This window comes from Anopheles nili, chromosome 3 (assembly GCF_943737925.1).
Source record: "Anopheles nili chromosome 3, idAnoNiliSN_F5_01, whole genome shotgun sequence".
NCBI lineage: Eukaryota > Metazoa > Arthropoda > Insecta > Diptera > Culicidae > Anopheles > Anopheles nili.
This window is the reverse complement of record NC_071292.1, coordinates 34,240,354-34,307,386: the sequence shown is the minus strand read 5'-3', so window position 1 is coordinate 34,307,386 and position 67,033 is coordinate 34,240,354. Positions and strand designations below refer to the sequence as shown.

Below are 67,033 nucleotides of genomic sequence, written 5' to 3'. Positions count from 1 at the left end.
CACGGCTGAGAAGAATAATACAACGGCCCGCTAAAACCTCGTCCAAGAAAATGACCGAAAAACGACCGCTGCGAGGGCCTTACAATTTCCACCAAAATTTTCTTTCCCCTTGCGTTAGGATGGACCCGACACACCGGGGAGGTACAAGAATCTACCAAAAAAAAAAACAAGCACGATCCCACTTTCGGCTTCATGGGCATTTTCTTCGGTCGTTACGCTTCGCAACCTTGGCATTTGCATGTGTGGCGTGTTTAATACGCAACTACACCAACGTTCCATTTCTTTCAGGGCCACCTACTTCCATGAAAAGGATTGAGTTTTCGATAAATCACGCATCGTGCTGCTCGGTGCGATACTGCGTAGCGAAACCGTTTCGCATTCCAGCTCGGTGCATTTCGTCAACGTTTAAGCGTGGAATAAACGATCATCCGCACCTAAACGACTTCACTCAGCGAGAAGCGACGAACCTTCCGACCGATCGACGGAACATCACCACAGATCGGTTCATAATTCATCGATGGGGGTAAGTAAAATAAATGGAAACTCGCTCCCGACATTCTCGACAGGCGCTGGAAATATTCTCTTCGCTCGCGAACGATATCTTAAGCTCCACACGAACGGCTGCGGTAAAGTGCAAATGAACATCCATTTGGCGGGCGAATGTGCTGCGATTATGAGTTATAAGCCGCGGATTCACGCCATTTACCATTCGCGAAAGGGTTGCGTATGATGGCGCACATTTGCCATTTGACGGATCAGTAAAAAGTCACGAAACCCCCACCTCGTGAGTCCTTCTCTGCAAGGTGGCTGTCGAGTGCCCACGTGGTGGTGTATCGAGTAAAATGGCACCAAAGGCGTCTCGTTACCTTGCCAACAAGTATCACCAACATCTGCATAAGTGCTGGCCAATGAATATTGCCTCATGCTCCTGTTCCATGCAAATACCCAACCGTTCATCATACGAAGGCCATATTAGGCGGGTAATTTCTATCGTAATAAATAGATCATTCCGATGCTTACGCGCACCATATCCGCAAAGTGAACGAGCAGCTAGAAAGGCAGGAGAGTGCGTAAGTTGAATCAGCAACATTCAGTGAAGTAAGCACACAAACACGCAGTACCTTTTAACGTAATGCACTTTCCATCTTGGGGGATTTTCCGTCCACCAAGGGTACTGCGAAAAACGGTGATAAATCGTACATCTCACGGACGCAGGGCAATCCCTCTCGGTGTGGTCGGGCGAACTTTCGAAATCGAAAACCTGAAATATGCCACCACTGCCACTGCAGCAGGCGCCAGTGAAGGGGGATCTGTCTGTGCCTTCTGTGTTGCCTTGAGCTACACCGACCGGATCTGAATGGTTTACCGATACCGTACCGGCGATACCTTGAGGATCGATCGCACTGTCGTATCAACGGGAACACTTTTACTCTCTGCCAGCTGCAGCTAATCAAACAACTGACCGGCCTGAGTTAAAACAAACGTAAACGCGCAAACGAGACGACTGAACTGTTGATCGTATGCAACGAAGAACGCAACCGACCATCGCCGACTATTTGCACCAGCAGCAGTAGCTGCGATCGACAAACTGCACTCGGGATGACCTCATTCGCACTAATAGATGTGCATTGTGCGCCACGACCACGTGGCATCTTTCCCAGCATCACACACGCGTGCACGAACGTTGCGTAAACTTTAACGCGTATTGGCGTGTCGAGGCGAACGAGAGCCTGTGGCATTAAACAAAAAAAACCACACGGGTGGTAATGAAAATCTAAGTCAATGCTAACGCAGAACGTGAGCGTATGGTCGGGTTTTTTTTCTGCGCTTCTGCCTGCCACTCGCATATTCAAATGCACGAAAGAATATATATTCTCTCGCACACGGTGCGTTTTGGAAGGATTTGACCTCTACCGGGCGTGGGGAAACAAGTTTACACAGCCGGATATCGGAACCGGCCCTCTCTTTGCGAGGAATCTGCAACACCCTGATCGCGATCAAGGCGCCACACAACGAAGGGGTTCTATCCCCCGAAGGCATCAAAAGTTGCATTGAATTGACGATAATGGCGATGGTGTTCGATCGAGCGATCGATCGAACCGAAACGATTATCGACTACCCGTACGCAAGCGAGCGTTGGGCGTCGCGAACATGCCAGCAATCCAGTTGGGCCAGCAATCAGAACAATTTACATACGCCTGGCAGCGATGGACAGCGATTGCCCGCTGGTTGAAGGTGGTGCAGAAAATTGAACCTGTCCGAGTGACTAGCCCGAGAATCTGCATCTTTTAATCGGCAATAAATTAGTCTAGGCTCGATGATTATCACTATGGTGTGTAGGTTATTTCTCTCTCTCTTTCTCTCTCTTAAGTCTCAGGCCCTTAGGGGTGATGAAAATATTAAAAAAAAAAGAATGAGCGCACCAACGACCATCGACCGACACTCAATGAAGCGGTATCGAATGCAACCGCGAAACCACACCGTATCGGGGCGAAGGATCCGCGCGTGTGGTCACGGGACCTGTTATCATCCGCACTCAGGCTCTGGGACCAGGCTCGGGGAGATGAGAAACTCGCACCCGCGGAAACCCGTATCGGTTGGATGCGTATGATTTTACGGCTGGATGCAAGCGCAAAAGAAGCCGAAGGTTCGTCACCTCACCGGGCATTCAAATCGATGACATCTTTTGTGTCGTTGGGTGCCGTTGTCGCTTGAAGCCACGATAAAATGGTGAAGACCCGCTACCCAGGATGTTCGACCGGTTTTGCGGAATGGCTCTGTTGACCCTCCAGCTACCCTGCTAGCCAGCGATCGATCGCTAAACGATCGCTAAACTGCGCCACGTCGCGCACGGTGATGTCACCGTCGTATGGTAATCTGGTTCTGTTTTCCGCCGCATTCATCGGCGATGCGCCGTTCCTGGCTTTCTTCGAGCCACGCGCTCGTTCTCGTTGAAGAGGGTCAGCGGCCTGGGGGAATTCACGCGTAATTCAACCAGTTAAGGTGACAATTAGCAACGGCTTCCGGAGAAGGACGTGCCGACGACGAAGGCCAACGTGGATGGTGAATGCAAGCTACACCACGGTGCCACCTACTCACACGACCCACGATGCCACGTCACAAACCACGGGTCTGGTACCAAAACCGAAAAGGACACCAAAACGGGCTGGTAGTCGTAGATTGACGCGAACAAAGTATCCGCAATCCAAGGCCGTCCGCAAGCCGTATACCCCCGTGCACGATCGATCGAGTTCTCGCGTACGCCTTCGCAAAAAGGCGAGTTTCCCACCTACCTAAGTGACATTTCGAGCTAAACCAGCCAGCCCCGTACGGTGGAGACCTGAAGTTGGCCACCGTGCGACATTTTGGGGCTGCTAAATCCGCTTGGCCTTTTTTTTTTTGCTGTTTGATTTTCGCTTTAGTTTTACATTAACTCGTGGCACCCGGCTACGGTTGGGTGACTTTCGAAGGTTTTTAAGTAGCGCCGGTTCTTTTGTTCACTCGCTCTCTCACTCTCTCTCTCTCTCTCTCTCTCTCTCACGGTTTGTTTCCTTTTTCCCGTCATTATGGAGCGCGCCGTTGTTTGGGGATCAGTTTTGGGGAGGGTTGCCAATATTTGTGGCCCAGCGTCGGTTGAATCGACCTTTCGAAACGGAAGGACCGATGCGCCTCACGATGGCCTCTCACTCGAACTACCGTCGAACGAACCGAACGAGAACCGAAGCGATGGAGGGAAAATGGAAACCTGTGCCACAAATTTTGCTTTTGACATTTCCAGCTGCGCCAGACGGACGCGCTCGCCGTTGCCTTCGTCCTGAGCCAAATTCGCAACCGGTTCTGGTGGTTTCGTCGCATGTTTTCGTCGCGTTTTCAAAAGCTTAAAACAAGCCAAGGCAGGAAAGCGAGCTTATGTGAGCGAGTGGGGCATTTTTTCTTTTGGTTAATGGTAACAAATCAATTGCGGCCTTGGTGGTGAGCGCATGGGGCGCGCTTTCCGATCGGTGAGCGATATTTTAACGGAACACGGCAAAAAAAAACCCCCATCCCTTATATCACGTTGAAGATGGAAAAAAAAAAACAATCCGCACTTTCCCATCGCGAGGTGTTGCGTAAATTTTTGTCTCTACAACCACCCCTAACGAGCCGTTCGAAATGGGAGGGAAATAAATGACTGCACCCGGCTATTACAAAGGGGTTTTTGGAGGCGTATGTGCGAAACCACAGTGCACAAAATCAGGAGACACAATTTCGCGACTGATCTCTTACGTCTACGACGGCCCTGGATGGCTTGAAAACCGAACGTTAATAGGAAAAGGGGCAAAAAGCTTCGCTACGCGATAATTGTAGATAATTGACGCTACTTCAGAGAGCGTTCGTCCCACCGGTTGAACCCAGTGTGTGTGTGTGTGTGTGTCATTACGGCAGCCCGGTGCAGCTTTTGTGCTTCAGCATTCAGCGTGCAGCAAACTGGCCGACCTCTGCCTCCGCATTCTAGCGCCAAACGAAGCTGAAATTCAACACCACGCTCACCCTCGGCCCGTTGGCGGCGGCAGTTGAAACGATGATAGTTTAATTAGCGAATAACGAATTAGCCAAACGCGCCGGTCGGATGTGGTCCGCTTTTGTGTCTCGTTTTGATTCGTCCGTTTGCTCGAAAAGCTCGCGACTTGGAGGGAGTGCACTTAAGAGCTAATTGCGATACGATTACAATTAACTCCGCGTGCCACGAGAAGCCACCGGTTGGGTGGTAGCAGGAAGCGTACTCGACCCACCCAACGCCCCGATGGAAGTGATAATTTCGTTGCAAGAATTGTCGAGGCGTGTGGTTCGAGGCGTGCTTTGTTCAACGCGCGGCTCCCGCAAAGTCGGCAGTCGTTAAAGCGAACCCACCACCAACACCGCAGGTTGATATCTTTATTCTGCATCCTTTCATCCCTGGGGCATTGTGTCCCGTCACAATTATGGCAGATATCGACAACACCGTGCGCTTGGATGATTTAAAAGTGCGTTTTCTTAAACGTCACCCGGGGATTTCACTCGCTCTGCCATCGCTTATGGCAGGATGTGGAAAATTTAGATCCTGCTGATGCTAAAAGTAAGCGAGCGTCGTTTTTAATTGTTCCCCCCGCTACCATTGTTCTGTGGGGTATCGAGCGTCTTTTTCTTCTTCTTTTTCGCGCCATTTTCCTTTCCGATCCCGGAGGGACAGGCTTACAATGTTACCAATTTGCTCGTACCATCGTACCGCAAAAAAAAAGTAAACGAAGGGCCAGAGTGTTTGCCGTAATGGTCGAGAGCGTGTTTCCTCGAGCTAGCGAAAATTGCTCGACCATTCTTCACCGACTCACACACACGCACACAGGCACACGATCAGAACTCAGAACGATGCCCTGGTGGTGGGGGGGCGTGCGCAGATCGCAACAACAGGGACAACAGGAACGATGTGAGCCTTTTACGCCGACACCGTCTGTGTTGAACTCGATGCGATCGCAGTCAGGAAGGAGCTGGAATGCGCGAAATGGCACGGATCAGACACAACCGGTCGCGTCAGTACATCACTGATGGCTGTCGGAGTGTCCATCTGTCAGCGCTGCTACCGACGTGTATTGACAACTGACGTTCACGCACACGTTGCTGGCGTCGATTGTGGCGTCGAGTCGCTCGAAAAAGGAGGTTCGCAGGGTACAAGAATTAATAGATGTCGATTATGGGCCAGAGAACCGGGTTGAAGCAGAGCAAAAGATCGAATTAAGATAGTGGCCCAATGAGCGTCCACCCACCGAGGGATTGGGGTTTGTTTTTTTTTTTGCACATGCCAACTCGAAGCCCCATCGCTGGTCAGTGTTGGGTGTTGCTGACCATGCAGAAGCCATTTCTACACACTTGAGCGTAGTAACCAGTCGGATGTAACGGAGAAAGTGCACCCCGAACGGCAATCCATCGACTGCGACGAGTGAGAGTTGGAATTTATATTTTCGTGATCGTCATTTCTTTTTTTCCTGCCGCTCGTGTTTCAACGAAACTATTTTTTTTTTTGATGAGAGCCTCGATGTAGGTTAGCGTTTGAGCGTAATTTTCGGAATTACACGCCATCGCGAAGATGAGTTGGGGCGGATGGTTTCTTGGTTGCTTTCTAATGCTGAATATTAATGCAACACTGGCCCCGCCAGGTCGGCTGTCTGTGGCGGGTTTGGCACACTGAACGAGTGAAACAATTCCCCTCCGGTGTGTACTGGTTCCAAGAGCTGGCGAAACAACGTAGCGGAAAGAAACACCGAACGAACCGAACGGACGGTAAAACATATACGAGATCTGGGTTTTTTTGTTTGTTTGCTGTATGATTGGAAAAATCGGATCAACAACACGGATCGCAACAAAAACACCACCGTCCTTATCGCCGCTTGATGCAACTGGGTGGAAAATGTTGCACACAGCTGTCGGTTGCATTTTTCATGAGCTTTTTTTTACCACACTGAACTTGCCACCCACGCGTGAAGATCAATGTCGATTGAAACATCGAGCAATTGATTGGAAGCATTCCGCTGCGAAAGATCCGCTTCGTCGCAGCACTTTGTTTCCCTCTAAAGCACCAACATTTCAAACCATCAAACCGTCTCCTGCGGCACCGATTTCGCACTTTTTGTCAGAAAACTCTCCTTCCCCGAGCGGTACAGTTTGGCAATCTAATTTAAGCTCCAATAAGCGGCCTTTGCGTGGCTCGAAAACTCGAGCCAAAAAGCACCAGCACGGGATGCTGACGAGACCAACCCACATTGATCCACCTTTTTTTTTTTTTTTTCAAAACCTCACCGCACTTTGCTTTTGCTTCGATTTTCGGCGAGTTTTCGCTCGCTGATCGTGCGATCGTGCCCGCTACTTACCATTTTTCACCATGGCTGCTCGTTGCCATCAACGTAGGCAACCGAAGAAGGGAAGAAGGTTTGGTTCGTTAACTCCCAACTCGCACGTTTGGCACTGGCCGAAAATCAACCACGGCAACGATGGGTATCTGCAACCGAATCGATCGATCCTTTGCTCGCGATCAACGAAGATATGTTCCAACTTTCCAAAAACCCGCGCCGTCGAGTCGAGAAGCTGACGTTTTGAGCGTACAACACACACACGCGCTAGGTTCACTTTTGAGGCACACTGACACTGGCGTACTCGCGCACTGGCGACGTTTCACTTGCTGTGTTTTACCGTGATCACTTGCTACAGCTCCGGTGTGAATTCGGAATTCGTTGTCTTCAACACCCGGATGTGTGACGCCAAAAATAAACGCACTGTTTCATAGATTCTCGGGTCGAACTTTTGCACGAAATTGACGCACCACAAAAAACAAAACCGTCACTGATCAGAAAATCACTCCCCTTTTTCGGTGGGTTGTATTTCTCGCGCACACGCCTTTTGCACCTTCGCCTTTAGGCCAAGTGTCGCTCCCTAGCCCGAGGAGTCAACGCTGTAGCCAAACTTGGTGCTTCGCTTCCCAAGACTGCTGCTGTTTGCCTTTTTTCCTTCTTTTTTTTCTCCTTGCCTTTCTTCGCGGCCGCTCCTACTACAAACTAAAGGAAAGACGCTTCCAGCACACTCCAAGTCTCAGACAAGACTAATCTCGGGGAATTCTCGCAACTCAGCTACTACTCTACGGGCAGGTTTTGTAGCCTCGATTCCGGGGGCGAGAGCGCGAGAGTTCGAAACGCGCCGTTAAAGATCGAGAAATGTGGAGGAGTTGGCGAGTTCCGAGAAGGCCAGAGGGCTCGCAAGATCGATGCGAGAGTCGATCTCCGTTGCGTCCGTTGCGTTTGGGTGTTTTCTGGCTCTTTTGACGAGAGCAAAAAGGAGTGAAACGATCGCCAAACGGAGAGCAACGGGTTGGCGCTTTTTCTTCCAGCTCAAGCAGTAGCAGCGGCAGGTAGACTCACTTCACCTACCGTGTGACCGTGAATACCTGCAGCAGCCGCTGGGAACTCATGCTCCAGCACTGTTTGAGCAACATTTTCCCGCCCGGGCGATCGAGAGCGAGAGCGAGAGCGAGAGAGAAAGAGAACAGAGCACTCCTGCAACCCAACTGTTGATTCAAGGTGGGAGTTTGGAATGGTTTAGCTGCGCGTGCTCGTGGGTCGATCTTAAGGTCAATCATCTTTAAGTTACTATTTTTTCATCTTCTACCGCCAGCGCAGACTGTGTGCTGTTTCATCTGTTGTGAAATTGCCCTGATGTTGATGTTTTGACAACTATTCTAATGGTACTATGTTAAAGTGCAACGTTTTTGCTGTTGTAACGCGCAGCTAGCTCGAACGAATGCTTATTTGTGTAAAACCAACGCAAGTATTAGCATAACTTAAACCCCGTTTTTGAAGCGCAATTGTACGAAGAAAATGAAACCAATGTATTCGTAATTCTTCGATTAGCAGCATCGTTTCATAGCCCTATTGACGGGAATTTTCTACAAACAGATGGTTGCAAAGCATTTTGTTTCGTAAAGAAGCGAATTTTCCTCCAATTCACCTTTCAACAGCTCAGCATACCAATGACATCATGCTTGATGATTAAATGCAAGATCTCATAACGATCTTTTCCCTCGAACTGTGAATTTCTCCTGTCCGTATGCTCCAGCCCAGCTCCAAGAGAGTGAGCTACCCTGGCACTCATCGTCGTCTTTCACAACCGGGCCTAACCGACCTCTTCCCAAATACGCCAACGTACGCCTTTTAAGTTCCGTGAGCTCCGTTCCGTTGAATGGACGTTCCGCTGAAGGAAAGACATCAACGCCACGTTACACGGCGAACCCGATGTAGGATGCGCCCAAGCGCACGATGCACCGGAAAGGGTCAATTGCATTATTTGTCAACGGCGCAAGCCGACAAACCCCGGGTCTAGGGATCGACCGGAAAAAGGAATTGGGATTTAACGCCCTTCCTTTGGTCGGCTCAATCTTTCGATGGGTGCGAAACAAACGAGAAATACCTGGCACCCGGGCGCGTCAAAGCGCTCACAAAAAGGCACAAAATTGGGCATTCCGGTATTGTGCCGGTACCGATCGAACGTGCAATCGAGAACGTGATGATATCGAGACCCAGCCAGCAAGGTTGCATCGAAGGCACCGCAACGAAATACACACAAAGCAGGAATCGCTTGGTGCAATGTTTGTTTGTTGGCAAACATTGGCCCACCATATTCGAAGCCACAACCCTAGCAGGATCCTCATGCACCGACGATCGCTTTGGTGGCCTGATAATGGCCTCTTCGCTCGTTTCTTCATGTTTCGCTTCTTTTTTTTCCAACCACTGCCATTTGCTGCCCGAAACTGAGCGGACCCGTTCCTTAATCTTGATGACTGGGTTCGGGCTGGATGATTTTCGTTCTCCCGCTTGAGGCATTTCCTCGAAACACACCAAACTGCGGCTCATAAATACACACACCATCAGCCGGCACCATCCTTGACATTGGTGCCGGGCCGGGCCGGGCTGGGCCGTGCAAAGGCAATGGTTGTTGAGCGGCCTCCGAGCGGACAGGTGAGCCGACGGAAAGGAAGCCCACCACAGGAAACGGACGATTCGAACCGCAGAGTGGGTCTGCATTGTGGCGTTGGCATCGAACGGCGACGTTTGAGCAGTTTCGTGACTTCCTTCTGCTACATTGTGCATGCGAATGCAATCAGCGAACAATTCAATGTCCGACCATCTTGCGATGGCTATCGAACACTTTTGCTTTTTGTCTACCCCGTTTTTTTACCCGCCAGCTCTTGCTGATTCGGTATTCTTATCATTCAACACGGCGTCCACAGGCGTCGCCTTCGAGCCGTTGCGTCTCCGGGCGTTGGGTCGAGCTTATTCTTCGGTGAAGTTGCAGGTTTTGTTTTAATTTTCTTTCTTATCTGCCCTCGCGGTATCTTCCGCCGTTCGCATGCGGTATTATTATGACCGCTATTATGTTGTTGTGCTAAGGAATCCTTGGCAATCAAAAGCCTTCGAGGGCACCACAGGGTTCGGTCGTGTGTTGCTGTTTGTCAGTGACCGGTATCCACGATGGCACGATGGTAGCGATCGCATTGTGGATGAAGAGTTAGAACGTTGGCCCGTTGGTGGGTGCAGCGATGGCACACTGCACCGAGGGACAGTCTGCGACGTGTGGTTCGTGTTAAATGGAAAATAATTCAATTATATAGGCGAATCATAAATCATGTTCGTTTGTGCGACCAGTATTGATTCGTTACAGGACGTACTACTCGATCCACGTACGCGCCTTGCCAATGGTGATCACTTTATTCATAAAGCCATCGTTCGCAATACGGGAAATTTACAATGCAGAAACATTGTGTATTCTTTCGCGCGGGTTTTTACGTTTAATGATTAACATTTAAATTATTTAAAAACAATGACTGGTAAGTTATTTAAGAAGGGGAGATTTAAAGAAATCTTTTTTCTAACAATACAAAAGGAAATATATTTGTTTGGATTGAAAATCAAGAAGATACAGCGTTAAATATTTTATTCGGGGGTTTAAGAGATATTACAGAGCAAAACGTTCGTGAAAAAAATACTTCTATTTAATTCTCCAAGCACGATTGATAAAACTAATCGATGACCTAGATTGTTTTAACTCCTAGACATATCACATAGACATTTTATGAGATAGACATATCATAAAGACTCTTGTAAAACGAACGAAACAAGTACCGATGATACGAAAAGCTGACGATTTGGGGCAATTGTTTTGTTCATCACAGTTTTCATCTGATAAAGGGTTTCTACCCATTTTCATCAAACCTTCCCTTTGTTTCCGTGATGCCAAATAACCTGATCCCAATCCCCGATCGACGCATGGGCCACATACCTCAACACAAACGGCGGAAAAAGTAACCCATCACTAAACAATGACACACCGTCGCCTCAATTCGGTTAACCGCGAACATATTACAGTGCGATTGTAAAGCAATACAGCGAACGCAGAAGAAAAGGGAATTGAGGCGTCACGGCATGGGAGCAATTTAACGGTGCATTACATATCCACCAATTTCGCGTTCAATCGCTCAAGTGCTCGTGGGGGCTCGGGAAAAACGCAACGCGTCTAAAAAGTGGTACCAATCAATGACGTGCCCACGGTTGTGTGCCGGTTTCCGCGAGGAAGCCTCATTCCAACTCGGATGCTGATGCGGACATCCCGCCACAGGAGGAAGATGAAGCCAGTCTGAAGGCGCCTGTGCGGACACAGGATAGCGCAGGTCATTTCACTACGCAACGGTCGTTCCTGGCGAGTCGCAAATTATCAACGTTTGATGCGATTAATTGCTGATTATTGGCAATCACGATGGGCCGTTCCTCGAACATTCCATGACGCATTTCTAACGTGCTCCTACCCAGCCTATCCCAGAGCCTGCCCAAGGCACCAATAATGCAAAGTATAAAACCCCAGCTTACGGTGAGAGAGAGAGAGAGAGACCTCTACGCAGTAACGCATTTTCTTTTTTATTGCCTCTAGGCTCAATGCGAGCCTGCGCCTTGGAAATTCTCGCTTGCAGAAGGTTCTCAAGGTCAACCATTAGATACGGCCGGCTCGGCCACATCATCACCCGGTCATCCGCTGCCTGGCCGATTGGCCGATCTTCCATAATCAAGCCCGTGGTTCCATCCAGCCACGGTCCAGCGCAAAGAGGAAAATTATGGGCGCGTTGCTCGATCGCGTACAACCATCGGCTGATCGTGCACGGCGTGAGAAGAAATTTTTCCCAACCCGCGGCTCGTCGTGAAAAATCTGATTGCACAATCCCGATGATGCAATTCGTGCGGTTGCGTTGATAACAGAACCAAGCGCTCGGTGGGGATTAGCACTTAACGGCTAATTGACACCGTCTGCGGGAGGCTGGCGAGATGGTGTGATAGTAATTAATCGCGGAAAACCGGCAAAAGAACCAGCTGAACTCTAGCGAAAATGGTACCGGTCGACCACGCCAGCCAGTGGTCGCCTCATTTGCGTTCTTTCGCGAATGACCGCATCGTGCAGCTCTTGCGTGGTCGCCATTTTGCGGCGCGGTTTCTTTTTTTTTGCTGAGCCCGTGACTTCAATGCCGTCCAATGCATGCGATCCGGATGAGCCCAGAGCTAAATTTATCCCCAAACAGCTCATCAACCAGGCGCGCTGCAAAACGGCCCTAGAGTTCTATCATACTTGCCTCATTACAAGCCAAGCCAACCATCGACGAACGGGTCAAGCATTAAGGGAGTCGGGACTCGCGATCATTAGGATGAGATCATTCGGATGTTTACGATGATGTGCGCAAGGGATGAGTCGATTCAGCGCGTTCACAGCGTGATGCGGATGGACATTCGTGGTGCTGGTACCCATTTTTTTTTGTTTGTTGCTGCGCTGCTTCGAAAATGAAGGAAGATGCGACCACCTCACCATCAAACCGATAGCGATCTGACCGTGTCAGCATCCGTCACCGGTGGCGTATGGTGATCGTGCGCGGATTTCACGAAAAATATTCCACTCTGTGTCGAGAGGTGCGCGTTTTGGTAGGAATCTTGAAAGGGCCAGTCCACACTTCCCGATCATACATCATCGATCGGTGCTGACACATGCACCGGTAGAAGCAGCTCGATGCTTCGATGAAAGGAATGATTAACGAGCGGGAGTGCAAATAGCTCTATCAATTGCCCGTGGCTCAAGGTTTTGTTGTGTTTCACCGGTTTATTGTGATTTTTATTCCCCCTTTTTAACTCCCCTATTTATCCGCTAGGTAAATGAGATTTTGTAAAATTAGTTTTTTGATGTTTGCTCATAACCAATGTTGCACAGAAAAAAAAAATGCAATGAGCCGTGCTGCTGAAAACGTACTGAACCGTTTCACTGCAAAACGGGCGCCACTGGCTAGCGATAAATTTCAGCAGCTTTTGTCTCTGCCTCGCACCATATTTGGTGTGGACGGCTGCAAAAACTTGCTTACCTTTCCAAAAGCTCCACCGTGGGCCGGGAAAGAGGTCACGTTGCAGTGGATGGTGAAATTGGTGCGTCCCAAAAGGCAAAACGTCAACTCGAACGTGAAAGAAGATTCTAGCAGCACGCGGGCTTCCAACATCGTATCAATTATTTTGACTACCCTTGCGTCACGCAGCTACAGTACCACAAGGCACGGGAAAAGCCACATGGTTGATAGCTGCTCGCTTCGTATCCGGTGAGGGTGCCAACGCGAAAAGAAAAATGGGCGAGAAACCTCATCTCACCAAACAAAGAAACACACACCCGGCCCAGGTGACGCGGCTCGGGGAATGTTGCCGATTCGAGTGCGATTATGATGATTGTTTAATCTTCGTAATCATCATCATCACCAACCTCGTTGTCTGCACACGCTTCTGCTGCAAGCATCGGGAAGATGTCTGGTGCACCATCGCACCGACACCGAGCAAAGTGTCCCCGCTTGTCCCGTGACTGGTGTTGAGCGATGAGGCAACGCACCAGAAGAAATTGCGAGGAGAAAAAAGGGGCCCAAGCCATCCCGAGAAAGTGGAAAAGGTAAAAACATATCTAAACAACGCGAGACTTACCTAACGGGAGATCGGAGTTCGGCATGCGGTTGTTCGGAATAATTGCATTAATGGTGCGGATTCGCTTGAAAACCAACGCACGTTCTCTGTGGGATGTGGGACTCGGTGGGCTTTCTTCTATGCTAAGGTGGTGCTATGTGTGGTTGCTTTTAACTGTATTGTTAGGCAGGGAATGAATTTCCAGGTTCGTTTGAGCGGATTTGGCGGTAATCACTACAACCCCCTCCCGAATACTTGTGGAAATTTCCACCAAAACCCAGCTGCCGGTGGGGAGCGAGAAAATTAACCCTAAAGTACTCAAGCCTCAAGCTGCTTGTCAAGCAACAGGCACTCTTACTTTGTACGCGATCGTGCGATCTTCTCTCACACAGCTGGCGCATGATAGAGCAACAAAGTCGTGCATTTTTGTGGTGCATTCATCAGCCATGTTATCACAACCTGTTTCGGTTGCTGGCCTTCGATTAAAACCCCCGCAGCAGGTAGCAAATCAAACAAATTTAATAACCGCTGGTGTCTCATGCATTCCTTTCGAATGAACATGCTGTTTTTTTTTTGTTTTATAATACTTCTCAATGCACCCGCAAGCATCGGAACTTGTTACATCACGCGTCATCAGTCACCATCGCGGTGTCACTATTCAAATGTCGGCTCATTTGTTTTTCATCTTCATTTATGCGATGGCTGTGCAACAGGAAGGCTTCCCATTCCCCATCGCCGTATGTGAAGGTTTCCGCCTGAGATAACAGAATCGGCCCTTTCGGTGGCTGGCTGACGGATGGATGGATTGGCCTCGCGGTTGTTTGGACGTTTGGCACGTTTTTCACGCGCCACGGACAAACATTTAATTTGTGCGCATTAATGAGTGAAATAAATTTGCCTTTCTTTCATTGGAGGTGGGCCCGCGGGCGAGTGCAATTCGCGCAAAGGGAAGATAAAACAGCCATCAATGTTTGATATTGAAATTGCCCGACCGCCTCAGGTTACTCATAGCGGTAACAGGTTGAACGGTACGTCAGCTGCCTGTGGCGTGTGGTAAGTAGCAGCCTCTATTCGTCGGTAATTTACACTAGCCGGCAAAGGGCAGTTGGGAAAAATTAAAGTTCAGCTCATGTTTATGAGAAAAAACGCACTAATGTTCCGTACAGTTATGGCAAGCATCGATCATTTGGCCCTACTGTAGGTAATGCATTCTTCGTCTTATCTTTTGATAGTTGCACATTTTATCAAAGGATCGTTATGACTGTGTCAATTATAAGGTATTTATTTTTTTTTCGACCTTAGATTGAGACCTAAAACTACTGTTATCTAGAACAAAGCAAAACGAAAAAGAGCACAAATATCTAAATTAGAGAAACTTCTTTACTTAACATTGGTTAAAGTTACGGTTGAATATTAAAAATACATGTTAACGTATCAATTTAATACACGTGTACATGTTATTTCTGAGCTACAGAGTGTAGCATATGTATCGTATCGTCCAAACATCGTATAAATCTGAATAATAATTATTCCATTAATCTACGTAAATAAAGAAATAACTCAAAGCAATTATTACTCATCTACGATAGTGCTTTGGAAACCCGTAAAAGTTTTTAAATTCCTTATCCTGCTGTACATACTGCTCTAACGCAGTTCTACATATGGTTTACAATAATTGTTGCTTAATTCAATATTCATGGTTGAATAAAAACGAAACACTGCAGTAAAATCCCTTCGAAAAACTCTCATTGCCATCAAGCTCTAAGCAGATGGGAACAAACTATTAAAAACAACATCAAACGCTCTCGACTCGCCCGATGCGACTCGACAAATTGCTCTTGGTATCGAAAGTCTTTAAAACGAGCCTACGCAACACCTTTAGGGCGTCCAGAAAACACTTCAAATTGAGCAGTTCGTGATTAATTGTGATCACACGTGTGCGCTCGGGCTCTTTATAAGGACCTGTGCGTTACGAAATTTAGCCAACTCAAATTAATCTACCACCACAGGACGTTGACTCCACGATGTTGTAATGCCCGTGTGAATCACTCGATGCTTTTGGGACCAGCTTTAGGCGTATTGAGAGGTGGCGTTGGCGTTGGCAGCCAATTTACGGCTGTGAAAAAAAAGGGTACACTGCAGCCCAAAATGATCTGGATGCCAAAACCGCGAGTGAGATCATCTGCGTTCGTGCAAGAGGAATCGCTTCTAACGCGATGCCATTTGCCTATTTATCTCGCATTGTTCCAACTTTATTCGCCGAGTCCGTTCTCCCATGATTGATAGATCCTGTTTCACTTGGGTTGCTGCTAAAGGGTACGGATCGCTCATGGGCCAATTATGAGCTCATCAAATGTCCGGACCGACTGAGATGCTTTGACAGCGTCTAGGCTCTAACAATACGGCTCAACCAAAACCGCAACCAACCGGGTGTCGCTGTCCAACCCGCTGGGAAACGATCCAACCTCGATGGCACTCTACCTCCCGAGCACAGGCCGATAACCGGGAAAAAAGGGAATTTTCTGCACACAGCGCCCAAGCCCAAGCTGTCCACCTACACGAACCAGCGAGGGGATAAAATTGCCCGCTCTCGAGATGGCAACATTGTCGTCCGGCATCGGTATAAGACCGGGCTTTGGTTTGATTTTTCCGTTTCCACCTTCCGAGACCCCGGAGCGTCGTCGTTACGCAGGAATGTGCCAGCTGGAGGTAATGAAAAGCCAAATCTGTGCTGCGTGGCGAAGCGAGCTTCACGATGCATTGTCCAGCTTTTTCTCTTCCAGTCGGTGCGGTCCTATGCGCGATGAATTAACAAGCGAATGCACATGAGACCGGACCAGACCCTGCCATGCGTTGGATGGCGTGGTCAAGTGAGTCAGCGCAGGCGAATAAAAGGGAGAAATATTGCGAATTAATTTTATTCTGCCTTCTCTGGTGCGTTCTCGTTGCCCTCGAATTTGCTTCCACGGCCAAATGTGTGAGAAGGGCTGGAGCAAGGGGTCCGAGGGTTGTGCTGAAATTTACATGTGGCAGCATAGCGGTCTGACAAAAGCTTAATTTATACTCGAAAAGGTGCTTATGTACAGCTCGCAGCTCATGCTGCTTGCACCTTAGGGTGACATCATTCGCTTCAAGTATGAGGGTGTTTCCTGAATCGGGCTCGCGTATATTTCCGAGACCTCTAGTCCGTGATCTGTTGCAGACTACTAAATCTATTGTTTCGAAAGTTTGATACCGTTTCCTTTAATAGAACGGTGTAGGCGAAAGCGCTTACTTTCCTGCTTGAGTTTATTTCTTCATGATAATTGTCGCGATTTTTTTTTAAAGCAACTCCATAATTTACACGTTAATAATTGAAACACCTTTCTAAAGCTGCATTTCGGATTGGGTAATTTCACAGCTCAAGCGACGAATCTGATGACTTCATACATCGGCTGGGAGTATTTTAATTTTTTTCTGCCAAGGCCTCCATCCATTTATGGTGCGCTCAAGTATGCACCGACGATCGTATCAGAATAAATCATGTTACGCAACGTGAGATAATCTTAATTGAATATACTCTTATCGGGTACTCGAGGGGTGCAGCAGCTAGAATACCTTTCTGGTGTCCGCGTATCGATAGTTTCAAATTATTTTGGTTCGTATTTTTTCAACACAACATTTACACAACGCGATAGTCATAGGGTTTTTTTTATTATAAGCCCTAGTGGTTGCCTTCCAGGGCGAGGTATTTAAGAACCTGTGTAATTTTATGCAAATGATTTAACATCTTTCCATTTTAGATGCTTTATAATTAGCACTAGCATTCGCATTTAGACTATTACAAACTTTACAAAATCAGGATTGAATTTTAACCCTATTGAATTACATTAAATGTGTGCAAATTGTACTACTTATCAGTATGTTTGCTGTCAAACTGTGTATTGATTATTATATCAGCGATTTTTTGTTTGCAAGTAAATGCTATTCTGCGTTGAATGCTTAACTTGTTTTTAGCACGGCTACCATTATGGAAATAAACATAAACAGCTCTAAATGCAAACCCATCAAGCCAGCAGGCTCGAAATCGTGGGAGACCGCCCAGTAGGGTTTATCCTGCAGACTGTTTATTCAATTATGCATCCTCTGCGTCACGAAGCCCATCCAGATCCGTGCGGCAGCTCGCCAGTCCGAATGAAGCAATTACACTTCGTCGGAAGATGGCCAACCCAAGCTGCTGGAAAGCATAATCTTCCGCTTGCAGACAAACGAAAGCGGTGCAATTACACTTGTACGGATGATAGCATAATTAGTACTGCATGAGAGCAGCGCGGATGAGTCGGTAATGGACGCTGGAACGTAACATGCCGACCAAAGGGCAGTTTCTGCCACTCGACTGCGATGGGGCAGTTCCATTTCGAGGTGCTAAAGTTTCGTGAACTTCGACGGGCCACCACCACACCATCGACTCGAATCGGGACGCAAAGCGATAGCCATTAAACGCCATTACACCGCGAGCGACATACGCCTCCTGGCGCCCAGCGCGACTCGGTATTGCTTTCAATTAAAAACATTCGATAATTGTGAAATGCTGTTCTACTACAATTTAAACCGCATCCACGGACCGCGTGACACGCACACACGCCCTCGGCAGTGTTCTTACGCGTCCCCGGAGTGGTTTTGATGCATTTGCCCTAGCCAAGACCTGGGCGCGTGGACAACACGGTTGACTGCTTGCTCTGTTGCAATTCGTGCAAGCAAACCGCCCTCTGGACCAGTCCGGCTGAACGGAAAGGGCCGGAATTACTACATCATTCCGGGACGCTTGAGCGCAACGCAGACGCTAAGCTCGCAACGCGCAAATACGCCGCTACGCGCATCTAGGACTTCTGTCAATATTGATTATTCTCTTACCACCTTAAGGCACCAGGGCTTCGGAACCCGTATAGGCAATTGTATACTCACCGAACGTTCGATCCATTTGCGGGCGGACGCTTTGTCAACATGCACGCCGATTTTGATGACTTCTCCAAGGGTGAAAACGTGGAGCCGTGTTGGGAAAATTCACTCAAATATCACGAATGGACCAAAGTTTCACGCACTGCAGCCGATATTTCGCAATTCAGTGCAAACCCACAATCCCACCATGGACGGGGCGATCGAAAAAAAACCTCTCGACGACCCGCGGTCCGGGATCCGGATCTTCCGTTTTCGAACAAAACCGCTCCCGGGGTCCACCACCCACGAGCGATCGCCATTTTCGGAAATCTCAGGCTTCACGCTATCGAGCAACTTCGCCGTTTGTCTGACGTCGTGGAGGGACGTGCATTTGGACGTGGTCCGGACGGGGACCGTTGACCTTTTCCGTTTGGTTGTGACACGGAAACGGCGCTCTATTTTGAAACAAGATCGAAAAAGTTGAACGTGGTGATTCCTTTTCGAAAAGCCCCAGTAAAAGTTGGCTGGTCGAATGGCCCCTTACTGGCTGTCGGCAAATGGTTGCAGAAACACTTATTTACTGAACCAATTCCAGCACATTCGATGACGTGATGGACGTTCCATCGATCTGCGAAAATGGTTCGTCACTCTCTTGATTGTTTGTGCGTGGAAGTTGGCTGTCTCGAAAAGAAAACGGTCTAATTCTTCCTGCTGAAGTTATAAAGCAGAGTATCATAAACCAATTGGATGTCAATCGACATAGGCCTATGATAACATCCCCTTATTTCTTAATACTCTTTCATACAAGGCTGGCACCTTAAACCCATAAATCATAATTCGCAAAACAATACAAAAGTTAATCCGTTAAGCCGTATGGTCGTATGTCGCTAAATTTCAAACAACACAACCATTCGAATGGCCTTGTGAATATTGTAAGACCGCACCACATGTGTCCTTGAACGGTTCACTCGTGGGTTGGCTTTGAAGTTGAACGTTCGAAAGAAAGGAAAAAATATGAGCCCACTCGAATGAAGAGTCGTGAACAGAACTGCAAACAAATGTACCTGACAAATACCACACAAGACCGTCGTCAGGCCCGTGTGACTTCCGGTTTTGTTTTCTTCATTTACTGCTTAAAATTTTTGCAGCCAGGAACATAGTGCAATGGCAGTTTTTCTTTGCTCAACCCCAGCAATGGGTTCGTATTAAAAATGCATCGATTGCATCCACGATTCATCGTTCAGACGTGGGACGTTGAGTAGAGCGTTCGCTTTAGTTCCCGCTGGAACTGCCACGCGACCAGGCTCGAGACCTTGACATCGTCCAAAGTAGGTCCGAATCAAACCTATGATTAATCATACATCCCCTCTGCTTGGCGCTTGGGCGAGCTTTTTCTGCAACGAGTGTTGCCCACCGGCAACACTTTTTGTTCGGCGTTTGGGTCCGGTTTCTAGGTGTTCCTTCTCCACCGACTGATCTAATCCCAAGCCCCCACCGGTGTGGAGGTGGAGCTCGTTTGAGACGACGAAACGCAAACGAGCGAGATAGAGAGGCTGGAGCGCTGAACGCATATGCCATAAATCGGACAAGTCGCTCCTGCGTAGGATGGACCACCGCACCGCTCTGTGTCGCTTCGGTCCCGGGGTCCGTTCCGGGCGCAAATTGCTCCGCAAAAAGCACTACATTACGTGGTCACGGAGTGTGTGTGTGTGTGATTTTTTTCGTTTGCTTCAATTATTTCAAACAGAGGCGCCATAGCCTTTGTTCCCGCGTTGCTGAACGCTAGTGGGTGGATGGCTTTCATTTCATTCCTCTCCATTGCTGAAACCGGAAATCGGATCCCTGCCCTTAGTGAGGCAGCTGAGGACAAGCGGCTGGCTCTAGCGTGCACAGCCCTTTTTCCATTTAGCGTAGCTCAGGGAGAGACTTATCACTAGACAAATCATGTTGCTTTTTTTTCTTCACTAGACAAATCATGCTTTTTATTAGCAAGCTTAGGGAACATGAGGCCTTAAAAATGTGGTTTTCTATTCTATCATACATTAATCATTCCTTTTGTGAATGGGGTGGTTGTTACGTGATACATAAGTTGAGCCATTTTTTGTCTAAATATCGTCCCACACAAAATTTTGCCATCAACATCACGCTTCGATAATCGAGTGATAAAAGAAAGTCAACGACCGCTAGCGATGGAAAAGAAAGGAAGCTGTACAGCTCCCGATTCTACATCGCATTCTTTTCCGACCCTAGCAGCCGATCGTGAAAAGTGGCAGCCTACCCCAAGCTACTGCCCGAATGGAAAAGCATCTGGCATGCGACGGTTGCGATCCGTGACTATTCTTCGCCGATGAGAATGCAATTGATCACAAAATAAATCTCCTATTACGTCGTGTAATATTGTTAGCATCCTCGCTGGCGGGTTCATTGCTTTCACTCAGCCGCACCATAAATCATTCGAGCCGGCATTTTTCCTGCGCACGCCGCTCAGGTTCCGCGCATTTGCCAGCACGCTGCTTCACACTGCGCAATCGGGCGGGTGAGCTGTGCTCAAATTCTAATCGCCGTACCACTTCGTGCGATTTCCATCGCCGCCAGAATCAGGAGACTCCTATATTGATGACCTTCCACCGTCGGTCGATGCGCGATGGGAAACCTGGTGGAAGAAAGAGAAAACAAATAGTGGTGTCAATAGCGAAATTCTTGCCGTTGAATTATTGGCTTCGATCGCAGTGGGACGTGTGCCTCATGCTGGGTCGGTGTTTTCCTTTTGAAAGAGCATCCGCTTTGCCCGATGTTCACGCGCTCGCTAATCTTGGCGACATGATTGTTTCTCAATTGTGCTTATATAAAAGGTTGCTCGGTAGGGACGGGAATTGATTTACTTACAAGTGGGAGCTAATATTAAAAATTAATCATGCCTTTATTGCAGGAAAAAGCTGAGGGAGTAAATTACGCACATTGTAGCATGTCTCGTTTGGGTTTGGCAGCACACATTTGCGAAGTGCGATTTTAAAAAACCAGTGTTCTTCTTCTCACGCATCTCTTCAGATACAGCAACTCAATTCGTGTTTTCACGCATCTCTTCAGATACAGCAACTCAATTCTCGATAAAAATTGATCCAATAGGAATTAATTGCACGTAGTGATTAAAAAGGCTCAACTCTTAAATCAAAATTTCTATTTTATTCAAATAGTAACAATCAGTAATCGGTATTTATAAAAACAAATCAGATGAAATGGAAATAGAATTCATTTAAGCAACTGCAATTCAGGTCCTATGATTTGTAAAATTGCTGCTTTGCTCTATTCTGGTTAACGACATTATTTAAACGGCAAATCTCATATCGTATTTTTAAATTTAAATCTTATTTCAAATTTGGTTAATTAACTTAGTTGCTTACAATTTATTTTTGTTTCAAAAGCAATTCTGTTTAGCTTTTTACTTGTTTTATTTCCAAAATATGTTTAATTGCCAGAAACTTTAGCACTTTTACATAATCTTTTGTTATTTTATTATATGCAGAAATTATGCTATACTATACTTATCACAACAACGCTGGCATGATTTAGATTATTATTTCGTAATAGCTCCCTGGATCATGATGTGAAGTCAATGGTTAGATTTGAATGGATAAGATTTGAAATTGATTTTAAATAAAATTGATAAAATAATAGTTCTTTTCGATTTAGATGAAATTTATGTATTTTTTATGGAACTGATACTATGAATTATCGAAATTAACATAAACTGATAAAAATATGGAAATTGTAGTCAAATTTGAACAATTACCTATTGATACATAATATCAAAGATTTTATTGCTAGAAATTCAATAATTTAGATTTTGCTACTTCTTAGCTCAAAACCTCTTAAAAACGAAAAAAAAAAATTATTCAGATAATTCATTAATCAGCTTTCGCATGTTTCACATAGTAATTCAACATAAAACTACGTGTGAATTTTAGAATGGCTTGAAGCCAGTATAGAACCGCCAAACTCATACATTTTGCTTTTCAAATGCAGAAATGATGAAAAACAGTTGTCTTAAATGTACTAGTAGTCGTCTAGGCGAAAAACTAATAAGTGTTTTCGTTGATAATCATTCTTACCAATAAAAAGAAGTGTGCGAATCATTGAATATTATTTCTACCGAAAGATAATTAAAATTATGTATCGAAAAAACATGACTAGGAATAAGCATTTGAATTCTATACCACCAGTGTACAGTCTCCCTAGCAATTCACGTGTTTACAATGCACCATAAGCTCAGCTCACTCGGAGAACGCTTATTCTTCTATTTATAGTTTGGCAAGGGGTGTAGCTAGATGAGGCCGGATAATAGAGAACGTCTGATTACTATCATTTGAAGCTGATTCTACTGACGTTTTGTTTGACGTTTGCTTTATTGTGATGTGTCGCTAAATGTGCATCCGAGTGTGTGTTCTTGTGTTACATTATGTTGTTTTTCGCAATTGCGGATAAACTTTGCCCAAAATTTTGTTAATTGCAATTCTAAGTGTACAAAACTAAAATATCACTCTTAAGGTACGTGGTTACCATTTGCGTACAACATTAACGTATGTTGCTCAAAATAATCTTGGCATGGTGGAGTCGTTTTATTGCAGCCAGCAATTGATCAATGATTCAATATTTTTAAAATCATAATTAAAACGAACAATTCTTAGTTTACTGGACACTGTGAAACTATGCTAATTCAGATTACCCTACTTCCGATACGATAGCTTTCGATTATGCTCGAGATTTTTGGTAACGACACCAAACAATACATGATTACAGCAGCACGTTTCAAATGAATACAAAACATCAAAACATGTAGTACATAAAAACAGAAAACATACCAAGGCTAATCGACCATCAATATCATCGTTTGCGCTTTAAACAACACCCTCATAATTCCAATACCAGCGAGTAAAATTAGTCACTAATTTTACGGCAATGTATCGACAATGGAATCGTGTTAAAAACTGAAACTAATTTCGGAAGACGTGAACATTACCTAGACAGCATTCAGTTTTACAGCCACGTGAATTGTTGATTGCATGCATGCGCATTTTGTTTCTAGCAACGAGTTATTGGTGTATCATCCCATCATTCGCTGCGATTAGTTCATGTTCCGTTCCATTCGTCCGGTGGGTAGTCCAACAGAAGGTGCTTACGCGTCAAGATGAAAATTCATTTTCGCGAACAGTATTGCTCGAATGGGGAAGAAATCCTTTACGTCACGCCAGATCGTAAGTACAGCTCACAGTTTTCGCTCACAGACTCCATGCTGCAGATTGGATGTTCATTATTTATTAACGCGTGTCTATCTCCGCGCAGACCAAGACAGCGTGGTTCGCGTAACGGTGAAAGGCGAACGACCATCAATTCGGAAACGTCTTAGCATAAGACGATTCCTTCAACACCTGTTTTTGCCGGTAGGCTATCCGGATAGTGTCAGTTCCGACTACTTGTCCTACCAAAAGTGGGACACCCTGCAAGCCTTCTGTAGCACAATAAGCGGTAAGTTTAACAACATGATCTTTTGAATATCATGTTTGATGAGAGGTCCTATTTGACAGTACATAAATGTGTTTTTTTAATTCAGGTACCTTAACAACACATGCGATTCTGAAAGGAGTAGGCGTCGGAAGTGAAGCGATCAACCCACTTTCGGCAACTATAACATGGGTGCTCAAGGATGGCGCAGGGCATCTTGGCAGAATACTGTTTGCCTGGTGGAAGGGGTAAGACTCATTCGATTATTGGATTGTCTTTCTTTTTTTGTTTTAAATTGTGGCTCGTTTTGGCGCTGTCATTGTCACTCATATCCAATAATCGCACACGAACCATTGATTTCTGGTTGCATGTTGCCTCGTTGCTATTTATAAACCTCATTTGCACATTCAAACAGCTCGGAATTAGATATCGATTCGAAGAAATGGCGCATCCGGGCGGATATATTGAACGATGTCGCTATGGCCATAGATCTGTTCGTTTTGCCCTACTATCCGAAAGCGTCAACTTACATCCTTTGCGGCACGACGACAATGAAAGCGATAGTTGGTGTGGCCGGTGGAGCTACCAGATCCGCTCTCACCCAGCACCATGCAATACGCGGAAATTTAGCCGACGTTGCGTCGAAGGATAGCGCACAAGAAACTTGCGTCAATTTGATTGCGTCCTTTGTGGGACTCTTTCTCCTCACGTACCTGCAAAATCAAAAGTAATTTGAAGCGACATGTGAACCCGTATCTGTATGTTGTACGCACATTAAATATCGCTTTTTTTTGTCTTGCAGGGTTCTCTACGGTTTATTTGCCTTCGTGACATTGGTGCACATTTACGCAAACATTAAAGCGGTCAAATCGGTTTGCTTGCGTACGTTCAACGAGGCACGGTATTTGATCGCACTGGAGGAGTATTTTAAGTCTGGCATGATGCTTACGCCGAAGCAGGTGAACTCGTTGGAACGTGTAACCGTTGGACAGACGGTATCTCTTACAGCTCGAGTAAAGATCGGCTGCTCAGTCCGCGAGCTTACTGAATTCTATCGGAATTGCTATGATCTGGAGAATCTGATTGCGTGTTTTGATTCGCGTGAAAAGTTTCTCCTAGCCGAAACGCGCCACTATGTCGGCGTGTATCTGCACTTCACGGTAAAACCGCTCGATATTATAAAGTCGTATTTCTACGTCGCATCATATCTGCAAGACAAGAGCCAGCTGCGTGACCGCTACTGGGAGATACAGAATAAGTGGAACGAATTCCTGAACATGGCACAGTGCGAAGGTTGGAACGTTCAGGCACATTTGCTCAAAACCGACGAGTATCGGCTCGATTGGAGGATATAGACCACCGGAAAGCATCGAACCAACCAGAGGGGTTGTCTTCTTCCTGCGCCTGGAAGACTTTGCCGTTTTTTGTAGGCGATACCTGTCTTTCCTGCTCTACTAGCTTTGATACCTGGCACTTCTGTTCACCACACACTCAAGAACAGAACCCTTACTAGTCTAGTGCCAAATGGAAACGAAGACAAAGCATAACGTGTGAAAACAGAAAACGTTAGGTACAATATAAAAACAACGACGATAATACAACGATCAATTTCGTTCTAGTCAGAACATAATGCAAAAGTCTATGTCCCAGCGACTCGCACGCACCACTTTAGGACCAAACTATGCGAATACATCGGTATGCGCAACTCGCACCATAGAACTAGACGAATGCACTTTTTTCAATGTTAATTCGAAGCGAATAATAACGATAACGAAGTAACCATAATGGTAACGTTTGTCACCGGTTCAATAGGTAGGAAGCAAATGATAGAATTGTTCTACTTTACGGTTATTTTTGTGATTCTCTTCTTGAGCAGTAACTAGCAGAAACAAAACCAAAAGGTAGCAGTTTTTAAAATACGCAAAAAAAAATCTTTGAACAACAGTTCAGTGCAACAGATGTAGGGAATTTTAATCATATCATCTTAAGAGCATAGATAAATGAAATAGCTTACAAGTCAAGTGCTCTATACCGCCGAATTTTATTTTTTATAGAAAATAGTAATCTTTGCAGAAGCCTGCTGGCAAAGATCATATTTTAAAAGTAACTTTAGTCGCGGTTTTACCGTTTATTGGATATTCAAAACCCGATAGAATGATACAAGCAATTGATAGCATACATTTAAGTAATGGCATTGCACGTCGAATAAAAATTACGTATAAGAAGTAGTGAGTTTTGTGAGAGCACGTACTGCAGTTAGCTTTACGATGCCATTAGCTAGAAGCCACGAAATTTCATACACTGCTATCGCAACTTTGCATTCCTTAATAAGTTCCATGATTTGCTTTCGCATAAGTGAAACTGCTTTAGCATTAAAAGTAAAATTATAACAGGCACGATTAGGCACGGCTTTAGGCTTTTTGTGGCACAGTTTTTAAACATTTTAGCATCGAAGAAAAAAGCAGCAGCTATATTGAAACCAACTAAAAACCGTCTGCAAAATGTATGCTTCATTGCTGTGATAAAAAAATAACAACGTTGACACTTGTTCTCAATTTACATTAGCAATTTCGCTTTTTCGAATAGATGCTTTACAAAAAAATTATCTGCTAGATATGACATGCAATGGGGATGAGAGTCGCTTCAACATGAACACGCTAAGGTACAGTCTTAGCCAACAGACATATAGTTACGGTATGTCCATTCTGCTTTAGTTACTCGTCTCTGCTACCTGAAATTGAATGCAGTGCTACGAACGACCGGTGAAACGTCCTAAGAACAATTTACTCCAACTCCAGTAAAAGCAATCAGAAAAACGAATCATTGTAAGCTGTAGAGCAAGTAAAAAGTTTGAATGGTTATCTCTATGTTATGGGAATGGTATCTGTTTCCTCGTGTTAGAGACCTGTGCGGATTACCCAACAGAGGAGAAGGAGCGGAGATTGTCTTCTACAAGTCAATTCGGATGTTAGCATGATGGATGAGTAGGCAGGACTGTTGGAAAACGATTGAGCGAATGTGGCAGAACACCTCAGCTTAGCGAACAACGAAGCGAATAATTGTGATTCCATCATCGCCTCTGCCAGTTAATGCGAGTATGAATCTGCCTAAGGTAGACGAAGGACACAGAGCCATGAGGATTCTTCTTTGCTGTGCTTGTTGATGTATAGTTTGTTTCGAATATATGTTCTCTATATTATGGGTGCGTGCCATACAAAATCTAGCTCGTAGACGATACGGTGCCTATGTATTTTCCTCTGTTGGGCATTTCACTCCATCCCTTCGTTCTATTTTCAGCTCCTCGCTCTTACATGGAAGCATTAATACTGAATTTAGCAATACTATTATAATCAAAATCGAGCACGGTTGTAAATTTAGATAATCTTCAGAAAGATGACCAAAGACTATCGTAAATCGGGTGCTTTGTACCGCCAAAAATATTTGAAAGGGGAAGTGATCATGTCGATGTCTGCACGATTTTCGCACATATTTTTAAGTTGTACGGTATACCGGCCTCCGGCCAAGCAAAACTGTATAGCAACCTTTTGTTGAATATAGATCTCCGACGGTCGGGAACGATCAATTATCTTCCAAAGTAAGCGAATTACTGCCCAAAACCAGTACCACCGGAATGCCAGTCCAGCCAGGTGAAATAATTTGTCGACACACCATATATGCAACATGTACATCCCAAAGAAATCTGAAAGCACCACGCCGCCGCTATCAAGAATCGACTCTCAGGAACCTTGCAAGTTAGTAAACAGCGATGAGAAGCGCGTGCGGTCCCCAAGTACACCGCGACTAGCATAAAATGATAGCTGGAAAGCTCAAAAAATGAAAACGTTGCAATTTTAGCATAGTAACTAGGTGAAATGATACAAACTAAGAACAATTTTGGCACAATCCTTCAAATTTAGTTTAGATTAGTCCCTTGACAAAATAAAGAAACATTCCAAAATTCGAAAAACTTTCCAAACCCGCTGCGTATTGACTTGTGTAGGTGAACGTTAAAACGGAATAACTCTTTTCAGCTGTCCTTTGTTTATTCACTTTTCCTAAAGATTTAAACCGTCTCCACTCATTGCTTTATTCCGGCCGTCCCCCGGTCTGGGATAAATGTTTGATAATGTCGACCCAGTTCCAGCCCCGTTGTCGGTTACCTTTGCTATCCACGCGGTCCCACTGTTTCCGTTTCTGTGCCTTAGTTAAATGTTCCCGTTTCGATTCCTTTTTGCCATCCTTTGCATCGTTGTGCACATCATCTTCGTCAGAATCGGTGTTTGTTTGATCGCCTTCCACTCGTACGTTGGTCGTACCAATAATCATCTGTTGACCTTCGCCAGCGTTGCAGTTCTCATCCGTCAGCAGTTCGTCCAACTTATCCTTCAGGCACTCAAATAGGGTATAAGTCATCCCACAGCCAATCCATTGCTCTGCTTCTGCTTGTAAAATCGACGCAATGCTGTCCTTTACAGTCCGAGATCTAGCAGATGAAGATGCACGATTTTGTCACACGTGTGAAACATATGATTTGTAAACTTACAGATTCCTATTGTAAAATGTGTCTAGGTTGAACGTGGGTAGCTCGTTAGGATACTCTTCGGTCCACGTAAGTTCTAACAGAAACGACTTGTTGCCTTCTTCTCCATACTGAAATGAAATGTTGAACATTGATTAAAATGTTGGAGGTCTTATTATTAGGCAGAAAGGAAGTTTACAGTACTTTGTATTGATACGTTCCTGAGTTCACCTGCTTAAAAGCACTGTCGCCTTCATAAATTGAAACAAGCGCTTCTCTCTCATCATTTTGCAGTTCTTTTGCTTCGGACATTCCTAATTATGTATTTGCCCGAAAACTTGCGAATAATATCTACTATTTTTGTTTTTTATGAATACGCAATCACCACTTAGCGTTTACTCAGATCAAAACTAGAGTCGACACGTAATTTCACCTTTTATTTGTATTTCCTTATTGGGATGTAACAGAACGATTACCACCCGAAAAGCTCATTTGTTGCAAAAGAAATTCAAAAATTTTATGTTCAATATTCTACTGAATCTCGCCATAAATCTTTGCCGACATAACAAACCGATCAAAACAAACCAACACTTGCACACTTTGGCATGATAGCTCTCACTTTTGAATTTATCCATCAAATTTGCAGATGTTACATTCTTTTGCTTTTTATTTTATTTAAGTTTGATATATAACATGAAATATTTAAGCCAGTCACAATAATAATGCGTTTTTCAACCGTCCGTATATCTAAAAGTGTGGAATTCGATACGATTACATTTTGAAAAATCTTTCTTATTAAGCATTTTTGCTAAGAGACTTATTTTCATTTCTGCTGTTCACGAAAAAAAATTAAAATTATATTATTATTTTTCAATCCATTTTTGAAATGGACCATAACGTTGGTAAAACTAGTTTGTATAAAATATTTTAAGATTTTAGAATTATTGTTATTCGAAATGCTGCCGTGTTTACAAAAAATCCTCGACGACCCCTTCAACCGAGGTGTATATACATTTGATTTCAGGTATTCGAAAGGATTGCTGTTTTTGAAATGTTACAGCCATGCACACAATAACTGCGCATTCGAAATACTTGCACGCCTATCAACCTTCTATTCGTAATTTTGCTGATCTAATGAAAACACTTCAATTTGTTGGATTCGATGATGTGCAAGTGGAAGGAATAAGGAAACAAAAATGCCTTTAATTGATTCTGAAGAATTGATTGATTCTTGGGATTCTTGAGATTTCAAATGTGACTTTTTCGAACTGTCACACAGCGTTGACGCGTCAAGCGTCGTGTTGTCGTTTTGTCTGCCGACGATAATTTTTCCCTCAATTAGATTCGGTAACAATAGCCGCCGTTCGGTCGATATTTCAGCCGGCTTGTGATTGTGATTGTTAAACATCCGCAATGGTGGATTACGGAAAAGAGTTTATGTTGTACCTGATGGATGAAAAGTGCTACGACAAGTACTTCGTAGACTTTGACCTGCTCGATGGTTGGTATTCTTGCGGTTTTGCAATCAAGCACCGTTCGACTAATTTGCTGTTTTCTTTACATCCCTCGATCGTAGGCGACTGCTTCCGTGCGCTCCTCAGCAAGGGGCTCGGTTTCGGCATCATCGCCGGATCGGTGCTGGTGAAGGTGCCGCAGATTACAAAAATTGCTGCAAACAAATCCGCCCGTGGCATTAGCCTTTTCAGCGTCTGCCTCGACCTATTTGCCATTACGGTTCACATGGCGTACAGCTTCGTGAATGGGTTCCCGTTCAGTGCCTGGGGAGATACGGCATTCCTTGCACTGCAAACGGCCATCATCGCCATGCTTGTCCTGTACTACGGTGGTTCTTCGGCATTGTCGGTGGCGTTCACGGCTGGCTATTCAGCTCTGGTGTACGTGCTCATGGGCGGGCTGACACCTTTAAAGTATCTGCTGATTGCTCAAGGTTTCAACGTTCCCATCCTGCTGCTCGGCAAGCTATCGCAGGCATTCACCAACTATCGCAACGGTAGCACCGGTCAGCTGTCCGCAGTGACGTGCTTTATGCTGCTGGCCGGTTCATTGGCTCGAATTTTCACGTCAATTCAAGAGACCGGCGATCAAATGATGATCATCACCTACGGCTCGTCGTCCTTCGCCAACCTGGTCGTTGCGCTGCAGGTGCTGTACTATTGGAACTCCGACAAGCAGAAGAAAGCCGCATCGACTGCTCCGGCGAAGAAACCAAAGGCCAAGAGCAAGAAAACGGATTAGAGGAAGACTGTAAAGCTCGACTAGTCAATATGCAGTCTTAGTTTTGATTTTTTTTCACATTTCGTTCGTTAAAATGCGTGATTTCCAGTGCTTTTGCTATCAGCCGTACCGTTTGAGCTGATTTTCACAAAACTAGCGTGCACGTGTTTAATATTAAGATGGAAAAGTTAGGCATTTCCAATCGACAAAAGACTATTGAAATGACAAAAGACGATTATGGGAGATGCTTGCGTTCGCAGCATCGCACATAGCGTTTCGATGCGATGCAAGTTTGTAGTAAAATAAATTACCAACAATACTCCATGCCTTGTTTGTTCGTATGATTTTATTTTCTCCTCCGACTAGTTGGCTTCTTTGGCAAAGTAATCCCTCAGCTTATCTAACGCTCGGAATCGATGTGAGATTTCGTTTTTCTTCTCCTTCGGCAACTCGGCGTACGTTTGCTCGTATCCCTTTGGCCGAAAGACGGGATCCCAGCCGAAATCTCGCGGTCCACGTGGTGCCACTATATCGCCATCGGTGCGTCCCTGAAACAGGATCACTTCACCGTCCGGTTCGTTAGTGTACGCGAACGTGCACACCGCCTGGGCCGATTTGTCTTCCCAGCCGTCGAGCAGCTTATGCAACCCTTCGGGGCCTAACTTATCGAGGAACCACTTGATGTATGGACCTGCGGCAGATGAAACGAACCCAAAAGACGCTCGTTAATTGCGTGCCCATCTGTCCATGATGTATACCTCACACTCACCGGGTAGTCCTTTCAGCGCGTTGAAGCACAAACATGTGTCTTCCACCATCACTGGGCCCTTCACTTGACGGGCCGCTTCCAGGCACTTGCGCCGGCAGATATCGTCCACTTCGCCCTGCAGCTCCGGTAGGTCCAGTTTCACAGCGACAATTTCCCGTGAAAACCGCGACCCGAGAATGGCTCGCACTTCCTCGAGTTTCTTAGCATTTCCCGTAACGAACGATATCGGTCTGGCCATAATTCCCGCCGCGGTGTTTGTTTTTGAGCGATGATGACAGTGCTGCCAGCTGTCGTGGGACCGCACAATGACAGCTGTGATCGAGCTGTCCATGTTTTCCAGCAATTTGGCGCAATTTAGCGATCACGGAAAATCAGCCAAAAAGCATTGAATGCACAATTGAAATCACTCACCTACCGCAGCACTACCACGGTAAACAGTGTTGTTTGTACGGTGGAAATATCGTACCAAATGCCGACCGAATTGTGCATACTGTTGCTCGAAATCGAACTTTTATTGCACGGGGCTTTTTATCGTCTGGCACGGGTAGATAACGACAGGCGGTAATTGATAACGGGAACCCGAGATATGAAACGAATCTCGACGACGTTGACTCACCTGCCATCGATTGAGGCCAGTGCCAGTGTGACAGGTACCGACGGTGGAAGGTAACCGTTCTGCGGTCGTACCTTGTTCAACCACAGCGTTTATTCGCAGCAGTGGGCGAATTATCGGTGATCCGTGGATTTAATACAAGGTGCATCAAAACGCTTGCCAACAGTCGTTCGGCGTGGTTTGGAAAGGCGCAATTCCTGTGTGCTGGACCGTGTTTTCTGTGTTTTCTTCCGACGAATAGTTTCGAGCTAAGCGAAGAAAAACGACAAAACGCATGGTGACGTTGCACTGATTTAACACACGGATAAGTAATTTCGATGACAAGCTGAGAAAACCTCGTAAAATTCGAATGTCACGATGGATCCAAAGGAGAAACATGTAAGTAGATATAACCTGGCCGGCTAACCTCAACGCATTCCTCTGGGATTTGTCATCGATAAGAGGAGCTTGCGAAGAAGGATAAGTACACACCACTTTGCGCCACTCAAACAATCAAACGTGCCACGGAACATCCGTTTCGTCAGCACCGGTGGTTGCGAGTGGGTGGGTGGATGAGTATCTTAGTTGCTGATGACGGGACCGACAACGGGTCGCAACACATTTGCGCCCTGCGATAGGAGCCTCAGCGCCGATGGTAAATGATAAGTGGCTGTTGATTTTGATTGTGCTCCGTGTGGGACAGTTGGTGCGCATGGTGCCAAACGATGTGCCCTAGTTGTGTGTCACTTTGATAGGACACGCTGGCGCGATGGGTGAGGAGAAACTGCTGCCACTGATTGGCGTTGGAGGTGTCCATTAATTATGTTACGATGGGCGTGAGAAGATGAAACCGGAACACACAGAACTGTAATTGTGCTGAAATCGAAGGCTGATAGGATCTTGTGTTATCAATTGGCCATGGAACCTATGAAGCGTGAAACCGTTCCATATTTAGAGTGAAATGTGATAGTCGCCCAAGCTTCGTTTGAGAATCTGGTAATCTTCATCGATCGATAAGACAATGTGGACGCTTACATAAATTCCACAAAATTGCGGAAATTCTTCGAAAACAGCAAGAAGATATGTAATCTATTTGACACTGTTTCGCGTTATTGTGCGTTAATCAGTGATCAATGTGAGCTAATCCTTTGCTAAACTGCACAGGACCACATTCAAACCCCGTTCAAACACACCGGAGATACGCCCACACCGGAGATGATTGTAGAATCGTGTGAAATCAAATCAAATAGGAACGGATTCCGGATGCCTTTTAATCGAACGATAGACAGATTAGATTACGTAGTTCCGGGAAGCCTGATGTTTCATTCTCATTCAGGTTTTAGGAGATTGTACCCAATCGGTGATCTAATTGATACCCAGCACATCCTGCTATGTGACAAATGCATCGATGGTGATATCGGCCGTGTGATAAAATGTTATGTTCTCCATTCCCTTTAGGGTGAATTGGTTTGGCTACAACCCAAACAAACCAGCGAGTTTGAGTTACCGTACGCTGGGCGCGTTCTTCGCACGCACGAAGGCCGTACACTCGTGGTCACTGACGATGGAACAGAGTTATGGGTTAAGGACGCCGAGGTAAGCATTCATCATTCGACAAATCGATCTATCTTTTTGGCTATCGCTTTAATCGTTCTTTGCATTCCATTCATTCACAGATAATCAAGGCGATGCACGTGACGTCACAGAACACGGTGCAGGACATGATAACGCTCGGCGATCTGCAGGAGTACGCGATACTGCGCAATCTGAATGTTCGCTTTCGCCAGAAGCAAATTTATGTAGGTCAATCAGAAAACCATACGGAGGCCGCTAATGGGTGGTTGTTTCTAAATGATTGTTATCTCTCCATTGGCAGACATACACGGGCAGTATGCTGGTCGCAATAAATCCCTACGAAATCCTGCCAATCTACACGAACAACGAGATTAACCAGTACCGCGATCGGAAGCTGGGTGAACTGCCACCACATATCTTCGCGATCGGTGACAGCGCGTACCAGGAGATGAAGCGCGAAAAACGCGACCAATGTATCGTTATTAGCGGTGAGTCTGGGGCCGGAAAAACGGAGAGCACCAAGCTGATCCTGCAGTATCTGGCGGCAACGAGCGGAAAGCACTCGTGGATCGAGCAGCAGATCATCGAATCCAATCCGATCCTGGAGGCGTTCGGGAATGCGAAGACGCGTCGAAATGACAACTCCTCGCGATTTGGCAAATACATCGATGTACATTTCACAAGTGATGGCGTGATCGGTGGAGCCCGGATCGAACAGTACTTGCTGGAAAAGTCTCGCATCGTGGGACAGAACAAAGGCGAGCGGAATTATCACATTTTCTACTCGATGCTGGCCGGTATGACAAAGGAAGAACGCAAGCGGCTGGATCTGGAGGATGCACCAAAGTCGTACGCCTACCTGACGAGTGGCCAAACTTTGCTGTGTGAGGGCAGAAATGATGCGAAGGAGTTTGCGGATGTTCGGGCCGCGATGAAGGTGCTTGCGTTCGAGGATCAAGAGATCCAATCCATCCTCAGCTTGCTGGCTGCCATTCTGCACATGGGTAACATCAAGTACAAGGCGACTGTCGTGCAGAACATTGACGCGGTGGAAATTTCCGACACGCTTAATGTGGGCCGAGTTGCAGTGTTACTTGGCGTCGCGAAGCCTCTGCTAATGAGTGCGCTAACACGCAGAACGATTATCGCCCACGGAGAGCGCGTGGTTTCGCATCTCTCCAAGGATCAAGCGCTTGAGGCCAGGGATGCGTTCGTGAAAGCGATCTACGGCAAGCTGTTCATCATGATCGTGGACAAGATCAACAAAGCGATCTACAAATCGTCACCCAAAGGACGGCTCTCGATCGGAGTGTTGGACATATTCGGGTTCGAACAGTTCGAGGTAAACAGCTTCGAGCAGCTGTGTATCAACTATGCGAATGAGAACTTGCAGCAATTCTTCGTGAAGCACATATTCAAGGTCAGTTAACGTGCGGTCGACGCAACTAGAGCTAAAGAGTACACAATAACATCTTGGGTTTGGTTTTAGATGGAGCAAGCCGAGTACGCCAGAGAAGGCATCAATTGGACTAACATTGAGTTTATCGACAATCAGGAGGTCCTAGATATGATAGGTATGAAATCGTTGAACCTTATGTCGCTGATCGACGAAGAAACGCGCTTCCCAAAGGGAACCGACCTGACTATGCTGTCGAAGCTTCACACGACGCACGGTTCAAAACCGGCATACGTTAAGCCAAAGTACGACAAGGATCCAGCTTTTGGTGTGCAGCACTTCGCAGGCCCTGTGTACTATCGCGTGGAGGGATTTCTGGAGAAGAACCGCGATTCGTTCAGTGCCGATCTGAAGGAACTGGTGACAAAGAGTAGCAATGAGTATCTGGTGGCACTATTCGGATCCGATAATTCATTAGACACGTCCAAACGCTCAATAACGCTATCGCTGCAGTTTCGCAATTCGCTCGATTCTTTGATGCGAACACTTAGCATGTGCCATCCGTACTTCATACGGTGTATCAAGCCAAATGATGTTAAAAAACCTAATGTGAGTAAGCGTGACCATCACAACTCTTTGTCGTTGTGTCAGATGATACATAATTTTTCGCTTATTTCCTTACGACAGATCATTGATAAGGCACTGTGCGTGAGACAGCTGCGATATTCCGGTATGATGGAGACGGCCAAAATCAGAAAAGCGGGATATGCGATTAGGCACACCTACCGCGAATTTGTTGATCGCTATCGCCATCTCGGTAATGGCATTGGCCCAGCGCACAAGGTCGATTGCGTTCAGGCAACAAAGGACATATGCCGGAAGGTGTTGGTCTCCATACCAGATGATTATCAGTTCGGTATGACGAAGGTGTTTCTCAAGGAAAGCCACGATTATCTGCTCGAAACCGAACGCTCGCGGGTTTACCTTCACTACGTTGTTCTGATCCAGCGAGCCTTCCGAAGAGTGTTGTTCTGGAGGATGCTACGTCGCTATCGGCAGGCGGCAATAACCATACAAAAGCATTGGAGAGCCAGAGGCTATCGGGCGGATTTCCTCGCGATGCGCAACGGTTATCGGCGGCTGCAGGCCGTGCTTAAGTCGCGAACCCAAACGTACGCTTTTGGACGGTTACGAGAGGCGATTGTACAACTGCAAGCTCAGTGCCGGGGATATTTGACCCGCCGCAACCTGCAAGACAAGATCACGTACAAGGCACGACGAATGAATGAAATCATCGCTATGAAGCGCAACGAAGAGATGCTGTTCCGGAAATCAGGCAACTCGCGTTGGCGAGAGGATTCGGAGCACAATTACTGGCTGCGCGTGGACGAGCTGAATCGCGAGCTAGCGTCCCAGGAAGAGTCGCGCAAGGCGGCCAGGATCCTGCCGCAGCCCATCATAAACGCCGAAGAGGACAACAAGATCGTGGATGACGTGTTCGGGTTTCTGGAAGGTACTACGAGCCCCGAGCCGGTACCGAAACGGAACCCTTCGCTAGCCGTAAGCAAAATGCGCCTGTATTTCGAGGAGAAGAGTCGTAACAAAAAGATCATTCCCACCAAGCTGCTTTCACGCCCGGTTAACTACTACGAATCATCTAGGCTATAACAAGGAAGGGTGTGGATGGAAATCTCATGCACACGTTCCAATAATAATGCTCTCCTACAACACAACCCACCTGCAACGCTGGGGTGATACACAGCTGCATTACCCCGTGTAGCTATCGAACAGCACGCTCTCGAAATGGCATGCACAATAAAAACAAGCACACTCATAGCAGCAACCAATTGGCAAAGGGCAGTTAGCTAATGTTTAGTGAATTAAAATACCGACACATCTAATCTCCACCCATACACCCCGCTCGAACACACCTAGTACTAGTAGATTCGATGCACTTAAGTTGTAGTTTGAAGTTTGTACATACAATGAAAAGGCGTTAAAAATCATCAGTAGTAAAAGTGGAGTACAACCTTCCAAATGATAAAAGTACACCCTTTTTTGTGATCAATCTTTTGAATATATCTTTATGTGCTAATTTTATGTTTTAATGCGACAACCGTACGACCGAGGAAGATGGATAACGTTACACACCTAGTACTAGAAACTTTGATGGACATAAGATGTTTGTATATACAGTGAATAGGCATTCAGTTCGTCAGTAGTAAAATTGGAATACGGCCTTCGTAGCGATAATGCACCCCCTCCTAACGATCAATCATTTGAATTAGTAACACACATGCTAATTGTAGATTCCGATGCGACAACCGTAGAACAGAGGAAGATGGATAACGTTGCAAAACGATTCCTCAAGTGCATGCATGAAAGCCAAGTCGGGACTGATCACTGGAGCCAACCACTGGTTGATTCCAACGTCCACGACGTTTGACGAGTAACTACGATATCAGTTCTTATCGGTTAGATTTTAAGCCCTTAGCTTACATTACATGACAACTCCTACACTCCCGTCAAGATATCAAGATATGGTCAAAGCCGAATTTATAAACAGACGATGATTGATCAGCAAGGACACATCATAGGTGTAGACACACGGCCACACATTTCAGTTGTGAATACCAACAAAAACACGTATGTGGGTGCTTGGATACACACGCAATTTTTGTTGTAGGTTTCATTTCCGCATACCAATTTGTAGCGTCATTCATTTTTTTACGACTCCGGAACGACTGTTGTAAATTCTGTAGATACCGTAAACGATAGCATAAGCTCATAAAACCAATTTCAACCTGGCACAAAACCTACACGAATGTACAACATCACACCAAACAACGAGCACGCACTGTTTTTGGTTTTTCAACATCGATGACACGAACACCTCATACACAAGCACAGCTTTTTACGCTACAGTAACGTAAACTCATCCGCCGATCATTCTGAGTCATCTACAGGGGTCACCTGTTCGGGAATCGACACGTTCACTGTTGGAGGTTCGATTTTATTTGCATGCTTATTAATGTTTATTACGAAAACAAAAAAAAAAACTATACCAATGGTTCAGCAATAATACCATCCACTAGCTAGTGAACGTTCAACAAATTGAATGTTTCATGTTAGTTTTTCTTTGACATGGAGTATACTATTACCACTGCAAATGGGTTGATTTTATCGTTTCTTTGTTCCCACAGGGTGCTGATCAGGTGGAAAATATAAAAGAAGCGCCGGTAGCGGAGGTTCCTTATCGCGAGGATTTGTCGGACTATAACTTTTCCAAATTTGCGGCCACCTACTTTGCCAACAGTGCGTCTTATCAGTTCAGCAAGCGTAAGCTCAAATCGTCCCTGCTAGATCTCTTCGGCACAGCCGATATAATATCCGCTCAGGTATGGACTCGTATAACTCGTTGAACTACCATGTGCTGATGTTGCCTTTTTCCCTTCAATCACCTTTCAGGCACTATGGATTACCATCCTTCGGTTCATGGGAGACATGGCGGACGCCAAGTACGAGGACGACAGCGACGAATCGAAGCACAAACCGGTGATGCAGCGCATTACCGCCACTTTGGGGCGCAACTTTGCAAAAACGAAGGATTTCCAGACGTTCCAGGAGACGTTGTCCGAGCAGGATCGCAAGTTGATCCACCGCACGCTCAAGAAGAAGTCTAAAATCCCAAGCGAGCTCAAGTCGCTCATGGAGAACAACGAGGAGATCACCGACTATCAGGAGTTCCTGAACAGCCGCAGCAACAACCTGGACAAGCTGCACTTTATCATTGGACATGGCATCCTGAACAAAAACCTGCGGGATGAGATATACTGTCAAATTTGCAAGCAGCTGACCAACAACCCGACGTCCACCTCCCACGCCAAGGGATGGATACTGTTGTCGCTCTGCGTCGGGTGTTTCCCGCCATCGGACCGGTTCGCGAAGTATCTCCGTTCGTTTATCCGCGATGGTCCGGAACTGTACGCGCCGTACTGCGAGCATCGTCTCGATCGGACGCTTAAGAATGGCACTCGGCGCCAGCCACCGTCGCTGTTGGAGCTGCAAGCGACCAAAACGAAAAAGCCCATCCACGTCGGAGTGATCCTGATGGACGGGACGAACCGCACCGTCGAGACGGACTCGGCAACGACGGCCGGTGAGCTGTGCGAGAAGCTGGCTGATCTCGTGGGACTACAGGATCGATTTGGGTTTTCGATATTCGTCACCATGCAGGACAAGGTGCTATCGCTGCAGAGTGGACGCGAGTTCCTGATGGACGCCATATCGAACTGCGAGCAGTACGCGAAGGAGCAAGGTCTCGGTGAACGTACGGCGGCTTGGAAAATCTTCTTCCGTAAGGAGCTGTTCGCTCCGTGGCATGATCCTGCGATCGATCCCGTCGCTACGGGGTTGATCTATGCGCAAATTGTGCGTGGACTTAACCTAGGCGAACTGGTCAGCAATTCGGATAAGGATCTAGCAATGTTGGCCGCGCTGCAGTACTACGCCGAGTATGGGAGTGAGCTGAACACCAAAACGTTGCAGGAGCGGTTGAAGGATTTCATCCCGAAAAGTGTCCTGCGACCGGAAACAGCTCCACGCTGGGCGCAGATGGTAGAGACCGCCTTCAGGAAGAGCCGCTGCGTGAAGGAGTTCCTTCAGCGAGGAGCCGCCAAGGAAGACATCGTGCTGTTCGCCAAGATCACGTGGGGAATGATGTTTTCGCGGTTTTTCGAGGCCGTTCAATCGAGCGGCCCGTCGCTACCGTCACCGAGCGTAATCATCGCGATCAACTGGTCTGGGTTGTTTTTCGTCGACGAGCAGGAGCAGGTGCTGGTGGAATTGTCCTACCCTGAGGTGGTCCATATAAGCTGCGAGGAAGACGCCGAATCGGAGGTGGGCACTCTGTATTTGGGCACGATTCAGGGAGAAGAGTTTAGCTTCAAAACGTTCGACGCCGGAGTTGTGTCCGAGCTGGTGAACTCCATCATAGACGGGTTGAAGAAGAGAAGCATCTTCGCCGTGGCTGTTCAGCCCTACAAATCGGACACCTCGGACGACACGGTGCTGACGCTTGTGAAGGGTGACCTCATCTCGTTGGGACAGGGCTTCACCGGGGAATCGATCATGGCCGAAGACACTACCTGGGGCTACGGAGAGTGCAACGGAAAGGCGGGATACTTCCCAACGGAGTCAATCTACATCCTGCCGACGATCTTGCCACCTTCGGGTGTGGTGTTAAGTTTCTACAAGGTACAGCTGCTAGGGTTTATTATGTCGCTCCATGGGTGCGTTTAAAAACGGCTGTGTCTCTTCTCACTCATTGCAGAAGGATAAAGCCCTGAAAGCGAAGAGTCACGCCGGTCCGATGTATAACACGATTCAGCGGAAGAAGATGCACACACTTCAGCGGTATGCGGCTGAGCACTTTAGGGCTCCCATTGCGTAAGTTTGCATCACAGTCCAAAGATGGCTGACAGGTTGCGTACTTATAAATGGATGTATCCTTCGCAGAATCGTGTCGTCAGCCACAAGCATCAACAGTGTGCGCAAGTCGACGATCGAGGAACTGTGGAAGCACACCCGAGATCCGATGAAAGCGCCTCTTCTCGATCGTCTCCAGAAAGATCGTGCCAAATTTGACGCCGCAATGGTGATTTTCACCTGGATTCTAAAGGTACACAATCTGGGAGGGACTCTCCGCGCGCTTATTAATTCGCTTGTTTTGCTTTCGCGCTTTCCATTAGTACATGGGCGATTTGCCGAAGAGCCGCGAGCAGATCGATGTGGGCAAGATATTTGGCCCGGCGATGAACGACGACGTGCTGCGGGATGAGGTGTACTGTCAGATTATGCGGCAGTTGACTGAGAACAAGATCCAGATCAGCGAGGAGCGAGGTTGGGATTTGCTGTGGCTTGCTACCGGCGTGATGCTCCCCAGCCAAGCGCTGTTGAAGGAGCTGTTTGTGTTTTTGCGCACGCGTAAGCATCCCATCGCAGTGGACTGTTTGCAACGGTTGCAGAAGACGGTTAAGGTGGGCTGTCGGAAGTATCCGCCGTACATCGTGGAGGTCGAAGCTATCCGTTACCGTACGGTGGAGATCTACCACAAGGTGTACTTCCCCGATGACACGGACGAAGCGTTCCAGATAGAGTCGTCCACTAAGACGAAGGACCTGATACAAACGATTGCCCGCCGGCTGGAGTTAAAGTCAAGCGACGGCTTTAGCCTCTTCATTAAGGTGATGGATAAGGTACTCTCGGTGCCGGAGGAATACTTTTTGTTTGACTTCATATTTGAACTGCTCGAGTGGCTGCGCGACACGCACCCGTCGCGATCGAACGACAATCGCATCCAGTGCGAGTACCAGCTGTTCTTCATGAAGAAGCTCTGGATCGGCACGGTGCCGGGGCGCGATCGTAACGCGGACGACATATTCCATTTCCACCAGGAGGTCCCCAAGCTACTGCAGGGCTACTATCAGCTCACGAAGGAACAGGCGGTGGATTTGGCGGCGTACATATTTTGGGCGCAGTTCGAGGTCTCGGACCAGGCGCTGCTGAGCAAAACGTTCCCCGAGTTCATGCCCCTGCTGGTGGCTAAGGATGTGGAGCGGCTGCAAAAGGCCGACCACTGGCGGCGGGACATTGTGGCCAGAATCGAAGCACTCAGCGGCATAACCGTAGGGGAGGCAAAGCTAGCGTTCTTGAAAATCGTGCAGCAGTTCCCGATGTTCGGGTCGACGTTCTTCGTCGCCAAGCAAGCGACCGATCAGAACCTGCCACCAACGCTGCTGATAGCCATCAATCGGCTCGGGTTCCATCTGATCGATCCACATTCGAAGGAGGTGTTGAACAGCTACAGTTACACGGAGCTAAGTTTCTGGAGCTCGGGCAACACGTTCTTCCACATCAAGTTCGGCAACATGATGGGATCAACGAAGCTGCTGCTCGAGACAAAACAGGGATACAAGATGGATGAGCTGCTGGCATCGTACATACGTCAGTTTAAGGTGCACGCACAGAGCAACTAGGATTAGGCATTAGGTGTACGCAAATAGTGTAAAAATTTATTGGTGCGCTTCGGTTGGGTAGGGTAATAAACCGTTTACACGTATCCCAGCGACTTGGCTTCGGCGACAAAGGCAATGATTCCGTTCAGCGTTTCCTGACCGTTGGGGATGATCTGGTTGGCCGGGAGCACGAATCCAGTCGCTCCGGTGTCGCGGAACTCGAAGGTGTAGCCCAGACGCGTTCCGTGAACTCCGACGAAGTAGTCGACCGTGCTACCGGAAGTGGTGTCTGTCGGAGTAGTTGGAAAGAAACGTGTAGTTTGTGATTCCACTCACCAAGGGAACTAAGCATGATTGAGCAGACTTACACAACACGCTAGCACTGTTGCCGTAGGTGTACCGGGTACCGTAGGTAGCCTGGATGGCTGCAGCCGTAACAGCGGCGATCTGCTGCAGATCAGCATTGTTCGACGGGAGCGGAGCTCCAGAGTATCCGAACGGTGTCAGCAGGTACTGGCCGTACGAGTGGAACGAGAACTGGATGTTGAGGTTGTTGGCGATGGTTGCGTAGTAGTCAGCCATGGCTTTCGTTTCAGGCTCGGAGAATGGCGCCAAGCCAGCGAAGGTGTCCGAGCAGGGCACGGAAGAAGCGCCACCATCTGCCGAGAAGAGCGCATCAAAAAAAAAAGAGTAAAAGGAGGTGAATGATCTGCAATTGTTTAGTGTTTGGCCGTTACGTACTCATCCAGAAGTAGTCAAAGTTGCGGTTGGGATCGGTACCGACGCAGAGATCATTCACCGGTTGACGGGTCTTGCGCCATTGACGGTTCTACCGGTGGACAAGTGGTTGTGGATTAGCATAGACGCGCTTGCGTTCGGAATGGCAGATCGTTCTACTTACGGTCGTCTTGGTGTAAGCCAAACCATCCGGGTTGGCGATCATGATGAAGTACCAATCGTAGTTCTGAGCCAGATCCTGCACGGCAGGATTGCTGGACGTCAGCAGCTCGTTCAACAGCCACGTAGCCGTGGCGGACGAAATCCATTCGCGAGCGTGAATGTTGGCCTCGATGAAGATACCGGGATTGCCGGCCTTTTGCGACAGCTTGATGGCCTTCAGGTCACGTCCCTCGAACGACTTACCGTACACCGTTCCGGAAAGGATGGTCGGATTCTGGGCGACGATCTGATCCATCCAGGCGTAGATTTCCTCGACGGTGTAGTAATCGGTCCAGTCCAGGGTGGCCCGGGCCCTTCGTGCCGGTCGCTCATTATCGATCACTCTAGAGACAGAAGAACGTTACAGTGATGAGTAATGTGGTGCCGCAGGACTAGCGTGTCCTTTACATGTGACGTACTTCTGGAAATCCTCGATCTGCAAGCGCGTCTTCATCTCCAGAGCGGTCATAATCTCCTCAAAGTGCGCGAACTTGTGCGGCGGCACAACCATGCTGAGGCGCATGTTGGTCTGCACCGGTGACTCCCAGAAGCTGTAGCCATCGGGATTGAGCTCGAGGTGCTGCAATGCCTGCAGCTGGCGGTCGGTCTCGATGGACACCTCGTACACGCGGTAGTTGTCGAATCGGGCCTGTTCGGCCGATCCGCTGGAGGCGAACGCCACCAGCGCCAGGAACGTCAGCTTAATCCACATCCTTCTGGTGTACTACCGAGCTCAATTCTATCGGCAATTGGTGGTAAAAGTGTTTGATAAAGCAGCTTTTATAGGAACTCGTGCTATCGGGCGCGAATTTGCTTTTGGCGAAGAAGAGTTTTCGGGATTAAGCAGCACACGGAAGAAAACAAATCTTTCGCGTTTTCAGAAGCGCCTGGAAAGGGTTTAGTGACGCAAACCAAAACCAATCATTGCAAACAATGCGACGGACAAAGGGAGATAATACACCAGGATCTTATCGGGGGTGATGGAAATTCCGTCAGATAAGATGTATCTAACCGAGCGGATGAGTACCACTCCGTTGAATCCTTGATTGGAACAATTTCTATACAATTCAGGGCAATCGTTTTAAAAGCGCTTTGGCCCCTTGTTTCGGATTGATGCCGAAGTGATCGAGAAAAACACTCCACCGGACGCTTATCAGCTGTTATTCGGGCGGTTTCTTTGCAGTGTCATCGTACGTACGAATGTGAATCCTCGTTTACGGTTGCGTTCGGTTCGTTAGTAAACACCACGGCCAAAAACCATACGCTGCTATCAGTGACATAATCAATGCAAATTTTGCACCAGATAAGATAAAACCACTCGTACTATTGTTTACATATTCGGTACGTGTTTATTGATACTGTGGCAGAGATTTCGCCCAACCATATTATCGCCGATCGCATCGTTACATGTAGCCGAGGATCTTGGCCTCATCAATCATGGCAATGAAACCCTCCAGTAGCTCTTCGGCGTTAGGGACGATTTGCTCAGCGGGCAGTATGAATCCGAATTCTCCCTGATCGCGCAGCTCGTACGTATAGGACAACGGGATGCCGGCAACGGCATGCGCCCAATCTACCGAAATTCCCGATGCAATATCTGTGGGAAGACATCGGATGGGTTAGTCTGAGTGGAGGACTACCTCTAAACGAGCACCATCTATTACTCACAGAGAACTTCGGCCGTAGTTCCCACGCGGTAGGGCTTGTTGTAGAGCTTGTACATATCGACCGCAGCGCGCTGGCCAACCTGTATCAGATCCTGATGGTTGAATGCCCGAGGAGCATTATTGTACCCAAACGGACACAATATGTACTGGCCGCGTGAATGAATCGACAGCGACAGGCGAACGTTTGCGGCGATCGATTGCACGAAAGTGGTTAAATTGCTCACTTCAACTTCGGACTCTGGTGCGGTACCGGAATAGGTATCCGAGCAAGGGGTTGTCGAGGTTCCACCGTCTAGAATAGAAATGAAAATTTGATTTCCAGTTTTCGCGATTTATGCGGTGCAAAAAATACGCACTATTCCACTGGAAGTTAAAATTGCGATTGGGATCGGTTCCATAACAGAGCAGATTATGTTGCGTTCTCGTTTTGCGCCAAAGACGTTCCTTTTAAAAGTAATAACGTCAGTCATTAGAATGTTCCTTTCAATGATCAAGTCCATCTTGTTACCGTCGAGTGTGTGTAGGCAAAACCATCCGGATTAGCGACCGGGACAATGTACCAATCGTAGTTCTCCGCGATGTACCGCACTCGAGGATCTTCCGAAGTGAGCAGCTCATTGAGAACCCACGTAACAGTGGCCGACGTGATCCATTCGCGGGCATGAATGTTAGCATCGATGAAGATCCCTTGGTTGCCCGCTTTGTAGGAAAGTTTGATCACTTTCATGTCACGGTTTTCATACGTCTGTCCGATCGTGTCCACCGACAGCACGGCAGAGTACTGTTCCACCATGCCATCGATCCATTCGTAAATCTCCTCTAACGTATGATAATCGTCCCAACCGAAGCCCTCCATTCGTCTGCGCGCAGGACGCTCCTTGTTGATGATTCTACAATGACACAGTAGCGTTTTGTAACCGAAAGCGTGTATCCCCGATGTTCAGCACTTATTTCCTACGTACTGTTGCAAGTTGTCGGTAAGCAGCGTGAATCGAATGCCATGTTTGCTGAACAGCCGGATCGCGTTGTTCGTCTCAGTCGGCGGGATCACAACTTCGACGCTGCTAGCGATTTTCGCCGGGAAGTCTAGGAATGTGTACTGCAAGCGAACAATCGCATCGTTGCGGGCGTTACATACTCAGGCACATGTATCCCTTTTTTACATACCCCATTCGGTAACGATTCCAGGTTTTGGAGCAAAGACAGCTGATCGTTTGAATCGATGTCAAGACGGTACACTCTATAATTTTCGTAGCTCAACTTGCCGTGAACACTGGCAAGAAATACCACCACGCAGGTAAGTGCTAGCAACCGATTCGGTGCCATCGTAGCTCACCGGTCATAAATGAATACTAGCGAGTCGATTGGTTCGGGCAACCGTGATGAAGGTTTGCATTTTTATTGCATCTTATCATATTCCTTATTTGTTAGCGTCTCGCTAGTGGGTTTATCTCACCGGTACCCAGGTGTTTTGTTACCGGTGTTGCGAGCTGTTGAAAAACGTCCACCGGACGCTTGATTGATGGGCAGGATTGTCTGAAGTGCTTCAGGTACGCTGGAAGTAGCCCATTGTTTTGGCCTTTGCCAGCATGGCTATCAAAGCGTCGAGAGTCTCCTCGGCGTTGGGTACTATTTGATCGGCAGGTAGGACGAACCCGTACGGACCATTATCACGAAACTCGAAGCACATCGACAGGGGTGTTTTGTGATAACCGTGCGCCCAATCGGTCGTAGAGCCAGAATCGACATCTGTAACGGTATGGGCGGCACTTTTTTATAGCATCTCGCAGCGTATCGATCGATCGAAGTGAATTCGTGACAAAAAAAAAAAACAAAAGACAAACTTACATAACACATCCGAAATTGTGCCAAACGTGTACCGCGTGTTGTATCGGCTAACGAACCCGATAGCGGCAGCCTCCGCTATTTCCATCTGATCCGCGTAGTTGTCCGGATAGTCGGCATCCTGGTACCCGTAGGGCAGCAGAATGTACTGACCGTACGAGTGAAACTGCAAATGCAGCTCGATCCGATCCACGATCGATGCGTAGTACTCGATCGTGTTTCGGGTTTCGATCTCGGAAGCCGGTTCCGGTCCGGCATAGATGTCGTTGCATGTGATCTGCGATGCGCCACCTTCCATCCAGTGGTACGGAAAGTTGCGATTTAGATCCACCCCCGGGCAGAGAATGTTGTGAGGGTAGCGATTCTTTCGCCACAACCGGTTAGTAGACTTGGTGTAGTGGAACCCATCCGGGTTGGCGACGGGCAGAATGTACCAATCGTACGACGTGGCCAGCTCACGTACAGCCGGATCCTGCGACGTTAGCAGCTCATTCAGCAACCACGTGGCCGTTGCCGAGGTGATCCATTCACGCGCGTGAATGTTAGCCTCTAGGAAGATGCCCGGATTTCCCGATTGATAGGAAAGCTTCACAAGCTTCATATCCCGGCCCTCGTACGACTGGCCAATACTCTGGACGGTCAGTTCGGAAGGATACTGCAACGCTAAGCCATCGATCCACTCGTAAATTGCCTCCAACGTTTGATACTCTTCCCAATCGAACGCTTCACTGCGTTGATGCTTGCGTGGTGGGTTTTCCGCGTCAAGGATCGCTTGAAAGTTTGTCGTAGTAGGCTGCAAGCTAAGGTTCACGACCGTTGCAAGATGGTAGTAATCTGGCAGCTTGTGCGGCGGAACCAGGATGCTAACGTTCATCCGAACTTGCGTGGGTGAGTCTAGGAAAATGAACTACAAACGTGCACAGACGGCGTAATGTTTTCAGTTTCCTTCGATCTTTGTTGGGCGAGAAACGCTACTTACCCCATCACTACGGATCTCTGCTTGTTGCAGCGTTTGCAACTGTTCGTTGGTGTCGATCGACACACGGAAAAGCTGGTAATTATCGTACCGCACTAGCTCACCACTGGCGACGGTCAGCAGTAGTGCAAGGAAACCGATACAGCGTGACTGCATTTTGAGACACTTTCGCTCGAAATGATGTAGATGGGAAGCATCTTTTATACCCCGACACCTGGCATCCATTCTTCATGGTGGGAACCTTTTTCCCGATTCGCTCGCACACACAATTTGTCTCCGCTTATCTGTGGTTTACTGTTATTTAATTCGATATTGTTTATGTACCGCGGACGACATTGTGCGTACAGCTATCGCTAGAAATCACGCCCTCGAACACGTGTTCGAGGGATCGAGACTGCTATCGGCGTCAGAAATCTCTGTCTCCCGTTATCAGCCGTGGCGTACTCTTGACAAATACACACTGATCACCCGGCGCGTAAATTGTAGCATTGATCGGTTGTTTCGGTAGTAGTAGCAGCAGCAGCTGTACAACAATCGGTGTGCTATGTTTTATTTTTATGTATCACCCATTGCATTCGCTTCTCACGCTAATCTAATCATCCTCGCCTATTGTACCAAGCGACAACGCGTAATGCATTGCGTAATTAGACCGTGAAGTAGCCGATTTCCTTTCCTTTGCTGAAGAACGCCACCAGACCGTCCAACACCTCCATCGCGTTGGGTATGATCTGAGTCGCGGGAAGGATGAATCCGTAGAATCCGTTATCGCGGAACTCGAACGTGGCGGCAACGGGCGTACCGTGCGTTCCGTGGGCCCAATCCGGCGAGGATCCTGATGCGATATCTGCGGAACCAGAGCGGTTAGAGTGGTTAGAGCAGGTTACGATGCACATTTGCGTCAAAGTCGCTGGCTCGCTAGAGATCGCTACATACACAAGACATCAGCCGTCGTGCCAAACTCGTAGGCCGTTCCATTCCGGCGGTAGATGGCAACGGCACTCGCTTCACCCATCTCCATCATGTCGTAGTAGTTCTCGGAATACTCCGCGTTCTGGTGTCCGTAGGGGAACAGAATGTACTGGCCGTACGAGTGGAACGACAGGTACGCGTGGATGTTGTCCTTAACGCTCACGAAGTAGTTCATGATGTTTTGCGTTTCGATTTCCGATCCTGCCTGCGGTCCGGCGTAGGTATCCGTGCATGGGACAGCCGAAGCACCACCCTCTGTAGCGATAGAGAGTTCACAAAACCTTCACTCTTTGAACGCATTGCACAGTGAATGACTGTCGATCGGGACGATCTTACCCATCCAATGTCCGGGGAAGTTACGGTTCATGTCCACACCGTAGCAAAGCACACTGTGCGGGTAGCGGTTCTTGCGCCACATCCTGTTGGTGGTTTTGGTGTAGTTCAAACCATCGGGATTCACCACCGGCAGAATGTACCAGTCGTAGTTCTCCGCTAGCTGGCGCACGTTCGGATCGTTCGAGGTGAGGAACTCGTTCATCACCCAAGTCACCGTGGCCGAAGTGATCCATTCGCGGGCATGGATGTTCGACTCGATAAACACACCCGGGTTGCCGGCTTTGTAGGAGATCTTGACCGCTTTCATGTCACGTCCCTCGTACGATTGGCCGATGGTTTGAACCGAAACTACCGACGGGTTTTCGGCCACCTTCTCATCGATCCAGGTGTACATGTCTTCCAGCGTTTGATAGTCTTCCCATCCGAAGGCGCGTCTATGTTTGCGCGGAGGACTTTCATCATCGATGAGCCTAAGATAGAGCAGAAAGAAGGAAGATCAACTAACAACGACTCGGGCTCGTTCCGCGCGATCCTTTCGCACGTACTGTTGGAGATTCGGAATTCTCAAACGGTGGGCCACAGCCAGGTTGGCAGCTAGCTCATCGAACTCCGCGTACTTGTGCGGTGGCACTACAATGTTGATTTTCATGTTCGTTTGCACCGGAGATTCCCAAAACAGATACTGAAACGGAGAAGATTGATCGAGCGTGGGTCACTCTAAGCACTGTGCATCGTTTGCGGTTGTGCACGTTCGTATCGCTCAAAAACACTCACGCCATCCGGGAACTGTTCCAAGTACTGGAAGGCTTCAAGCTGCTTTTGGGTAGCGATCGTCACCTCAAACACACGATAGTTATCGTACCGGACTTGCTCTCCCCGGAGCAACCCGGTAGCACAGCACAGCAGCAAAACGGCGGCTCTGAAGATCATTTCTAAGCGGGCCAACGGAACCGATAGAAGCTAGCGCAACGACCGGCACGCTTCTTTTATACCTAATACGGCAATAACTTTAAGCTGGCTATAAATACTGGTATGTAATGTCTGAGATAACAGGTGCAGAGGTAATTGTTTGGTGTGGCTTATCAGCACGACCAAGTGATCGGATTGATTGCAGCCATACGCTACTGGACGGCGTTTGTCAATCAACGTACGTACGACGTGGATAAGAAGCCTTGCTTTGTGGGGGAGCGATCTGTTTAGAATTGTCATCCGAATCCGTCCTATCGGACTGTACTGGCCATTGACGGGGGGTTTTGATCAATTGTGTACGTTTATTTCAAATTCGAATGAAAAGCCAGTTTTTGTTACAGCGTTCTTCGTTCGTTCGTCTACCAAAAACCCTCTCTTAGACATAGCACTGCCCGTAGAGTGCGACATTTTCCGTCTTTGCCGTTTCAATCCGCACCTGGTATCCGTCGTACACGACGTACAGCGAAACGTTCGGGACGACAAAGACGATCGAGTCGTAGACGTAGTAGTACTTGAACGGATATCCATCAACGCTTCCGTGCTCGAGCGCATGCATCAGCTCACTGTCAACCGTGAAGGTGTACTTGGTTGGAACATGCTCGTACTGCTTGCCGAACAGTGGCTGTACCACCACACTGTGACCGTTTAGGACGAGTTTGAAAGCCTGGTGGTGGTGATGGTGGGAAAAAGCAAACCGTTGTAAACGAGGTGTAAACAATTTGCTGCCACCCGCTTAACTTACCACATGGTTCTTCTCCAGCTTCTGCACGTAAACGGCCCAAGTGTAGGACACGGGATGATCCGAGGCGTACAGGATCCACTCGTTGTAGACCGGCGTCTTGCCGACGGTGTACTTGTACGGGGCATATTCATAGACAGGATTCACGACGCAAGCGTCCACATAACCGAACGATTTCATCACTTCAAAGTACCTGCGAAAAAGGCAACCAAAAGCCCAGTGTTACAGTGTACAGGCGTACTCGTGTACGATCGCCATGCTTACTTGGTGAACACGGTGCTTTCCGGTTGGAACGCCCACACCCAATCGTAATAGGGAACGTGATCGAACGCGACAGTTTCGTAGGCGGACTTGACAACGACGTCCACCACCGGGTGGGTGTAGTACATCGGGTACTCCACATCGACGAGGAACCGATTTTCCGGCACAAAGTGGAACTGATCGACGTCATGGTAGTACGAGGGGACAACGTGCTTCACCCAGAACCAGAACGGCTTGACAAACTCCACGTACGCCGGGTACACGTGCTGGTAGTCGACGGTGTAGAGATACTTCCGAACCGTGGTGTGGACGTCAGCGCACTCGTACGTCACCGGTACAGAGTAGCCCTCGAAGAAGGGCAGAACGCGTGGCACGCACTGCTGGTAGTAGTACGTCGGAGCCGTGTGGAAAGACGGGACGTGCGTGAGGTTCTTCTGGACCTCCGACTGTGCGCCGGTCCATTCGATCGACACAACCATGTCGTCCTTCACGCACTTGTGATCGTACGAGTAACCGTGGAAGTACGTGAGCTTTCCGTGAACCGATTCCGGCACGACGGTCTTCACCCAGTCGATGCAAACGTTCATGTTCTTCTCACCGGGAGTTTGACGGGTCACCTGCATGCCGACCGTCTTGAAGTACGTGCCGTGCTCGTGCGTGTAGTACACGTTGACGTCCCAGTAGTTAACGACCACGTCCGTTTTCTTGAAGACGGCGGTGAACTTCACGTACTGCCGGTAGTCCGGTGTGGTCCACAGCTCGTGCGGAATGACCTCACCGTCGACCTTGAACGTCAGTTCCATCTTGTCGAAGGGGTACATTTTGCATGGGTTGACGTAACCGACGACACCGTAGGAGGTCGGTTTGGGCGGGAGCACGGTCATGTAGAACCAGGTGAAGTATTTCGCCACAAAATCGAACACGGTTACGTGCTCCAGCTCGTGGAACAACTCCGACGTGAAGACATCGGTGAGCGTTTTGTAGTACTTCACCGTTGGTGGAACCTCAACGTCGAAGATCGACAGGTAGAAGTGCAGACCGGTGTACTTGGAGTGCGATTCGTACAGCACGACGTCCTTCTTCTTCGGCACCGGAACGGCGGTGACCGTTTCGTAGTGATGGCACACAGGGCAGCTGGTCTTGAGGTAGTCAACGTCCGTTTCGGGTTTGGCGAAAACCTGCGTCTTGACGTGCGACTTGAAGCCGACCACGTTCAACACTTCGTTGGCGTGCTTCGTCCAGACGAGCTTGAACGAGTTCTGCTGGAAGTTGAAGATGACGTCGAACACCAGTGGTACGTTGAAGTCAAACGCCTGCACACGCCGGCTACCCTGCCAGGTGAGGGCAAACGGATTGTACACCGACACGCCGTAGTACCCGTGCATCCACATGCGGAAGAAGCTGTTGACGGTGAGCGTCACCTCATTCTGGTTGGTAGTCGATGGGACCACAACGTTGTACTTGAACTGGGACACAAGCGGTAGCTTTAGATCAACCTTCACCGGAACGCCATCGTACGTCGGCGTGTACAGCTCGACATCGGCCACATTCAGCACGGTGGTAAACTGGTACTGCAGAGTCTTCAACACCGTCAGGTAGGTGTACGTGTAGAACTGCTTGATCGTTTCCTCGTTAAAGTACTTCGTGTACACGACCTTACCGTTGGCCATGAACGTGAACTCCACGTGAACGGGCACATTTTCGTAGTGCTTCGTGAGCGGCTCATTGACCGTCTTCGGGTCAACGTTGAACAGCTTGGGCCACACGAGCGAGAGCGGATTGTGCACACCCTCGAACTTGACGTACACCGAGTAGAGATCGTACACGCGATCCATCACGTACGGGGCGAAGCTGACGTAGAACTGGTTCACCTTGTTGTACTTCACATCCGCGATCATGTTACCGCGGATGATGCTGCCAACCTTCTGCTCGTGATCTAGGTAATCGTAGAAGAAGCCCTTCGTTTCGACCGCCGGATCGTAGTGCACAAACTCCTCCACCACGTGTTGCAGGTAGTGGTAGAAATCGGTACCGAAGTACACGTCCGAGTTGACCACGCTGCGCACGGTCGTGACGAAGTACGAGTAGAGATGCGGGTCTGTCTCCACCTTCATGAAGGCGACAAGCTTCGAGAGGTAGTGTACGTCCTCCATCGCGACGATCACCTTCACAGCGGCTACGCGCAACTCCACCGGCAGTGTTTCATCGACGACAACGGGGAACACGACTTCGAAGAGCGTGTCGTGCTCGTGCTCCATGATTTCCATCAGCGCGTAAATCACGTGCACCTGTAGGTGGCGATCGTACGGCAGCTCTAACACCTGCTCGCCCTTCACGAGCGGTACCAGCAGCTCTCCGACCGTACCCAGCTGGATGTTTTTCAAGCCGTGCAGCCACACGAGCTGCTCCTCGAACGTCTTGGCCTCCTTCAGCTTCTTGTAGTACACCTTGATGTACTTCTCGATCTCCGTCGAGTGTACGTCGTGCTGGAACGTCTTGTACACCATCGTACCGAACGAGAGGATGGCGGCACTGGCCACATCGGGCTTAACGTAGTTGGCAAAGTTGACAAAGTCTTCGACACTGTGCAGCAACTCCACAGACGGTGCGCGTACGTTGACACCCAGTGAAAACAGCATTCCGGCGGCGACCGATTCCTTGACCTTGTGGTTCTTCACCATATCCATCACGAACTGCACCGAGTACTTGGTTCCGACCGAGGGCAACACCTTGTAGAAAATGTCCACCGCCATCAGATCCTTCGGGGTGGTCGATTTCGTCAGCACCGTCCAGAACTGAGCGTAGTTCTCGACGGTGAACGGCTTCAGCGCTTCGATGATGCGCGTTATCACGAGTCCATGCTTCGTGTCGGTTTCGTGATGGTTGATTGGGTTTTCCTATTTCCGGGAAGAATCAAAACCAAACTTTGTTTTGCACTGCTGTCTGAGGGTCAAGTGCCGTAGGTAGGCTTACCTGCAGATACTGGACAGCTTCGTACAACATCACCTGCACCTTGGTACCGACGGTGGAAATGTCTACAACCGGGCTGATGGTAGAAATGGTCGGATACGTCTCTTCGAACACCGACTCAGGCGTTTCGTAGTGCACGTGGTGGTACATCTGGACAATTGGATGGAATTTATGTTAATCGCTATCCCGTTCCAAGCACCTAGCATCATCGTCACTTACGGGGAAGCCAGAGAACTCAAACGTCTTGCTCGGAGCAACGGTTTCCAAGTACACCAGCGACTGCTTGGTGGTGACGAACTGCTTCTGACCCTCCACGGTGAACGGCTGCACGTACTTAGTGCTCTCGGAGTGCACGTTCTTCACATGTACGCCATCCTTCGCAAACGTCAGCTCGTACTCCACCACCGGTAGCACCGAGTTCCACGTGGTCCAGTTGTGGTACACGTGGAATGGCTCAATGTTGGCGTACACATCGTACGGCTGGTGGGTGAACGATTCATAGTCCGGTGTCTTCACAATCTGCACCTTCTCGTTGACCGAATGCACCGCGTAGGTAACGTTGACCTTTCCGAACACGGTCTCTTCGCTTTCAGTGAACACGAACGGTTTGACGAACTTTTTCGTCGGGATCTTGTCGACAGGCAGCTGCATCAAGCTCGCCACACTCTTCTTCAAGTTGACGCTCCATAGCACGTCCGTCTTGGTGGTGAACACCTCCTGCACTAGACCGAACTTATCGTAGGTCACGTAGAAAGGCTGCACGAAGACTTCCGCCTGCTTGACGTACTGGGTGTAGTTCTCCGCCGTCGGTTCCACCGGTATGGGGAGAGAGCCCGTGTACAGGAACACCTTCGGGTCGGCGAAGTACACAAACGTACCATTTCCGGAGGGATCTATTGGAGGAATGTAGGACCACATAGCAGCTTGAGAACCCGCACACAGTTTAAGCAGTTATCCTTGCTACAATACCTGGTCGAACGTGCATGTACGCCTTCACCTGGTACATCGAACCATATTCTGGTTCAAACACGCCAGTTGTCACATCCAGCACATACTGATACACGTACTCCTCGGTGCCCGTGCCAAAGAAAACACTTTTAACCACGCTTCCGTGGGCCCAGCTCGTAGCCGCCACCAGGGCAAACGCTAGAAATACAGTTTCAATAAACAAAAACCCCATTCAGGATATCTACTCCATGATGGTGGCTAACTTTGAATTGCTTTCAAACTCACCTAGTACTAACCACTTCATCGCACACAACACGCTCACCGATCCGAATTTCGCACTGATCTCGTTCGCTCCTGTCGTAACCTTTTCGAACGCCACCAAAGGACGCCAACCGGCCAACTGCTCACAGGGATCGAGCGTTGGGCGACTTTTAAGGCGTTTGCTTATCGCGAATGCCGTGCCAATTGTTTACCTTGCCTTTGCCACAGGAGCATAGTGGGTCATCAGTCGAGGCAACATTTATGTTCAAACATGGTGCAAACTGCAGATAGCTTGGTGCATCGGTGCATTGATAATTGCGTTCGCTGGCACGACGCGTTGTTATGCGAACGAAAGGATCTGCCGAAAACGCGGAACCGCCTTGTTTTAGCGATCTCGGGTAGTAGCCAGTTCATTGACCCGTTGTAACAATGTTGCGGTGTGTAGCGTACATAAGCCACCATCGTTTTCTCGGCGTTCGGAATCTGTGAACCACAGATGCAGCGTTAAGAAGCAAGTTCGATTGCCTTAACCGGAAAATGTTAAATGCTTGTTTTATTAATCACGCGATGAAACGTGATGTTTAATCAATGTATTGTATACAATACTTTACTGGGAATAGAACTGTAAACGAACATTTGAAAATGAACTTCCCAATGAACAGTGGCAGTGAATAGTTTCTTTAAAAGCATCGCCAACTTAGAAAAGTTTACATAAGTAGAAAAAATGTCCCATCGTTTTCGTGAACCCGCATGAATATTTGCAGGCTGGTAACGCAACGTACAGACTTGTATGCAAACTCAGTAGGCATGCTAATCAACTTGTACAGTGCGTTTCGTTCATTTATGACTGGAGGAGGTTTCATCTACTATCGAACAATATGGGGTGTAATTTATAAAAAAAAGCATCATGCATAAAATCGAACATGACATAAGACAGTGCCCGAAACGAAATTTGGCGTAATGATCGTTACTCGATAACCGCTAAACAATGTAAGCACTGAGCAATATTTTTCATACAACCCAACGTACTGATCGCGTCGTTGCATAATCATGCACAGGCGGTACCCCAGACGACTGCATCGAAGTACCAGTGTCTGTTCTTAACCCGCAGCATGCGGATGGGACTGCGCGAGATGGAGTTAACGTGGATTCGGGCGTTCCTGGTGTTTTACTTCGCGCTGGGAATCCCACAAGATTGCGCCGGTCAAAGGTGAGTCGGCAGGCGATAGAGGCCTGCCCATCGAGTCTGACACTTGTCTGGCAAAACTAATCGAGCCGGTGATGCCCGGTTTAGGTACGTGATACTGGCACCCCGTATGGTGCGTCCACATTCGACGTACGATTTGGTGGTGACAAATGTTGCCACGAGCAAGCAGCGGTTTCGGTGTGAAATTGTCAACGCTAGTGACGCCGTTTTGGGATCAACATCGGTAGACGTGAATCCTAACGAGATCAGAAAGGTGGAAGTTTACGTAAGTGCCCGGTGGAAGTTTATGTGCCTTTACGCTCACGAGGACACGGGGGTTTTATTGTGCAATCTTCACAGCTGGACAGCATGCAGATGGGAAGCTATCGGTTGAAGGTTTGGGATGAGCAGCAGAGTCGCTTCCTAAATGCCACCGAGCTGGAGTACACCGAAAAGAGCTACCTGGTGCTGTTTCAAACGGATAAGCAGGTGTACAAACCCGGCGACAGGGTTCAGTTTCGTGTGGTGTTCCTTTTCCCAGACACGACGCCGGTGTGGAATGCCGTCAGACCCAGCATTTTCATCACCGACCCGGACAGGTACCGCATGAGGCAATGGCTTAATGTCACACTTCAAAGCGGAGTGTTTGAGGGTAGTTTTCAGCTGGCACAATACACATCGGCTGGGTTATGGACGATCAGCACCTTAGTGAACGATCAAGTGAGTTGAGTTGAGTTTATTTTTGTAAAGATCCCATGAGCTGTTGTGTGAATGACCTCCGCACATTCTGTACTTAAAGAGCTACAAAGACTCGTTCCATGTAGAGGAGTACACGCTACCGTTGTTTAAAATCAGCACCCTGAGCGTCCCAAATGCGTATTTTAATTGCGACGAGCCGCGAATGTTCCTGAAGCTCGCGGCAAACTACGCCCATGGAGGATCCGTTCGGGGAACTGCCACGGTAGTGGTACGCGCCAATTACAACAACTATCCTTCACAAACGAAGGAAGTGGGACGGAAACAGGTCCCTATCGATGGGACGGTTCTGGTGGATTTCCCAACCGCAATTGTTGCGCCAAACTGCACCGAAGAACGAACTGTCTGGTTTGATGTCACGGTGACGGAGGGCCTGACGGGCGTTAGTTACAACGTCATCAGCCAGTTCACGGTGTACAACTCGCAGGGTGTAACTATGGAGGTCGTGGATCGAAACGATGCCTTCTATCCGGGGCTGGCGATGCAGATGAAAGTTCGGCTTACAAACGTGCACGAAACGCCGCTGCAGAACAGGCACGTTACGATTCTGTACAGGGTCCTGAAAAACCATGAGGACGAAGTGATCACCAACTTGATGTCGCTTAAAACCAACGTCAATGGAATCGTCAAGTTTTCAATCAACACTACGCTTGACACGGTTGAGGTCGACGTGGAAGGTGTCTACAAGAACAACACATATGAGCTGATGTTCGCTTATCCAGCTTACGAAGACCGAAGTCTCGATTACCTAGCGATCTACACACGCCAAGCATAGTTAGTACCCACACGGTAACGCTGCCAAGCAACCAGGCAACAATCAAAGACGTTTTGTAACCCGTTTTAGCTACGTTGTCCATCGTAACATTACCGTCGACATCCATTCGAACGTGAAGCTCATGAGGATCTACTACGTGGGAATAACTCGTGGGAAAGTAAGCGAAAGTGGCCTACTGGAGTCTCTGAAGCCCGGAAATACCCATCATTTAGTTTTAAAAGCACGACCCCAGATGCTCCCACAGATGAGGTTGTTGGTGTATACCGTGCTAGAGGATGGCAAAATATTGAGCGTTTCTAGTGTGGTGCATTTTTTACCACCCAAAAATTCGGTAGGTATTCGCCGGTGCAAGGAGTATGGAAGATTTTCACTCGACTGAATGTATGCTTCCAGCTGATCATTACGCAAACCCCCACGGAGCCGAACAAGGATGCGTACAAATTTAACATAAGCGCTGAAGAAGGCGCCTTCGTTGGGTTGTTGGGCGTTGACGAACGTATCAACTACGGGACGGTAGCGAGCAATGACATTTCTGTGAAAAAGCTGGAGAATGCACTTCGATCACAAGAAGACTCCTCGAGTCCGTGGCTTAGCCACGATAGTTTCGGCGTGAGTATTGGTTTTGCGCACGCGTCTTATACATGACCATAATTTCTACTTCCATTTCAACCAAACCAGAGTGTCGGGGTAAAATTGATAACCGATGGATACCTTCCTGACGGTAAACGAGCGCGAGTTTGTGTACCCGAAACGAACATCTTTTCATGAACATGTTTTACTTCGTCGATCTTTCAGTTGGATTTGTACCCCATTCGTTTGTTGATTTCGAGCGTAGATCTGCGCCGCATAAAGAAGTTACTGTGCGCGAGGATTTCCCCGAAACTTGGATATGGGAGTCCCTCGCAGTGCCAAAGTAAGCATGTTCTGCGTGAAATAGTTTATCGGTAGCACTAAGAAAACTATTCACTTCTTGCTTTCTTGTAGTGGGAAGGGTTCCGTAGTGAAAAAACTACCCGACACCCTAACAACTTGGCATGTGACTGGATTCTCGGTGGGTCGCGTCTATGGATTGCAAATTTTGGAAAAACCGCTGCGCGTGAAACCTACGAAGCGCATCTTTGCGCAACTGCATGCACCTTCGTCGATCAAATGCTTCGAGGAGGTTACGGTGCATTGTTTGGTGCACAACAACGGCAAACCGGTCAATGTGACGCTGGAGATGCGAGATATGCTCCCAGTGACGCCTATATTCCTAGAGCAAGGAACAACCAAGAGCGTTCGTTTGAAGCTTCACGCAACCCGACTCGGCACGTTACCAGTGGAAATTATCGTGAAAGGTGCTCGGGGGGCTACAATCGACCATATGATCCGATCGATCGCAGTACATCCGGAAGGCGTGATGAAAACGATCGAAGATGTTCGATTGCTCAATTTTCCCACACAAAGCAAGTTGAGTTTTAACCTTTCGCTGCCGGTACACAACGTCAATCGAACGACAAATCACTTCGAAGCTGTCACCCTTTCGTTGGTTGGTAAGACTTGACTTGATGCGTTTATATAGCCCAAAGAAGCTTTACTAATGTGTTGAGTTGCAGGATCGTTCCTTAACCTGAACCAGTTCGATTTGGAGCATTTGCTTACCGCGTCGCATGGCAATGGAGAGGAAAGCCTGATGTACCTGCAAACAACGATGGCAATATACGAATACTTACTGCAAGCGCAACGTCTGCAGCAGGGAAGCAACGAGAAATTCATATCCTATTTGGAAGCAGCGCATCAGCAACTGCTGCAGTTTCGCTTAGAAGATGGATCGTTCAGCATGTTTGGCTATGTCCATCAGTGCGGTGGTGTATGGTTCACGGCCGCTACCGTGGAAGCACTGTCCAAGCTCTCTGCTTACGTTCCAGTGGCAGATGTGGTGATGATCGACGCGTTAGACTGGCTCGCGGAACAAAGCCGAGATGATGGTAGCTTCAACGAGAGTTGCGCGATCGCGCATCCACACATTCAGCGCACTGGTGGAAAGGAACTTTCCCTTGCCAGTAGCGTGTTGTTTGCCTTCGTAGATCACAAGTTTTCCGCTCGTTACGAATCGCTTATAAACAAAACCGTCACCCTACTGCTGAGCTCAGACATACGGGATGTTTATGTGCTGGCAAAGGTAAGCTACCTGCTTGCGCTCATCGACCATCCCCAGCGAACGGAAGTGCTGGAAAAACTGAACAAACTTGCCGTGGTTGAAGGAGTGTATCGTTTTTGGAGAGTAACGCAGCCGTCTCCGAATGAAAAACGAAACCAAGAAGCTACAGCGTACGCGTTGCTAGCAAATTTGAAGGCAAATGCTATCGAACAACTGGAGCTGGTTCGCATTGCCCAGTGGATCCAAAAGCATAGCCTTTCGGGGGAACGTTGCGTTCCATCGCTGGATAAGATCGTTGCTCTGCGTGGACTGGCCATGTTCCGTTTAAAAATTCCTAAATCTCCTGCCAAACTCTTCATCGAAGCAGGAAGCCATCGATTTGAAGTGAACGCGTCTAACCAGGATCTCTTGCAAACGGTCAGCTTGCCGGATGGTACCACCGATGTAAGAGTAACGGCAAGAGGAACAGGATTACTTTTAATAAAGCTAGCCTTGAGGTACAGCGTTCCAACCAACAGCAGCAGTTCTGTTGGTGTTCAAATTCAGAAAACCGCTTCTGTACAGCGTGAGCTATCGTTGCTAGTATGCATTCTTGCACATCCACGGAACGCCTACCAATCGAAATTGTTGATGGTAGCTATTGATTTACCCACCGGCTACGAACTTGACCAACGGAATGCGGAATACGATAATGGCACCAAAGTAAGTAGACAAATGCTAAGATCAAAAAAGGGAATGTAATTCTCTAAACTTCTTTCGATAGAGCGTTAACGTTATGAACAACAATACCGAGCTGGCGCTTGTGTGGGACACCGAAGAGGTGGCAGAATTTTGCTGTACCGTAAAGGCCATGTCTCGTTTCACGATGCCGGAGATGCTAAGAGGATTGGTTTATCTCTTCTCCTTTGACACGAAAGGTATGCTGTATGCGATACGTCAGGTTTATAAATAATTTACATGATTTTATTATGTATTTTCAGACGTAATCGAAGCATTTGAATTTTAATGGAATGCACAATGCACCATTTGTAATAAATTAAATGTTGTATGCAGCGTTGAAAGTGTTGACTATTTTTAGACGCCGTGAAGTATGCAATATGCATTCATTAGCGAGTAACTTTATGCTGTGCGATGTTTTGTAAATTCGGTTTTCGTATAATAAAGCGGTACGATTTCCGTTTCCGATACTAATTGTGCAGAAAATTTCAAACAAACTACCGTTATTTGCATTTTTATTTCACTGTTTAGAAGTAATCTTTGATATTGTTCGTGCAATTGAAAGGCAAAAACCAAGTCAGTCATTGCAGCATAATTTACACTTACACAATAATGACGTCGGACATTCGCTGTTACAATCATAGCTACATTTTCTTCAGTGTATCCTAGTACACTAGGGATGAATCATGGCGATGTTTTTTTTTTGAATGCGTCGTGCTTCGTACCACATGCAATTTCAAGGTCACGTTTGTTTTCCATCACTACAGAGTGGCTTCAGCCGGCTTCAGTTTGTATGCGAGACGCCAGCAAGCGTCACGATTCTCGCAGTTGCGCACACTCGCTCATCATCGCGCTCGCGTAGCACTTTATGTTTTTGTTTTGATTATAGCGTGTTCACTCACATCACGATGCCGGTTGTTCACGAGCTGAGAAGAGATAAATACAACCATTTGGCCGGCCGGGAGTGTCAGTACTGTTTCAGATAGAAGAGTGAATCTATTCGGCCAGTGTGGTTTTCTTGTGAGTTTAGTATTTACTGTTTACAGAAGCAAAAATGTTCGGAATAGCAAAACCGTTTGAAAATGTGGGGCAACGATCCCAGCCAGTGCAAGAGAACGATAAAAATGGGTGAGCAAACGCAACATTTGCGTAACTTCGACGCAAATTTTTGACATTACGCAAGAAATGATATCATCTATTTTAGCGGATGAGTCATGCGTGAATTTTCGTGGGAAGCAACGTTTCACTGTGGGGGTATTTTTTCTTCTCCCAAAATACAAATTTGGTGTTTATTATTCTGTCCCCAGCAATTACTCCATCGTTGGTTCCAGAATAATTCGATCAAATTCGGATTACCGCGTGGCGGTTACGACGTTCGATGTAAAGACCCCAATTGCATTCCGTATATCCATCGTAACGGAAGGTACAACCATCAAAAGCGAAGACGTGACGTTATCCAGCAATGATTCACGCATCATTTGTCTTCCGGTGAGCAATTAGCTAGAAGATGATAATGATCTAGGGGTGTAAAATAATCGCGGATTTTTCTTCCTCCCACCTTAGATTGGTAATATTGAAGAAAAAGACTACGATCTGGTCGTGGAAGGGCTTTCGGGAATTGTCTTTCAGAAAAAGGCCGCACTAGACTATGACAACAAGTATTGCTCCGTTTTGATTCAAACCGATAAGTCTGTGTACAAACCGGGTGATGCCATACGTTACCGGGTGCTGTTGGTGGATCGCGATATGAAGCCACTTTCAGTGGACAATGCAGCGACCGTTTACGTTTGTGACGGCAAAGCCAATCGAATTCAGCAATGGAGCAACGTCTCGGTAAGCGAACTGGGAGTTTTCGAAGCGGAACTTCCACTCTCAACGGAACCTGTACTCGGCGAGTGGACCATATTCGTCGATGTTCATGGAGTGGTAAGTATGCCGGGTGTGCTGGGCGGCAAAGAGCACGAGAGTCACTAAGCAAAATTGACCTTTGAACAGAAACAATCTAAAACGTTCGATGTCGATAAGTACGTTCTGCCAACGTACGAGGTGACGGTGGAAAGCCCCGGTTACACGTTCCTCGATGATGATCTGCTGAAGGTGGTCATCAATTCGAAATACACCTACGGCAAGCCAGTGGTTGGAGAGCTGAAGTTGTCTGTGAAGCAGAGCACGCCGAATTATGGATTCTTCGGACGCAGCGTAAACCAATCTACAATGTTCTGCCAGAAGGTGCAACCGATCGATGGCAAGGCGATCGTGGAGATCGACTTGAAGGGGATTCTCAAATCGATGGCATATATTCGGGAGCTTGCGATCGATGCGGAAGTGTGCGAAACGCTGACTGGGCGCACGCAGAAAGGATCCACCAATGTGGTGTTGCACGAGCATCGTTACAATTTTCGTTTGATTGAAGAATCGCCCTATTTTCCCGGACTACCGTACAATGCCTGGGTTCAGGTGTCGCACCCGGATGGCAGCCCCGTGCAGGATAGCACCGAAAAAATAGAGATTTCGTTGCGAAATTCCAACATAGCTTTGTTTCAGCAATCCTCGACGCTAGACAACGATGGCATGGTTAAACTAAGCGTCGATCTGGATAAGTTCGATTTCGATTATCTAAGCGTGGAGGTACTGTATCGAGGCAAGAACCACTACATCCAGGGAATTAACAAACCCCGCGCACATCAAGATGCGCTAATGCAGGCGAACCTTACTGAAAAAGAGTATGTACATTTCCACTGCATGAAACATCATGCGATACATTGTGTGTGCAATGAGAGCAATAATTTTTCCTCTTTTACCAGACCCTCGCTAGGAAAGGAGTTAAAGTTTGTGGTGGCTTGTACAAAACCACTGAAATTTGTGGCGTATACTCTACTGTCAGGAGGTGAGCTGCTGGCGGCTGGTTCAGTTCATGGTTCAGATTCAAACACAGTCAGTATTACACTTTCATCAACGTACCGCATGGTTCCGCGTGCGAAGCTGTTGATGCATTACATTAGCAACACAGGGTATATCGTCACCAGCTGTACCAAGGTCACGTTTAAAGGTGTATTTGAAAACGAGGTGAGTACCGGGCTACTAAGCGCTGATAGTGCAAGCGGAAATGGAAGCTGTAATTAAATGACGCTTTTCCTAGATCCATCTAAGCCTATCTAAGGACGAAGTGCAACCGGGAGAATCGATCGACATTGATATACGAGCGGGAAAAGATTCATACGTCGGGCTGCTAGCGGTGGATCAGAGCGTTCTGCTGCTGAAGTCCGGAAACGATATCGTTCGTGACGATGTAGTGCAACAGCTAGAACAGTATGAATCGGCGAAAAGCTATCGCGGTGGATGGGACGATCTGTCCGATTGTCAGGTACGAAAAAGATTCTTTAAAAGGAACAATCAGATAGGATTATTCCAATGTGGAATATGTTTCCAGAATAAATGGTCAAATTTTTGATCTATTTTCCAGGATGCTGGTGCGGTGTTATTGTCAAATCGACTAGTTCCTATACGTAAGCTTCCTAGTTTTAAGGTTTTTACGTTTACATCACCTACAGATGTAAAATTCTCGTTTCTCTTAAACAGGCATATTTCCAGAGGCGGCGTTGTTTGCATGTGCCTCTCCGATGGGAGGATTTGGAGCCCCTCCAGTGATGATGCGAAGTTGCCAAATGAAAATGGCTGATAATATTGTTGCTTCGGTAGATTCCAGCCAACCGGCGGTTCGAACTAAATTTCCTGAGACGTGGATATGGGAAAGCATAAAATCCTGGTGAGTAATGTAACTATCGATTGGAACTAGGAATCAAGAAATATAATCTTGCAAATCGTTTTATCGTTTCATTGTTTCAGTAAGGAAGAGGAGTGCATTAAAAAAATCGTGCCCGACACGATAACGTCCTGGATCATCACGGGATTCGCGCTCAGCAAGACCCGTGGCATTGGACTGGTGGACGCTCCTTCGAAGATAAATGTGTTTCTACCGTTTTTCCTTTCGATCGACCTACCATATTCGGTGAAGCTGGGAGAATCCGTACGCATACCGGTGATCGTATTCAACTACACCGATGCTGATCAAGCTGTAGATGTTGTGTTCTTCAACAAGGACAATGAATTTGCATTCATATCTGATGAAAACGGTGCTAACGTGCATGAAGGTGAGCAGTTCGATGTCAATGTAAATGTGCTTTTTAGGATAAATTTATTTTTTTACCCCTATCCCTCAGACAATAATCGACAGGTAAAATCTTTGGTGCCTTGCAATAGCGGAAAAACATTTTCATTCACGATCAAACCAGAAAAGGTGGGGCACATTACGCTGAAGCTGATGGCTAAATGTCCTTTAGCGGGTGATGCCATTGAAAGGCAGCTACTTGTGGAGCCGGAAGGGCTACCACAGTACGTCAACAAGGCATTACTGATCGATCTGCGTTCGGCGAAAGAGGTCCAGCAAACGTTCAACGTCGACATACCGGAGGATGCAGTGCCGAATTCGACGAAAGTTGAGATATCCGTAATTGGCGATGTGCTAGGATCGTCGATTGAAAATCTTGAATCACTTATACGGATGCCATTCGGGTGTGGTGAACAAAACATGCTCAATTTCGTGCCCTGCATTTTGGTGTTGGATTACCTGAAGGCGTGCGGACGTTTGTCCGTGACAGTCGAGAGCAAAGCGAAGAACTGCATGTTGGTAGGCTATCAACGAGAGCTCACGTACAAGCATCAGGATGGATCATTCAGTGCGTTTGGTGAGAGTGATAAAAGCGGCAGCACCTGGTTGACGGCATTCGTGGCGAAGTCCTTCCAGCAAGCAGCAAAGCACATCACGATCGAGGAGAACGTCATCGACAAGGCGTTATTCTGGCTTACCACAGTCCAGGCGGCCGATGGGTCATTCCCGGAAGTTGGCACGATCTGCCACAAGGACATGCAGGGTGGTTCTGGATCGGGAATCGCTCTTACCGCCTACACAGTGGTAGCATTTCTGGCGAGTGCGGAGTTGGGTGAAAAATACAAACCGACAATCAACAAGGCCTTGGCTTACATTCAGGATCACATTTCCGAGCTGAATGACATCTATGCGCACTCGCTGGTAGCATACGCTCTGCAAATAGCCGATCATTCTCTAAAAACTGAAGTGTTGGCTAGTCTTCGCACAAAAGCAAAGCAGGAGGGAGATTACTTGTGGTGGAGCAAACCGATTGTGGAATCGTCTAAAAGCGACGAGTTCAGGTGTTGGCACCGGCCCTGCTCGGTGGATGTCGAGATGAGTGCGTATGGACTGTTGGCCACGTTGAAAGCATACGACATGCTGGAAGGTTTACCCATCATGAAGTGGTTGGTTTCGCAGCGTAACGACATGGGCGGTTTCCAGTCTACTCAGGACACGGTGGTCGGATTGCAGGCGCTTGCTGAAATAGCGGCACAGTTGTCCTCTTCGGAGGCGAACATTTCGGTGAAAGTAACGCTTCCATCCGGGATTGAGAAACACGTCACCGTCGATCGTGACAATGTGCTGGTGCTGCAGAAGCACGAGCTGCCGGAAGAAACGAAAGATGTGGAAATGATGGCTACCGGTGCCGGGTGTGCTCTGTTCCAGCTGTCCTACAAATACAACATCAAGAAAGAGGACAGTAGCCCACGCTTCACGCTGCATCCCTTGGCCAAGAAAGGATCGTTGAAGGGCTACATCGATCTATCTGTATCGACATGCTTTATTCCGAAGGAAGATCAAGCCGTGTCGAACATGGCCGTTATGGAGGTGGACATGCCGAGTGGGTTCATCGTCGAGAACGATACACTAGAACAACTGAAGAAGCATGCACTGGTTAAGGTGCGTATCGCGAATGGTTGCTGTGGAAATCACTAACCCCTAACCGATTGACGATGATGTTTCTTTTTGCAGAAGGTAGAAACAAAGCGAGGTGATACGACGGTTGTTTTGTACTTTGATAACATCGGCGAGAAGATGGTGAACCTTGAGCTGGCAGCGTTTCAGAAGCACGAGGTGGAGAATGCTAAACCCGCGAATGTTATCATTTACGACTATTACGACAACAGTAAGTGTTTGAGGGTGAGCTGGCACGTGTCCAATTACTTATTGTGTTTTTTCTTAATTTCGTAGCTCGTTGTGCGCGATCATTCTACAATATTGCTGCATAATTATTCATCGATCGGAGATTGCAGCGGGATAAAAAACGAGGATTAGCATTTGTTCAACGGCACTAACCACAACGCTTTTCGATGTAATGTGATAAAAGATGCAAACAATAAAACCACAACATTTATGTGAAGTAACAGCGCTCATTACGTGTTTTTACTCCCCGCATGTCGTTTTCGATGAACGTGTGAGCTTCATGTTTTAATCGCACACAAACGATGACCTTGCATACCCTCCTATTACGCGGAAATGTATCTCGACCGCCGGTGGGTGGGGAAATTTCTCCCAACCTATTTTCTGATCTGGGTTTTCCCGGCATTTGCGGCGTCTCTGAAAGCATAGAATCAGCTCGCATTGATCGCGGAGCAAAATCCCCAGATC

At 47.6% G+C, this 67,033-nt stretch overlaps 11 protein-coding genes across 11 annotated transcripts; 5 read left to right on the top strand and 6 right to left on the bottom strand.

Moving 5' to 3' along the window:
• Positions 1–23,625: 23,625 nt before the first annotated feature.
• Positions 23,626–25,294, top strand: LOC128726285 (RUS family member 1). Its single transcript, XM_053820085.1, has 5 exons — positions 23,626–23,692; positions 23,781–23,963; positions 24,049–24,187; positions 24,355–24,666; positions 24,742–25,294. Exons 1-5 carry the CDS (start codon positions 23,626–23,628, stop codon positions 25,292–25,294), a joined length of 1,254 nt encoding a protein of 417 aa, XP_053676060.1.
• A 2,711-nt stretch (positions 25,295–28,005) lies between these two features.
• Positions 28,006–28,770, bottom strand: LOC128725569 (RWD domain-containing protein 4). Its single transcript, XM_053819322.1, has 3 exons — positions 28,663–28,770; positions 28,483–28,589; positions 28,006–28,422 (listed from the first exon to the last, which is right to left on the bottom strand). The coding sequence occupies exons 1-3, from the start codon at positions 28,768–28,770 to the stop codon at positions 28,026–28,028; spliced, it is 612 nt and encodes a 203-aa protein (XP_053675297.1). The 3' UTR covers positions 28,006–28,025.
• A 1,046-nt stretch (positions 28,771–29,816) lies between these two features.
• LOC128725147 (mannose-P-dolichol utilization defect 1 protein homolog) lies at positions 29,817–31,010 on the top strand. Its single transcript, XM_053818869.1, has 2 exons — positions 29,817–29,959; positions 30,035–31,010. The coding sequence occupies exons 1-2, from the start codon at positions 29,872–29,874 to the stop codon at positions 30,712–30,714; spliced, it is 768 nt and encodes a 255-aa protein (XP_053674844.1). The 5' UTR covers positions 29,817–29,871; the 3' UTR covers positions 30,715–31,010.
• Positions 31,011–31,055: 45 nt separating this feature from the next.
• Positions 31,056–31,700, bottom strand: LOC128724125 (inosine triphosphate pyrophosphatase). Its single transcript, XM_053817889.1, has 2 exons — positions 31,463–31,700; positions 31,056–31,384 (listed from the first exon to the last, which is right to left on the bottom strand). The coding sequence occupies exons 1-2, from the start codon at positions 31,698–31,700 to the stop codon at positions 31,056–31,058; spliced, it is 567 nt and encodes a 188-aa protein (XP_053673864.1).
• Positions 31,701–32,432: 732 nt separating this feature from the next.
• LOC128723573 (myosin-VIIa-like) lies at positions 32,433–42,114 on the top strand. The gene is made up of 11 exons (XM_053817329.1): positions 32,433–32,453; positions 33,513–33,650; positions 33,731–33,853; positions 33,931–35,049; positions 35,119–35,634; positions 35,713–36,585; positions 38,229–38,423; positions 38,494–40,281; positions 40,358–40,473; positions 40,543–40,705; positions 40,776–42,114. The coding sequence occupies exons 1-11, from the start codon at positions 32,433–32,435 to the stop codon at positions 42,060–42,062; spliced, it is 6,339 nt and encodes a 2,112-aa protein (XP_053673304.1). The 3' UTR covers positions 42,063–42,114.
• A 22-nt stretch (positions 42,115–42,136) lies between these two features.
• Positions 42,137–43,692, bottom strand: LOC128723572 (zinc carboxypeptidase-like). The gene is made up of 5 exons (XM_053817328.1): positions 43,400–43,692; positions 42,943–43,324; positions 42,783–42,870; positions 42,410–42,700; positions 42,137–42,330 (listed from the first exon to the last, which is right to left on the bottom strand). The coding sequence occupies exons 1-5, from the start codon at positions 43,690–43,692 to the stop codon at positions 42,137–42,139; spliced, it is 1,248 nt and encodes a 415-aa protein (XP_053673303.1).
• A 656-nt stretch (positions 43,693–44,348) lies between these two features.
• Positions 44,349–47,624, bottom strand: LOC128724124 (zinc carboxypeptidase A 1-like). Its single transcript, XM_053817888.1, has 8 exons — positions 47,472–47,624; positions 46,496–47,399; positions 46,202–46,396; positions 45,610–45,733; positions 45,156–45,537; positions 45,004–45,091; positions 44,649–44,939; positions 44,349–44,577 (listed from the first exon to the last, which is right to left on the bottom strand). The coding sequence occupies exons 1-8, from the start codon at positions 47,622–47,624 to the stop codon at positions 44,384–44,386; spliced, it is 2,331 nt and encodes a 776-aa protein (XP_053673863.1). The 3' UTR covers positions 44,349–44,383.
• Positions 47,625–48,112: 488 nt separating this feature from the next.
• On the bottom strand, positions 48,113–49,703 carry LOC128722917 (zinc carboxypeptidase-like). Its single transcript, XM_053816609.1, has 5 exons — positions 49,548–49,703; positions 49,319–49,455; positions 48,774–49,243; positions 48,402–48,692; positions 48,113–48,312 (listed from the first exon to the last, which is right to left on the bottom strand). The coding sequence occupies exons 1-5, from the start codon at positions 49,701–49,703 to the stop codon at positions 48,113–48,115; spliced, it is 1,254 nt and encodes a 417-aa protein (XP_053672584.1).
• Positions 49,704–50,026: 323 nt separating this feature from the next.
• On the bottom strand, positions 50,027–55,048 carry LOC128727285 (uncharacterized). Its single transcript, XM_053821181.1, has 7 exons — positions 54,946–55,048; positions 54,682–54,858; positions 53,932–54,605; positions 53,716–53,862; positions 50,746–53,639; positions 50,485–50,674; positions 50,027–50,406 (listed from the first exon to the last, which is right to left on the bottom strand). Exons 1-7 carry the CDS (start codon positions 54,962–54,964, stop codon positions 50,119–50,121), a joined length of 4,389 nt encoding a protein of 1,462 aa, XP_053677156.1. The 5' UTR covers positions 54,965–55,048; the 3' UTR covers positions 50,027–50,118.
• Positions 55,049–56,033: 985 nt separating this feature from the next.
• Positions 56,034–60,784, top strand: LOC128724123 (alpha-1-inhibitor 3-like). The gene is made up of 12 exons (XM_053817887.1): positions 56,034–56,131; positions 56,216–56,393; positions 56,468–56,827; positions 56,907–57,637; positions 57,708–57,969; positions 58,032–58,247; positions 58,317–58,359; positions 58,434–58,551; positions 58,623–59,170; positions 59,234–60,480; positions 60,542–60,695; positions 60,759–60,784. Exons 1-12 carry the CDS (start codon positions 56,034–56,036, stop codon positions 60,782–60,784), a joined length of 3,981 nt encoding a protein of 1,326 aa, XP_053673862.1.
• Positions 60,785–61,107: 323 nt separating this feature from the next.
• LOC128724121 (thioester-containing protein 1 allele R1-like) lies at positions 61,108–66,765 on the top strand. The gene is made up of 12 exons (XM_053817886.1): positions 61,108–61,163; positions 61,803–61,983; positions 62,059–62,421; positions 62,491–63,218; positions 63,300–63,561; positions 63,635–63,859; positions 63,959–64,001; positions 64,075–64,261; positions 64,342–64,646; positions 64,716–66,325; positions 66,398–66,551; positions 66,617–66,765. The coding sequence occupies exons 1-12, from the start codon at positions 61,108–61,110 to the stop codon at positions 66,652–66,654; spliced, it is 4,152 nt and encodes a 1,383-aa protein (XP_053673861.1). The 3' UTR covers positions 66,655–66,765.
• The last annotated feature ends 268 nt before the right edge of the window (positions 66,766–67,033 follow it).

Excerpts from the sequence above, each read along its gene's own strand:
- LOC128726285 (XM_053820085.1), top strand. The coding sequence starts at position 23,626 with ATGAAAATTCATTTTCGCGAACAGTATTGCTCGAATGGGGAAGAAATC. Across the intron at positions 23,964-24,048 it reads CTTCTGTAGCACAATAAGCG|GTACCTTAACAACACATGCG; the intron begins GTAAGTTTAACA and ends TTTTTAATTCAG. Across the intron at positions 24,188-24,354 it reads CTGTTTGCCTGGTGGAAGGG|CTCGGAATTAGATATCGATT; the intron begins GTAAGACTCATT and ends ACATTCAAACAG.
- LOC128725569 (XM_053819322.1), bottom strand. The coding sequence starts at position 28,770 with ATGTCCGAAGCAAAAGAACTGCAAAATGATGAGAGAGAAGCGCTTGTT. Across the intron at positions 28,590-28,662 it reads CAGGAACGTATCAATACAAA|TATGGAGAAGAAGGCAACAA; the intron begins GTACTGTAAACT and ends ATTTCATTTCAG. Across the intron at positions 28,423-28,482 it reads ACATTTTACAATAGGAATCT|ATCTCGGACTGTAAAGGACA; the intron begins GTAAGTTTACAA and ends TTCATCTGCTAG.
- LOC128725147 (XM_053818869.1), top strand. The coding sequence starts at position 29,872 with ATGGTGGATTACGGAAAAGAGTTTATGTTGTACCTGATGGATGAAAAG. Across the intron at positions 29,960-30,034 it reads AGACTTTGACCTGCTCGATG|GCGACTGCTTCCGTGCGCTC; the intron begins GTTGGTATTCTT and ends CCTCGATCGTAG.
- LOC128724125 (XM_053817889.1), bottom strand. The coding sequence starts at position 31,700 with ATGGCCAGACCGATATCGTTCGTTACGGGAAATGCTAAGAAACTCGAG. Across the intron at positions 31,385-31,462 it reads CGCGCTGAAAGGACTACCCG|GTCCATACATCAAGTGGTTC; the intron begins GTGAGTGTGAGG and ends CATCTGCCGCAG.
- LOC128723573 (XM_053817329.1), top strand. The coding sequence starts at position 32,433 with ATGGATCCAAAGGAGAAACAT. Across the intron at positions 32,454-33,512 it reads TGGATCCAAAGGAGAAACAT|GGTGAATTGGTTTGGCTACA; the intron begins GTAAGTAGATAT and ends CATTCCCTTTAG. Across the intron at positions 40,474-40,542 it reads CACTTTAGGGCTCCCATTGC|AATCGTGTCGTCAGCCACAA; the intron begins GTAAGTTTGCAT and ends TATCCTTCGCAG.
- LOC128723572 (XM_053817328.1), bottom strand. The coding sequence starts at position 43,692 with ATGTGGATTAAGCTGACGTTCCTGGCGCTGGTGGCGTTCGCCTCCAGC. Across the intron at positions 42,701-42,782 it reads CTTTGACTACTTCTGGATGA|ATGGTGGCGCTTCTTCCGTG; the intron begins GTACGTAACGGC and ends TCTTCTCGGCAG. Across the intron at positions 42,331-42,409 it reads CAACAGTGCTAGCGTGTTGT|ACACCACTTCCGGTAGCACG; the intron begins GTAAGTCTGCTC and ends CTACTCCGACAG.
- LOC128724124 (XM_053817888.1), bottom strand. The coding sequence starts at position 47,624 with ATGCAGTCACGCTGTATCGGTTTCCTTGCACTACTGCTGACCGTCGCC. Across the intron at positions 44,940-45,003 it reads TTTTAACTTCCAGTGGAATA|ACGGTGGAACCTCGACAACC; the intron begins GTGCGTATTTTT and ends TTTCTATTCTAG. Across the intron at positions 44,578-44,648 it reads AACTACGGCCGAAGTTCTCT|ATATTGCATCGGGAATTTCG; the intron begins GTGAGTAATAGA and ends GTCTTCCCACAG.
- LOC128722917 (XM_053816609.1), bottom strand. The coding sequence starts at position 49,703 with ATGATCTTCAGAGCCGCCGTTTTGCTGCTGTGCTGTGCTACCGGGTTG. Across the intron at positions 49,456-49,547 it reads TGGAACAGTTCCCGGATGGC|TATCTGTTTTGGGAATCTCC; the intron begins GTGAGTGTTTTT and ends TCTCCGTTTCAG. Across the intron at positions 48,693-48,773 it reads CTTCCCCGGACATTGGATGG|AGGGTGGTGCTTCGGCTGTC; the intron begins GTAAGATCGTCC and ends CTATCGCTACAG.
- LOC128727285 (XM_053821181.1), bottom strand. Across the intron at positions 53,863-53,931 it reads TTGAGTTCTCTGGCTTCCCC|ATGTACCACCACGTGCACTA; the intron begins GTAAGTGACGAT and ends CCAATTGTCCAG. Across the intron at positions 50,675-50,745 it reads GAAAGCACCGTGTTCACCAA|GTACTTTGAAGTGATGAAAT; the intron begins GTAAGCATGGCG and ends CCTTTTTCGCAG.
- LOC128724123 (XM_053817887.1), top strand. The coding sequence starts at position 56,034 with ATGCGGATGGGACTGCGCGAGATGGAGTTAACGTGGATTCGGGCGTTC. Across the intron at positions 57,970-58,031 it reads TTTTACCACCCAAAAATTCG|CTGATCATTACGCAAACCCC; the intron begins GTAGGTATTCGC and ends GTATGCTTCCAG. Across the intron at positions 59,171-59,233 it reads TGTCACCCTTTCGTTGGTTG|GATCGTTCCTTAACCTGAAC; the intron begins GTAAGACTTGAC and ends GTTGAGTTGCAG.
- LOC128724121 (XM_053817886.1), top strand. The coding sequence starts at position 61,108 with ATGACGTCGGACATTCGCTGTTACAATCATAGCTACATTTTCTTCAGT. Across the intron at positions 63,219-63,299 it reads GCGAACCTTACTGAAAAAGA|ACCCTCGCTAGGAAAGGAGT; the intron begins GTATGTACATTT and ends CTCTTTTACCAG. Across the intron at positions 63,860-63,958 it reads ACGATCTGTCCGATTGTCAG|GATGCTGGTGCGGTGTTATT; the intron begins GTACGAAAAAGA and ends TCTATTTTCCAG.